Source organism: Heloderma suspectum, chromosome 13 (genome assembly GCF_057233095.1).
Source record: "Heloderma suspectum isolate Gila_16-S chromosome 13, 16-S_ref, whole genome shotgun sequence".
Taxonomy (NCBI): domain Eukaryota; kingdom Metazoa; phylum Chordata; class Lepidosauria; order Squamata; family Helodermatidae; genus Heloderma; species Heloderma suspectum.
The window spans coordinates 20,867,794-20,933,295 of record NC_139470.1 but is presented as its reverse complement, the minus strand read 5'-3'; the positions used below and the strand labels follow the sequence as shown (position 1 = coordinate 20,933,295).

Sequence of the window (65,502 nt, the reverse complement as noted above, 5' to 3'; positions counted from 1 at the left end):
GTTTCATTTCTTCAGGTTTGAGGCAGTACTTCTGGTTTTGCTGGGAGGAGGGTATAAAAGCAGAGAGATGGAAAGCCCAGGGCAGCAGAGCAACAGCAACAGTAATAGCAGAGTCGAGGAGAGCCTGAAGAGAGAGCAGGAAGAAGCAGCCTGTTGTTGTTGTTCAGTCGTTAAGTCGTGTCCGACTCTTCGTGACCCCATGGACCATAGCATGCCAGGCCTTCCTATCCTCCATTCTCTCCCGGAGCATGCTCAAGTTCATATTCATTGCATCAGTGATGCTATCTAGCCATCTCATCCTCTGCTGTCCCCTTCTCCTTTTGCCTTCAGTCTTTCCCAGCATCAGGGTCTTTTCTAGTGAGTTTTCCCTTCGCATTAGGTGGCCAAAATATTTCAGCTTCAGCTTCAGGATCTGTCCTTCCAATGAACACTCAGGGTTGATTTCCTTTAGGATGGACTGATTTGACCTCCTTGCAGTCCAGGGGACTCGTAAGTGTCTTCTCCAGCACCACAGTTCGAAAGCATCAATTCTTCGGCACTCAGCCTTCCTTATAGTCCAGCTCTCACAGCCATACGTTACTACTGGGAAAACCATAGATTTGATTATACGAACCTTTGTTGGCAAGATGATGTCTCTGCTTCTGACTATGCTGTCTAGGTGTGCCATAGCTTTCCTCCCAAGGAGCAAGCATCTTTTAATTTCATGGCTACAGTCACCATCTGCGGTGATCTTGGAGCCCAAGAAAGTAAAACCTGTCACTGCTTCCATTTCTTCCCCTTCTATATGCCAGGAAGTGATGGGGCCAGATGCCATGATCTTAGTTTTTTTAATGTTGAGTTTCAAACCAGCTTTTGCACTCTCCACTTTCACTCCCAACAAGAGGCTCTTTAGATCCTCTTCGCTTTCTGCCATTAGGGTGGTATCGTCTGCGTATCTGAGGTTGTTGATAATTCTCCCGGCAATCTTAATTCCGACCTATGATTCATCCAACCCGGCATTTCTCATGATGTACTCTGCATATAAATTAAATAAGCAGGGCAACAAATACCTTTAGTTGTGATTTGCTTGTTTTAGTTTACCAGTAAACTGTTGTGGTTAAACCCTGTGTCTAGAGTGTCAGTCACCCCACATCTACTGCCTAAACCCCACATTACTGGAAAGGGGAAGGTAAAAGAAGGAAGGTGGGACTCTTAAGGAGGCAAGAAATCCTTAAGAGGTTGTTCAGGGAGTCCACGTCATAAGGGGAATTTTGACAGTTTCATTTCAAGGTGTTCCTTCAAAAACCCCATCTGGAAAGAAACGCTTCGCATTGCCTGCCTTACTTGGAGGATTGTACAAGCGTGCTGCTGCCCCTTGCAAAGGACTAGTGCAGCAAAACTGCCTTATTGGAGGGGTGGACATCTTAATGGTCCTCCAGACGCTATTGGACTGCAACTCCCATCATCCATCACCACTGGCTAGGGTGAATGGCAGTCCAGCGACACCTGGAAACCCACCCCAAAGTAGTAGGTAGATCAGTTTAATTATAATGTTTATAAAAGCGTCACTCACTTCACTGTAATTTTATTTTTATTTTTAAAGGAGCACTGACAATGGATATGCTCCCAAAGATTCTCAGTGGATTTTCTATGTCAATATTCTCTAGAGATTGTCTGAACATGCACATGGTTGCAGAGCTATCATCATATACCTCTGAATACATTAATATTAATGAATGCACCAAATATACGGATATCCAATTAACAAAAAAAACCCTTTTGGTTTAACATGTTGTTTTAACGGCTTTCCATGCTCACAAAAGCTCCAAAATACCAGGAAATTACAGCTGTTAAGGGCCGCACCCTTAACAGACATGTTATTTAGGCATCATGGACATGGTATCCTACGCTGTGGATAATTCCTGCTTCATCACTACTTTGGAGGTGGATGATTGTCAGTGGCAGGGCTGGCCCTACTATTAGCCAGAGTGAAGCCGTCACCTCAGGCGGTAGATGCTGGGAGGCAGTAGCACAGTGTTGGAGAAGAGACCCATGCACCATGCGGCCTGCTTTGTGTCCCCTAAGTTAGCTTGCGGACTTCAGGGGCAGTGGAGGATACTATCCTGTTATCAGTGTTGAAGACAGATCCATCTGCTAGTCCAGTTGGTTTTTGTACATGGAATGTGAGGGGGCACCATCTTGTCCTTTGCCTCAGGCAGCAAACGGCCTTGGGCCACCATTGGTCAGTGGCAAAGTGGCAGATGCAAGTCCCAGATTTCTCTGTTTGCAAGAATAGATACATGGAGCTGGTCGACACATAACACTAATCCATGGTTTATTTAACTCATGGGCTGTTGCATTTCAGGTTGTGATATACTAACAGAGCCACACTTACAAACCATGGTTCGTTAACCACAAACAACCCAGAAAGAAAACCCATGGTTTGTGGCTGGGTTGTGAACTCTGGGTTGTTAAATCATGGGATATCGTTATGTGCGAACCCAGAACTGTGGGTTGTTCAGGAGTACTTTTGCCAGGCTACAGAGGTGGTGGGAAAGAGTGGTGCATGGCAGTACTACAGCACCGCAAAGGCATTTGGGATGCAGGGAGGGAGCAGGCGAAGGAGGAGGGAAACAAACAACCCAGGTTTGAGAAAACCAACAGTGGTTTGTTCGATCGTCTGCCAGACAAACCCTGGCCAGGGCTACAAACCATGGTTAAATAAACCATGGGTTAACATTATGTGCAAACCAGTCATGGAGTCTATACAACTGAAACTACCGTTAGCTCTGCAATCATGAGCTTTATTCGCTCATTATTAGCTCTATCAGATCAGTGAGCTGCATCCTTAATATCCCTCCAAGCAGCTACACTTTTCCTGATTCAAGCTGTTTTGAAAGCCACATAATGGTGTTACAAAACCAATCTGCCAAGTCATGCATAACGTGCTCTTACCTAGATACTAACAACTACACAAAACTATTATTTTATGAGCAAATGGAGCCAGACACCAGATGATTAACACGCTACCAATATCCTACTGTCCACATGAGAGAGATGATCCTGCTTATGTCCCTTCAAAAATGCTACCAACGGAAATAGGAAAAGGCTCACAAACACCCATTTACACCAAGGGTCCCGACACTCCTCCTCCTCCACTATTGCACATTAACGCTGAAGGCTCTACTCTACCAGGGCTGTCTCCAAATGACAATGACCACATCAAAACAGGTTATTTTGATTAGATTTTTTTTTTTAGCAAAACAAGTAAGAATGTCTTGCAAAATCCCAAAAATGCTTTATTTGCCAGCAGCCCCAAAGGTTTGAGAAGTGCCCCATACTACATGATGGCTTTGGGGGTGGGGCGGGGGTTGGCAGTGTACAATCCTATACATGTCAATCAGAAGTAAGCCTCATTCAGTTCAACAGGAATTATTCCCAAATAAATGGGGTTGTGCACCACTTCGGCCCGAGCCCTGAAGCCCGAGTCGAAGCGGGCTGCTTCGGCCCCTTTGGGCCCCTTCCGAGGTGAAGCAGAGGGGGCACGAAGCGACTCAGAGAGGGTCGGGGCTCTCCGAAGTGCTTCAGTGCGCTCCGGAGCTTCGGCACCCCCAGCCCAGCTGTGCCAGCGCCTCCAGGTCCTTCCCTGAGCTGACCATCACCGCCGCCGTCATCGCCGCTGCTGCTATCACCACTGCCAGCTCCTGACCCCTGGACGCACGCCAGGTCTTATTGCAGGGAGTCTCCATTTTTAAAATGGCGGCAACGGAGGCAGCAATGGAGGGGGTGGTGATGGAGGCGACGGTGACGGCGGAAGAGGCAGCAGCTCAGGTAAGGAGTTGGGGGTTTGTGAGGGGGTGTCGGGGCCATCCGAATCCTGCTTCGGGTTCAGGGCCGAGTCGGGTTGGGGGCCACCCGAATCAGCCTGAGCTGAAGCAGGCCCGCCTGGGAAGCCATGAAGTGGCTTCTGGGCTGGATCAGGGGGGTACCTGCACAGCCCTACAAATAAACACACTGACGAATTAGCAAAAGGAATCAGTGAAACGAACGGGAGTGATGGTGGTGGTGGGACATTTCACAAAGCCATTTCTCCTCGAACTGATGAGCCAGTTTCACAAATCGTTTCTCACCAGCTCAGCTCTAACCCACCTGTTGCAAGTGCTGAACTGAAAGGGTTCAAACAAAAGGGTTTAAAAGAAGGAAAGGGTAAAAAAAAAAAAAAACACCAAACACCTGTGCGCTGCGCCCCTGCTCCCCCTTTCCCTGCTATTTACATTTTAAAGATGTGCATATTAATTTCTTTCCTGCAATTAATGTCCCAGCTAGCTTGGCCCTTAGCAAGCCAACCATCACTTTCAGTAAAAACCCCAACCAACCCTCAATGAAGTTGAATAAAAGAATACTTTTGCAGCCTAAACGAATGCATAGTTTTGCAGGAAGAAGCCCCAAGAAGAGTGAAGCCTTTGGCAAAAGACGTGCCATTTCACCTCTTTCATCTCAGGGCAAGCAATCAAGGCTGCAGTCTTGCGCTCTTACTTTAGAGCAAGGGCGGGGAACGTCGGGCCTGGGGTCCCAATCTGGCCTTGCAGGGATCACAGCAGTCCTACTCCTTTTCCCTGGCCCCCCTTTCTTTCCCCTATTTGGGGTTTTTTGGCTTTTGTGCAGTCCCCCTCCCCATTCTAAATGGTTGAAGTACCTCTCTTAAAGCTTAGTTACTGGCAGTAAAAGCTTGAAGCTAAAATATGCTGATATTTTCTTGTCTCACCTCTTTGGCCCTTGGTGAACATAAGAACAGCCCTGCTGTCTCAGACCAGGGCTCCATTCAGTCCAGCATTCTGTTCACACAGTGGCAAACCAGCTGTTGACCAGGAACCCACAAGCAGGGCATGAGCGCAACTGCACCCTCCCACCCATGTTCCCCAGCAACTGGTGTACATAGGCTCACTCCTCAGGTACTGGAGGTAGCACATAGCCATCAAAACTAGTAGCCATTGATAGCCTTTTCCTCCAGGAATTTGTCCAATCCCCTTTTAAAGCCATCCAAATGGGTGCCCCCCTTGCCACCCCCCCCCCACAACTGAAATACTGTCCCCAAGAGCTCATCCAGTCTGAGGGCCAAATTCAGTTTTGGAGGCTCCCCCCCTTTCCGGGCCAAATTCAAGGTGTTGGTTTTGACCTTTAAAACCCTATATAGTTCCGGCCCAGCCTATCTTGAGGAGCGCCTCCAGCAACACCAGACAGGCCGCTTAACAAGATCAGCCTTGGATGGCCTTCTCTCTGTCCCATCAGCCAGGACAGCTAGACTGGTGAGAACGAGGGAGAGGGCCTTCTTTGTGGTGGCCCCCACTCTGCAGAACGCCCTCCCTAGAGAACTCTGCCATGCCCCCTCTTTAATGAGCTTCCACCATGCATTAAAAACATGGTTGTTCAGGCAGGCATTTGGGGTGGGTTAAGGTATTTTTAGAAATATGTTTTTATTGTAGAATTTTATTGTTTTAAACTGTTTCTATTATTGTACATTGCCGAGAGTGGCTGGGTGACCAGCCAGATGGGCAATAAATAAATTTAATAAATAAACAAGCAAGCAAACAAACAAACAAACAAACAGATTTACTTCTCCTCCAAATGCAAATTGGGACAGTTTTACCAGGAATAGGTACCAGAAAATGAGGGATTGCCCCTTGCAAAGGGAAAATAGGAAGCTGCCTTATACAGACTCAGGCCACCGGTCCACCCACCCTGCTTAGCAGCAGCTCTCCAGGATTTCAGAAACAGGAGTATTTCCCAGCCCTACCTGGAGATGCCAGGAATTGACCCCGGGTCCTTTTGCATGCAAAGCAGGTGACCAAGCCACAGCCATTCCCTGTAGTTGCAGTGTGTGCATTCTTTCTTTGGAAATAAAATTGTACCAGCGGTTGAATGGCTACCAAAGACAGCACGCGCAGCCGCCATTGAGAAAAGGTTGCATGTACAAATAATCCGCAAAGCTTGTACGTACAAATGATGCATCTTACAAAGAACCGAGGGATTGGTTAGGATTATTGCAGGCTGCAGCGATGGCCAAGGCGACTTTTCCCCAACACGATGTTAGGAAAAGATGCGGGGGGGGGGGGAGTTTGGATCATGCAAACAGCGTGGGGAGGCAATGGGTTAAACCCACCGTCCCAGTCAAACTCACAGCCACCCCCCTCATGTCTTTTAATTTTTTGCCCAAATGCTGTATCTGTTTTGCCACCAAGTCAGCAATGTTGCAGGCATGCTCACCAACTCATACTGTTAGCTGTGCTTAGCTGTTAAGAATGTGGAGTAAACTATTCCCTCTCTTTTGAATGTTCAGGCCTGAGTGCCAATTCTTATCTAGTCAAAATGGCACCACCCATACACAAAAGAGAGATAGCAGGAGATATCAGGAGGGAGATGCGAGGGGAAGTGGAGCCATTCCACCAGCCCTGTTGAAACCCCATAAAAGATCCTCCTTCCTCAATTGTCACACCAGCAGGCATTCCAGCAGGCTGTACAGAGGGACATGAGAGGGGAAGCAGGGCCATTTCACAAGCCTTGCTTAAAGCTTTTTTTCCACCCCCCTTCCCTTCCCATCCCCCTTTCCTTGTGTGTCATGTATTTTTAGATTGTATGCCTGTGGGCAAGCACTGGCTTGTTTTACTGATTGGATGTAAGTCATTCCAGGATCCTGTTTGGCTGAGGAGCGGGATAAAAACTATCTATCTATCTATCTATCTATCTATCTATCTATCTATCTATCTATCTATCTATCTGGCTGGTGAAGGCCAGAGGATTGCAGAAGTAAACACACAAACTTAAAAAAAAAAAACCTCTAAGGGAGCAACCCTATGACCCCTAGAGAGCGTCGTGGGTGGGTGGGGGGGACTATAGGATGCTTTGGATTCCTGGATCCAAGGTCGGAGACAGAGCAAAAAGGACTGTGCCAGCTACCTCTCCGAGGTCAGGAACTCAATCTCAGAGAGCGGGTAAAGGGGGCATTCCAGTGGGCGGGAAGGGGAGGAGACTGGAAAGGCTGGGATATAAACTATCCCGAGGCCTCTCCAACCTCCTCCCCTGCCCCCTCCAGAACGCCCTAGCTAGACAGGCGAAAAAGCTAGATAGGCAAAAAAAGCCTGTCTAACGAAAATGCAGTGCGGGAGGAGCGGCAAAGGCGAAGATCACATCTGCCGCTTCTCCCACTCTGCACTGGATGCTTGTAAGCCTCCAGGTTCAGAGGCTTATGAGCATTGAGAGTGCATGTTATAGGACTGCACCCTAGAGGGGGAAACCCCTGCCCATAACAGCCCAACGAAAGCTGAGTTGGGCAAACCTCCCCACCACCTCCCAAAAACCAGGTAGGAGGTGAAATGGAGTGAGAGTATTCTGGAAGACGGCACAGCTGGCTGGCACAGTGAATATTCCACACTGCAACATTCTATTGCAGGTCTCACTTGCCTGAAGAAATACTTACGAGATCAGAGACAGCAATGCAAACGATATGCGAAAGCCTAGCATTTCTGGGTCATGCTGCAGTATGATTAAGAGTTACAGTGTTGTAAGGCAAAGCAGTGGGTCAGAGCAAGCCTGGTTTTCCAGGCTACCTAGCTCTCAAATTTTGCTGCCAGAATTACAGATCAGAGAGTGGCGCATAGCGCAATTGTTGCCTGCTCCAACAGAGCCTCCACCATGGAATCTTTCCCCACACATAATTGCATCAATTTAATGGATGAAGGAGTTTAAATTTCCCTGTGGTTTAGACACACCCTGTCTAGCCCATCGCACCAGGGCTAAGGATCCCTAATGCAGGAAGGCAATATCTAGATAGCAGCTCAACCAAGGATTGTTGATTTCACATGTGTGGGGGGAAAAATGCAGACTAGGGCTGTGAGCCCTAGGTGGGTTAACCAGTAGATGTATCAACCACAGCTTGTGTTGATTAATTAATGAGGACATTTAAAAAACAAACTGGTGGGGCTGGTAGTTAAGGATATACAGTTGTTGTTTTTAAAGAAATGTTTCTATTGGTAACTAACAGACAAAAGAAGATATCAAAAATGCTCTGACCTTCTAATCACAAGTAATAGCGTCAGGGTGCATGCCTATGCATGTTTTAAAAAGTCTGGCTTGAGGATGCTGGGAGTCATAGAATTTTTTTCTGTCTAAACATGCATAGGATTGAACTCGTTTTCTATGATGGTGGCAGAGTCAGGATTGCAAGGACTGAATGCAGCTTAGCCTGGTAGGGGACATATAGCCCTCCCCCACACACTGGGGGGTGGGGGGCTGCAATCCAGATGTCTTTCCCATCTGCCGTGAAAGGCATTTTGCTAGTATCTAGTATGCACAAAGCTGGAGAACAAGCTGGACATCTTCAGAACTGAATTGAAAGATCTGCTGAGCAATTTGTAGGCTGGACAAGTAAATCAGTATTCATTGGAATGCAGGAAGTTTCAATAAAGGGCACAAATCTCTAAAACAGGAGTGAACTTTATTGGGATTCTCCCCAACTGTATAGCCTGGGGAAAAAAAGTGTCTCCAGTCCCTACTCTCTCCCTTCCCCCAGCTCCAAAACCTCCGAAGTATAATCATGAGAAATAAGAGTCAGGAAACCCACAGCACTCAGAAACCACAGCACTCAAAAGACCACATTGCTAGTTCATCACAGTATTCCTATAATTTACAAGTTGGCTGAAAAAGAGGGCACTGCCCCAATCCTGTGTTCCTCCGTGAAAACAAGCTTTGCATTTGTTGACCAGAAGACCACTCATGCATAAAAAGCAGGACATTTCACTGCTCTGTTAAAATGAGCATTTCTGTCAAGGCAGCAGACCTTAAGACTTTGTTACAAGGCTCAGCCATGCCAGGCCCATCATCCTGAGTAGTGGTGTTCACAAAACAGTGTCCTATCCCACACACTGTGCTCTAAAAGCAAAGATCCACCCATTTCGACCATCAGGGAAGGTTTTCCACTACAAACGTGTTGGCTGTGTAAGCTCAGAGCTTTGAAAAGGATTCTGGGACATGTTCTTTGGTCACATACTCAGAGCTGGTGCCAGGCTTGTGGGGGCCCTAGGCAAAGTGACTTCTGGGGGGGGGGCAGCTTGGGCTTACCTGGGAGTGGTAGGTGACAGTGCTCTGAGCAATGGAATGAGCAGCCCTGGGGTGGGTGGGGGCTGAGTCTACCTGCTATTTTAACATCCCACAGTGCCCCTGAGTGATACTAAGTCAGGGGCATTGTGGGAACTTAATATGGCAGTTAAACCTGGCTGCTCAGAACTCCAGCCTGGATTTTTTTTTTTTTTAAATAGGACTTCAGGACAGGCATTGGCAGCAGGGCCTCCAAAGCGGAATATGCCATCCCAAGGATTTGAGAGAGATAATTGAAAAAACAAAAGTATCAGCTGGGATCAAATTAAAATGAGAAAAAGTGGAATTAGTACCATGCACCCAGAAGAGCTTTGGATGTGTGTTTCTCAAACCACAGCTCTTGCAAGGAACATCACAGGAACAGTGTGGTGTGATGCGACACAGGCGTCTTCTGGGGTTTATGGTTCAAAGTGCATCTGTGTGTGGCGGGAAGGGGAGTCAACAATTCCCACTGGGTGTGCCCAAGCGAACGTTTGGATCATAACCCAATAAAAATACTCAGCATTTATATAGGGTAGTGGGTGCAGAACCTCAGCTCTGTGGGCTAAATCCTGAGCTCCTGGGGGCAAAATCCTGCCCTCCTAGGGTTCCTCAGATGACCATGCCTCCTTTCCCAGGTTTCACCCACTTTCCCCCGATGACCGATGGTGGGTTGGTTTCCCTGCTCTAAAAGCTTGAAATGCCTCTCCTAAGGCTTCATTACTGGCGACAAGGGCTTTAAGCTAAAATATGGTGAAAATTTTAGTCCTGCTCCCCTTGCCTTTGGCCTCACCCACCACTGGAATGCTGTGAAGAGCTTTTCAGAAACGAAATCTGGCCCATGGGCTGAAAGGGGTTCAACACCGTTGATATAGACCTTTACAGTGTTCAGAACACTCAGTACGCTTTACAACACTGCAAGATAGGTCAGCGTTATCATCCTCATATTGAAGCTTTTGTGTGTGTGTGTGCGTGCGTGCGCATGTATACACCCCCCCCACACGTTTGAAGGCTGAGGATGAGAGAAAAGGGCTTGTCTTAAGGCCACCTTGGAAAAGTCATGACATAGACAAGGTTCAAACTGTGGGCTTCTTTTATGGCTTGGCCTCCCAGCCACCATGAGACATCAGCCCAATGTTTCTAGCTAAATGACATGCAACACTGCCAGATCTGACTCAGCCGGCATCATCCAGCATATACCAATTAGTGCTGCGCTGAAAATTTCTCCCACATTATTTTCGACCATTCTTATTCAATTGGATAGAAAAGAAATTGCTTTTGAAAAGAAATTGCAGAGAAATTTTTGGGAACTTCTCATGGGTTGGGTTCAGGGTTCTTGTGCTTACCTTGCATATGAGGAAGGCGGCCAAGAGATGCATGTCAGTGTCCTGCTTTTCATTGTACCATCATCGCTCCACACCTTAGAGACAAGATGTATCCGGAATTTGTCCTCAGAAATTTCACATTTGGAAGATCCTGGGGGAGGCGCTGAACCCTAAAGAATGTCAACTAGAGCTCAGCCAAAATTTATCAGAAGACATCTTTCTCAGAAAAGCCCTGAGATTTTTCTTTTCTTACCATTTTCTTAATTGTTGCTGTATTTTAAATCTCTGTATTGCATTGTACTTTTACACTATGTAGTTTTAATGCTTTTATATTGTTTTTATGCTGTACTTGTGGTTTTAATTTGTGTGAACCACCCAGAGAGCTTCAGCTATTGGGCGGTATAGAAATGTAATTAATGAATAAAATAACCAAAATGGCACCATTGTGCCAAAGCAGGGCAAGAAGCAGGTATTGGCAGGCTTGGCGGAAACGCAGAGTTTGAGGAAGTACAAAAAATCTTTAGGAAAAAAACCCTAAGGGAGCATTTCTCTCCCCCCCCCCACCCCTTTGAAACATCAACAAGAAACACACAGCCAGATGAAGACTAAGCATCTGTAGTTGCCATGGAACGCTATGTGTCTGTTTTGGGGATGGGAGGGAGAAATATGATGGAGTATCTTGAAAGAAGGCATGGCTGGCTGGAACAAGAACAGGAGCCCTTGGAACGACGCTATTTTATCGCAGGTGCAATCTGTAACTTCTAAAGCAGTGTGTGTGTGATTTAAAGCTCCAAAGGGGCAGGTTGGGTTTCTGGGACCCACTCTATCCCTGGACAATTTTCTCCCAAGCAAGCTCACTTCTAGTGTCTGAGCTTGAATGCAGGAAAAAAGGGACCATGGAAGATGGGCTGCAGGGAGTCAGATTGGCAGAGGGAGGGAGAATTCAACACACACACCCCACCCCATGTGGTTGCAACCCTTACCCACCATTTTAGATGAGAGCGGGGCAGATTCAGGTTTAAACATTGGCTCCCATCATGTCTAGCTTGGGTCAGTGTGTAGAGTAACCAACCAAAGCTATGGTTGATTAAATAGCAAGGACCAATTTCTACTGGCAAGGCTGAAAATGAAGGGCACATGATATTTTGAGGCTATGTTCCTCCTGGCATGAAGTGGAGCAGGGAATGACAAAGAAAACATTTCAGATGACCGCTCCTTCTAGCAACGACTGGTACATTTTGCTTATTTAACTGTAAGTTGTCATATATCTGCCTTGGGATCTTGTCATTCAAGATCCCAAGGCAGCAGGTATATACTGATTCCTGCATTGAGCAGGGGGTTGGACTCGATGGCCTTGTAGGCCCCTTCCAACCCTACTATTCTATGATTCTATATCGAGGTTTTACTATTGTGCAGATTTGCCTAAATTAAATAGATCCATTTGGTTTGTTCCAGTGAGGCAATCCTTAAGAAGAATTAAGACGTATTTATGGTGGACAAATCTACCTGTAGCTATTAGCCATGATAATTAAGACAGTGTTTAGAGGCAGTCTCTCTGGGAACAAACGAGAGCTCATGATCTTTAAGACCTTCTTGTGGACTTCATGGAGGAATCTAGCTGGACAGTGTTGGAAAAGACCTTTGATGTTCTCCAGCAGGCCTGCTCCGAAGTGCTTTAAGCTGCAATTCTATATAGACATACCTGGGAGCAAGTCCCATTGAACTCAATGAGACCTGCTTCTGAGTGAACATGCTTAAGATCAGGCTGCATGCCAATTAACAGAACTACTTTTAAATCTTTTCATCACTCCTAAGTTTAAAAACACACACATGTCCAACAAAATGGGAACCTTGAAGCAGGTCACCAAAAAGCAATTGGGCAGAGAGTGCATTATTACTATTATTATTCCAAAGAGGTTTACTGTTCCAATGCATTTCAGACCTCCGACAGGTTCTTTTTCAGAACAAAACAGAACATAAACCATGGTTTATGGATTTAAAAATACTCATGTATTCTTTAATTAAATTCTTTAATTCTCCAACATCCCTAGAAACAATACTATATTTACAAACAAAACTCCAGAAATAATTTTACACTGTACAAAACAGGAACATGTATTTCATAACAGCATTCCCCAGAAATGAACAAACTTACTCTGTACAGCCTAATTTGACAGTGCTTTCTCTTCATTCTCTATGATGAATCAAGGAGAAGTCAAACTCATGTGAGTTCTAGTCCTGATTGGAAACAGCTGTATTTCAAAGTAGTGTTGCAAGATGGAGAGACTCATTAAGTCCAGAGGGAGTCATCACATTTAACCTTACAATCCACCTGGCTTCTTTCTCCAAAAGAACCTTATCTGTTTATAACTTTCCTCTATAGCCCAGAAAGAAATTATCTCTTACTCTATGGGATTTATCTTTCCATTGTTGTATCAATGGTGCTTCCACGTTTCAGTGTTTGATGTTCTCCTCTATGAGGTCTGAAACATGTTGGAACAGTAAACTTCTTTGGAATTAAATATTTTTTTTGTCTACCCCATTGCTTTGTGGTGACCTCCCCCCCCCCCCACTGTATGAAAAAAATATCAATTTGGAAACAACATCGTAAGATTCAGGGCTTGATTTGCTTTTGGTCTCAGCCCTATAACCTGTTTTCTATGCCATGGCACAGTCCTGGAATATACAGCAGTAATAATGAAGAAAACTCCTCTGGGAATGCAGAAAGTACATTTCATTTTCAACAGAACCAACTACAAGCAATTCCCAAACAGCTGGGATTAGGTAGGGAGGCTTTAAGTAAGAGGGCTGCATTCCAAGCAGGCTTGAAGGCAGTAACTTACAAAAACAAAATAAACGTAACTATTGTGCATAAATTCAAGAACTATTGTATGACAGCCAGCAATACTGCAATCACTTTTAATGCTCATAATTCACTATTACTCTGCAATTGTTCCAATTCTATAGACTGGTAAATTACAGCCACAAAGGGACTTCCACATGACTTTGAAAAAAATAAGTTCCAATAACATGTTCCACAGTCCCAAAATTCATTCTATTTAAAATATATATAAAATGCCTAAGATGCACATTTATGTTAAGTTGTAGGAACCCCCTTTGTAGCCCTGTCAGACTAGCTGAATAAATAGCATACAGTTCCAAACAGTCTAGAAGATCCATATATACAGTCTGTAAACTGATGAGGTTAAGATTTTATTCCAGAGATATCATTGTGCCAAGGGGGGGAACCCCACACTTGAAACTCTCCTAAAAATAGCTCACTTTGTGATCAAAACTGCATACTGCATATTAGCTGTACAAATTCTATTGTTCTTTTTAAATATCATAATATTACGTGAATATTTATATATATTTTATATAGCACCTTTGATATGAAGAACAAGTTCTAAGTGCTTTACATACATACATACATACTACTGAGGACACCCTGGGAGGTAACACAGGCAAGCACCAGACTACCAATAGCACAGCTTTGGATCAAGGCCACACAACTAGTGTTAACTCAGGACTAAGACCCAACAGCAGGAGTCCTACTATGCTCAAGGAACTGGCAGCAGGCTAAAAGCAAACATTTGAGGCAGATGCATTATTCCCTTAATAAGCCTGTGGCAGTTCCCTTCACCCCAACAGGAGAGAAAGCTCAGGCTATATACTGCTAAAGTTCTGATCCCTCCAAGATAGGTTTAGGCTCATGGTGCACAAGCTGCATAGGATATGAGATCTCTGATCCAGGAGGCCTTTCCCATTCAGAATAAGTTTACTGCACATGCTTTCAGTGTTTCTTCCCCCTCCGCCCCCGCTTTTGTTGTAATTTGCATCATCAGCTTTCCTCGGCTCGCTTTCCCAGGGTGATTCAGACATTTACACTTCTTGCTTGACCATGCGAGGCTTCTCCCAGCACACCAGGGATGGGGAACCTCAGGGCCACAGGTCAAAGCTGCCTCTCCTGGGAGCTAGATCTGGCCCTCGGTTGTTCCCCAGATGGCCCTGGTTCCACCCTCTGGCCCCATCCGCTAACCCCCCCCCCACTGTTTGGTGATTTCTCAGCTTTTGCAGCGCCCCCCCCCCCGCTAAAAGGTTGAGGGAGCCTCTACTAAGGCGTAGTTACTAGGGCCCCTTCCCCTTTTCCCTTTGGCCCCACCCACCCAGAAATGAGGCCTCCAAGAGCGTCTCAGAAATCGAATTTGGCCCTTGGGCTGAAAGAGATCCCACACTCCTGTAGCACACGCTCAAATGTCGACGTGAATGCGGGCAATCATGGTTATTGGCTGCAAGCGCACGGGCACTTTTTTCATTTGATGTGACTATGAGCGGTTTCAGGTCAACAGCCATGATCGGCCACATCTAACTGTGACGTATGCATGTGAAAACCCGCACACACACAAACTCATGGAAAAATGACCTGCAGAAACAATGTATTTGATACCTTAACCAACCCCTCCAAGCTGTTTCAAGTCACCCCAGCAGATATGTAGAATTTCATAAGGAAATGTGCTTGCTAAAATTTAGGAAAACACAGCATGTGGTTATCCCGGAAAGAATGATTTCATAGCTACTAACAACGACATTCAAAACTAAGATCATAAAAGCGTATCATTGTATCCTTCGCCACATAATTACAACTTACTTATAGCGCCACTAAGGAGGTAATCCGGTAAGTATCAACTGCACTCTGCTTAGAGACGCCAGTTTAAAAATTACACGTTCCATCTTTGCAATATATGATTACAACATCTAATGAAATGTAGAAGGGCATGATCAGCCATTTAGCCCTGTGTGCCTACCTGCCACTCTGGTACTTGGACTGCAAATCAACTAACCCATGAACACTCCCTGATAACAAGGAACTTCAGTTGTTACACTTCCTAGTTTTTTCTCCAACAGGAATCCTGCTGGAACTAGAGAAAACACAGGATTTGTGTTTTAAGAAATACGCTACTGAACGCCATAGCACAGGTGGACACAGCAACAGGGTAATTGTACACCTACCTGAGCAGCCTCTTTGAGGAGGACATAAGTGGTGTGGAATAAAAGGAGAAGGATGCACACATCCAACCTGATCACACCAAATGTGGCATCCCCAGGAAGCCACCCTTGCTGCTGGCTGTCTGTGTGTGTGCGTGTATGTGCGTGCATGAGTGTGGTGGAATGGGATCTAAGAAGCCTCTGGAAAACAGAAGACTGATACAACCTTCCTATTTCATGTGACAATTAAGCTGTTTGTTAGAAAAAATGGGAAGAGATCATCTCAGCACATCCTCAAGATCTCTGGGCAAGGAATTTCTGTATCATTCCCAAGATTTTAGCACTGAACTGCTGGCTATAGGAAAGAGCATGAAAGAGGGGGGGAAATCAAACTGGGAAGAAGATAATGTTGTGTTATATTCAGGGGGATCTTAAATTACTATGTACAAAATGCAGACCTTTAAAATATTGCAAACATGACAAACTCTATCCACAAAATGTCGACGTTTTCCATCTCCAGGCCATCAAAAACATCCCCGAGTCAAGAAAAAGAGTTTTTAAAGTCCAGGAGTGGTAAAAAGGACTAGGTACTTCATACAATGAGGTCATTTCAGACAAGTAAGGTTTTGCCTCGACAATTTGTGTGTCCCACATTATTTCACTAGTGTTGGCACAGCATATCTGGGTGGTTACATAACACAAAAGCTTCACCACTAGTTATCAAGCAAAATGCGGTTCTAGGCAGGCCAAAGAACACTGGCTTCCTCACGATGCAATTCTCACAGCTGCTGTGTGAAGTTGTCTTTTACCCTCATAAAGAGATTTAAAAAGCTCATTCTTTGTTTTCGTATGTCTTTTGGACGGTCATGCGTGTAAGCGCCAGATCCTCAGGGTATCGGATCTCTAACTCTGCGTTTGCTACGTAGTGGGTACCAGCATACTCGGTAAAGTAGCGGCCAATGTCCGGGTGAGAGATTTCATGAGGCTCCATGTTATGTGCCAGGTTCTCTGCGAGAAGAAGAAAGAGCAAGTTACTATAGCCGTGAAATGCTGGGAAGGGATGGCTCATGTCTGTTGCTATTTGGGGACTTTGCTGTCATTTAGTTTGGCACCAGCTCCGGTGATACGCCCCTCTTTGTAACTTGGCTTTGTGAGTTCACTAATTACTAATAAACAAACCAGGGTAATAAAACCCTGACTGCTGCCTCTTCTAGGGAAAGGGAGCTTCAGGAGATCAGTTTTCTCAGCAGAGACATGGCAGACGGTGTGGGGGTGCTGATGTACACACAGGAACTGGAAGAACACACTACTACAGAGCTTGATCTGTGAAAGACGGTGGCCAAAATATGGTGTGTTTCCACAGTAAGCTCACTGCCAAAATCACATATGCCTGCATGCACCTTTACATTGTTACTGCATCTGAGATGATCAGCTGAGCAGGATCCAAAGTATGATGCAGAGTTGTGTCCCTTGCCAGTGGTTGATATGTCTGGGGAGTTTGAATAAGTATTCCAGAGAGGGAGGCTTCACATATTTAGCTGCCCTTGGCAGCCGGTCAAAGTTTGCCCTGGCCATAACTGTCCTCCGCCCCTGACAGGGCTCGGTTTTCAGGGAAAAGGCTGTGGCTCAGTGGCAGGGCACATGCTTTGCATGCAGAAGCACCAAAGCTCTATCCCCAGCATCAGCAGGGAGTGCTGGAAAAACCCCTACCTGGAACCCTGGACAGCTGCTGCCAGTCACTGTCGACGGTACTGGGTAGATGGACCCAGGGTCTGACTCAGTGTAAGGCAGCTTCCTATATCCTTCTAATGTCCAACCAGCATGACTATGGGGTGTGGTGTGGGGGGAAAAGAGCCCCCCAACTCCCCACAGCTCTCAGCTGGGGAGAGGGATGTGAGCTCATGCCTGCTGTGCTGAGCCTCCAACATGTTCAGAAAGCAGCAAGAAACTCCGCTGCTTCCAAAGCGTCCATCTCCAATGCTCAGCGCGGAACTGGGAGACCATTTCAGCTCTCTCCACTCGTTCAAGGATTCTGCCTCGAGATCCTCAAAGAGCAGGGGGATAGCCAAAGCTAGTGACACATGAGGGAAGAGTCCCCACCCTTATATAGGCTCGGTAAGGCTGGGAACAAGTCTGGATGCTCTGTTCTTCGCCCGAACAAAAGTGGCAAAGCAGCAAGCACATCTGTCTCTGGACCCTTGCACAAGACCCTCCGTTTTGGATTCAGACTGCTGGCTAGGTGCCCCTGCCAAAGGAGGGGAGATGGGTGTCTACAAGAGGTAGGGCCTTTTCAGTGGTGGCCCTCCATTTGGGGAATGCCCTCCCCAGAGAGGCTCGCCTGGCGCCTATGCTGTGGTCTTTTCGGCACCTTTCTATTTCCCCAGACTTTTTAGGGACATGTTTTTAGCACCTCTTTACATCTTTGGCACCAATTATTCTCCTCAAGCTAGCTTTCGACATGCTGACTTTGTACCGATTTTACGTCAGCTTGGATGCTTATAGGTTAGTTGCAGTGATACTGTTTTACTATGTACGTTCATGTTATTTTGATTATATGTTGCATTTTACTGTTTCGCAACGTTTGTAAACTGCCCAAAGGATGTTGTTGATGGGTGGCGTAAACATATTGTAAATGAAGATTGCTGAATCAATATGGAAATGCTCACTGTACCCTCCAAATAAGTAGCAGGGGCCTTGACCCTATCATATTTGATGCCATAGTTCCACCAAGCAGACCCATAGTCTCAAGGAGCTCCATGAACCAGCAGTTACCAGCTTCAAACTGCATAATGCTCAAGTCCTTCACCAGCTTCCCCTTTTTATGATTCCTCTTTCATGAGCTCAGCCTGCTTCCTTAGCTAAGGAGGGCTTCCTGACGCAAAGTCGGAGGGACCTGTGTAATATACACTGTATTGTGTGCCTCTGAGGTTATGGTTTTAGACTATGTGAGTCAGAACAAAAACTGCGGGGAGCGCGGGGGGGGGGGGATATACATTCAGTAATGATTTGCATTGTGGTTCAGAGCACCCTCTAGTGTAAGAAAGCAATACGATTTCTTCTAAGCATCTAAGGTGTAAATCAACCTTCCCCAACCTGGTGCCCTCCAGATGTTTAGGACTACATTTCCCAGCATTACTGACCACCGGCCATGTTGGGTAGGGCTGACGGAAGTTGAAGTCCAAAACATATGGAAAGCACCAGGTTGGGGAAGGGTGGTGCGAAGGCAGGCCTTTGAGGATTATCTTGTGCCTAACGTTTCTAATGTGAAAGAAAGCCATAGGCTACAGATTCTGTTGGTTTAACAGCCATCTCACTGCCCAGTGACAATTTGGCTGAACTTGTGGAGCTCATCTAGGGACTGGTGCTGAAATCTCTCTCTATGGGCTGCCCGACAATGGATCCGAGAGACTGATTTTCAAAACCCTGCTTAGTGTCTCTGTCACTGTTTTCCACTTCACTGACATAGCGGATGGTTCCATGCCAGCCATGCAGGTCCTTAAATATTTCAGCAAGCGCTGACCACACCTTTTCAAGTCTACATTGGCCATCAGAAGTACTAAGAACCAGGAACTTCTCAAACTGAACACCGACTTTGGCATGTAATACCATATTCTGCAGCTTTCTGTGCTTCCAGGCACATTTCTGGATGCTTGTTCCTTCAGCAGTGACTCCAGTGTATTCCCCAGCTCCAACTTCATAGAATCGTAGGGCTGGAAGGGGCCAACAAGACCATTGAGTCCAACCCCCTGCTCAGTGCAGGAAGCCTGATTCCCAGGCAGTCTCCCATCTAAGTACTAACCACGGCTGACCCTGCTTAGCTTCCGAGATCAGATGAGACTGGGCGCATCCAGCCCTTTGCTCGACTTCATAGAATCGTAGGGTTGGAAGGGGCCTACAAGACCATCGAGTCCAACCCCCTGCTCAGTGTGGGAAGCCTGATTCCCAGGAACATCTGGCTTGCTTCTTGGCTCTGACTCCTTTGTTCCACAGCTCTGACTCCCTGGCTTGCTCCTTAATTCCAATTCTCTGGCTTCCGGTTCTTGACTCCTGGCTCCTCAGACAGCTGCCTACAGCTTGGATATGACAGCTGTTACAGGGTTTGAGCTTCGTATGTGGAGAAACCTCTCTTCACTCTTAAGCAGGGGTGTAAAACCTGCATCCCCCAAGCTGTCTAGCAGCCCCCAGCCTCTGCTGTCGCCAAAGGAAGCGGGGACAGGCTCTATGGTTCCTGCCCATTTCTACCTCTTTTTTTGGCAATCGGGTTGGAGTGGCTGGGGAAGGGCGGGCGTTAAAGACCTTGATGCTGTGACATGGAACAGATACTGTTGCCATAAAACCAAGATCTGTTGCTGCTGGGGTGTGTGGGAAGGTGTGCGTGCACGCACACATGTGTACAGCCCCTGCCACCCCAGCAGACATCCAAAGCGGCCTTCGGGGCCAAAAAGGTTGTGCATCCCTGCTCTTAAGGGTGAGCCAGCGCTGTGGAACAAAGCCAGAGTCAGAGCCAAGAAGTAAGATAGAGGTTGGAGCTGAGGAATAAACTGGAGTCAGAATGGAAGGAACATGCACGCAGAAGCACATCAGAGCCAGGAAGATGTTACTGCTCAGGTGTGATCCCAGGCCCAGCAGGGAGTCCCTTACAGCCGTTTTTCTGTCCAGGAGGGCAGGATCAGTCCAGAGCCTGGGAATACTTCCTTGCTCAGGCAAAAGCTGCGACTTGCAGCTCCATGACTCACCATGTGAGGCAGCTGCACACAGATCCAAAGGCTCTCGGTGCTGGCCTCTGCTTCTCCCGACCATAGGTTTGTCAAGGGCAAATATTTACACAGCTGAAGTAGCATGCATTGCCAATCTGGGTTGAACACATTTCCACAAATGAGCAAGCTCAACGCTCTGCCTGCCTACCTTGGGCAGCGTACCGGCACGACCCGTCTTCCACCAAGACGTTGTAGAAGGGCTGGTGGGGACCATGCGGCAAGCTATGGACATTCATGTTGCGGATCCACTCATGCCCCATCATGCATGCTGGGTCCCAGCCATAGATCACACAGTTATAGCCGTATCTACATGAAAAACAGAGGAAGAGGGCACACAGCTCGATCGACGAGTGAACTTGAGGCAATCTGGCAGGTACACATGCTGGGGCGATCGAGAAGTGAGAAAACCGATGGCAGAAATAAATGGAAATGACAGGAAGGCAATATGACAGTTGAGACTGGTACCTCATGGCATGAAGGTGCACTTTCTCTCTCTCTCTGTCTTTTTCTTCAATGAAGCTCTGTACATGCATTGCAACTCGGAGCATGACGGGAGAAAAATGAGGAAGCCGCCAAATGCATTGAGCACCTGTTTAAAGCATTTTTACCCCAGTCTTCAGCCAAAGAGGCTCCCAAGAACAGCTTCCATAGGAATTGGGCAATTAAGAATTAATAGCTTCACAAAAGGCCTGCTCTTGATGGAGATGGAAATGGCTAGAAGTGGTCTGTTGATATGGATCAACACAATTGCCTGAACTTTGGAACTCTTCTTGGGGATGTGGCCTGCGCTTCAAAATTTACCACTACGCTAGTGTGCTTGTATTTTTTTTATTTTTTTTTTAACTCACAGGGAGGTTTTTTCTTTTGTTTAAATCTAGAGGAGCATCCTCAAGCACCAGCAGGCCAGTGTGGACTGTACCACACTGTCCCCTCATCCTTCTGCATGGGCAGACTACGCCACAGGCCAGAACTTTGCGTCATGTCCAAACCAAGTAAGAATAATCTTGTCAACACAGAAATGGAATGGTGTCCTGGAAGAGCTAATTTTAACCCTGTCCTTATGGTGAACAGATGGATAAAACACTTTTTTTCAGTTCGCTACGTGTGCAATATTTCCTTCACAATAAAGGATGCTCATCTATTTGGAGACGAGTTATGCTTGCTACATCCAAATCAGAGAGTTTTGGGTGTTTTTAGGCCGTAGCAAACTTTTGTGCATTTGACCTGGATTTTTGGGGGTGGGGACATCTGGGGGCAAAAAAGCCTTCCTTCTTTCATTTTTTGGGGACTCACTGGAACTCCCTTACACAGTGCTGGGTCCAGACGTTTGAGGGCCCTTGGGCAAGGCACCCCCACTGGGCCCCATCTCTGTGCGAGCCCACTTTCTTACCACAGTTGTCACCCGCTGTTCTTGCTCCTCTGCCTCTTTCTCATCATTGCCACCACTTGCTTGCTTGACAGACAGAGAGCCAATGGGCAAGTAGGCCGTGGCATCTCCTGCCCCTCTTTCTCACCACTACGACTGTTCTTTGGGCCAGAGCAAGGGGCAGGTGAACAGGCAGGTTGCAAGGGTGCAGAGAAGAGCAACCCCAGGGGGCTCTTGCCAGTGGGCTCCTCCTGGGCAAGGGCCCTCAGCATGCCTTTGATGCCTGCCCTGCCCTTGCAGATCTAATGGGCAGGCAGCCATCCTATTTTTTCTTCCCAAATGCTCCGTTCCAAGGGGCCCTGTGTGAAAAAAAATGGGAATCCCTCTAAATGGCTGAAACTGGGATTGGGGGTGGATGGGGGGGACTTTTGGCCTAGTCCTAACCCCCCCCCCCAGTCTTTTGATATGACTTAGAATCTACAGGAAACAAGCTTCCAATACAATAAAAAGATAGCTGTAATTAAACGTAATATTTAACGGCACGCTTGGGCAAATGCTGTTGCACCAGCAACGTTCACCACCGCTATTGCCTCTGGCCCCTCATGGGGAGGGGGGAATGGCCTGGTGGTGATGCTGAGGGGAGCTCTGGGACTGCACGACCAGCACTAGATTAATTCTGCTGGCCCCAAACCCAACATATGCATGTATAATTACGGTAGTAGTGCCGCTGAGTACAGGTGTGACACGTTGGCCCGGGGTTCTAGTTAATAAAGATGCATGGGCGGGTCAGCAGGCTGCCCACCAGCTAATCAGTTGCAGGGAGGGACATGGGCTGTGTGTGTCTGTACGCGCATGTGTGTGTTTTCCACTGAGGGCAGCTTGTCCATAGTCCCCAATACCTATAAAGCCTACAAAGCTCGGGACCACAGTACCTGACAGAACGCCTCTCCCAGAATGAACCGACTACTACGCTACGCTCTGCATCTAAGGCCCTCCTCCAAGGGAGGCTTGGAGGGCTGCAACAAGGGACAGGGCCTTTTCGGTGGTGGCTCCCCATTTGTGGAATAATCTCCCTGATGAGGCCCACCTGGCGCCAACATTGTCATCTTTTCGGTTCCAGGTTAAAACTGCCCTCTTCTCTCAGGCATTTGGCAGCATATAAGGAGTCTCTTGATTGTCTCCGGCTGATTGTTTTAAAGTGTTTTAGATATATGATGTTGTTGTGTGTGGTATTTGTTTTATGTCATTATGTGAATGGTTTTTATATTTTATATAATGTATTTTAATGGTTTTTAATTTTTGTGAACCATCCAGAGAGCTTCGGCTATTAGAAATATAATAAATGAAATGAATGACATGAAGCTGGCCTCGAATCTTACAGAAGGATTGCTGAACAGCAGAAGTCTCCGACTTGCCCTATTACTTGATTACTAAACACTGGAATGGACAAACTGACCCCACATAAAACCACTGTGTTTTGAGCTGACACCAAGGGATACAAACGCTGTATCTCTGGGGTTTGGATCTGTAAGAGTCCATTTTGGTCAGGGGTGCCGAATCTCTTCCAGCCCGTGGGGCGAATTCCATTTCGAAATAGCTCTTGGTGGCTGTGTTCCACTGGTGGGAGTGGCCAAACACAAAAGGGGTAGAGTCAAAATACCAAAACTACGAGCATATTTTAGCTTACGCTCTTGTTGCCCAGTAACTAGGCAGTGAGCCTGTGTACACCGGTTGTGGGGGAACATGGGTGGGAGGGTGCAGTTGTGCTCATACCCTGCTTGTGGGCTCCTGGTTGACAGCAGGTTGGCCACTGTGTGAACAGAATGCTGGACTAGATGGACCTTCGGTCTGATCCAGCAGGGCTCTTCTTATGTTCTTAACTAAGCCATAGCAGAGGCATTTCAGTCTTTCAGAATGGGGGAAAAACGGCACAAGATCTGGGAAACCCCCGAATGATTGGTAGTTGGGAGAAAGGCGGTGAGGCCAGGGGAAGGGGGCATGGCTTTCTGGGGAACCCTGGAGGGCTGGATCAGGACCCCAGTCGGGCTGAATTTGGCCCCCCGGCCTGAGATTCTGCACCGGATTTAGACATTCAAGGAACTACCTAACGCTGCAGTCACCTAGTGCATCCTGGAGAAGGAGTAGAAAAAGATGGGACAACTCACCTCTTATGTTCCATAATCAGGCCGACGGAATAGCAGACCTCTTTATGTTTCTCCTCGGAGTGGAGCTTCATGTCGGGCCCCGCTTCCTCTTTCCGACGCTCAATGTGTTCTAGCGTGTGCTGAACTAAATAGCCCACTGCACCATGCTGGGAGGGGTCCAGTGCTTGAATGTGCTGCAAGATGTCCAGAACCTTTGAACAAGAAGAAAAATAACGGACGCTTACAATTACGGCGATTTTGACTCGGTCAAGGCCTTTGACCTGACATCATAGACAACCATACTTATTAAAAAGGGGAGTTGTGGAACTGTGAATTTGCACTGAGTTCTCTTTTTAATATTTAATTTGTACTCACCCCGAAGACTAATTGGGCCTCTAAGGATGAATGCTTAAGATCATTTTAAGTAACTAACCTGCCTTACCTATAATATGGGTGGTTAAAGACGGACTTCTATCATCACTGCATTGATTGTAAACCATGCCAAGGGCATTTGCCAGTTGGGCGGTATATAAATCTAATCTAATCTAATCTAATCTAATCTAATCAACTAATACAAGTAATAATAGCAGCAGCAATGGAGAAAAAAGAAAATGATGCAACAACAACAAAAAAAGGAATATTTCAAGCTAATATAAGGTTGTCAGCAGGAAATACTTGGTTGAAAAGAAAGGCCTGTCCCAAAACATGGTCGCACAGCTCCCTCAAATGGTTATCTGGGACGTCGCTTCACAAAGAGTTCATTCTGACTGGGAACATGTAGGTTTTCCTGAACAATCCCATTTTTAAAATATAAGAATTTATTATACTATTTTCTACTCGTGCTTCTTGAAGCCTAGTGGTCTCCCATGCAGAGTGCTGACCAGGTCATGCTTAGCTTCAGCAACTCTGCAGCATTGGGTGCTTCTAGCCCAGAGGTGGGGGTCATGTGGTTCTCCAGATGTTGGTGGACTGCAACTCCCATCGGCCCTAGCCAGCATAGCCAGTGGTATAGGATGCTGGGAACTGCAGTCCAGTAACGTCCGGTATAGAAATATAACGAATAAATGAATGGAGGGCTACAAATTTCACATCCCTATTCTAGCCCATTCACGGAGCCCTGTGCAGCCCCATTTTCACACTCATTTGCTTTGGGTTATCATTTGATTGGGTCCTACTACCATCTTCCTGTGCCCCATCATTTCAGTGCAAACTATGAGCAAAGAGAAAGGATAAATCTATCACCCATTCACTGTTGATGACCTCTACACTCATGTGGGTGGGATTACAGGATGGGGCAACTATCCACATCTTCCCTTGTCCATTGATGCATATTGCAGAAGACTATGTTTCTGTGGTGCAGTTCATCAGTGGAGGGAGTGTGCTAAGAAGCTCCAAGCCCTTTCTTTCTTTTTTAAAAAATAATAATTACAAGTACCAACATACAATATATCTATATTTCTACCACCAAACAGTTCCAGAAAAAAGAAGAAGTGCCACAGGTGTTCGTAAGACATAAAACAGTGGGGGAAATATCCAAGCTTACATGGTTTATTATTCTAATCCACAAATTAAATTGTCTAACATTAAATTAGAACAGTGTCACAAACTTGGAAATAGATAATTCCAAGTACAGCACAGTTTAGATATTTCCATTTGTTCATAAACAAATCTAATTTCTGATATCCATCTCTGGTTCTTATATAAATCTGTAAATTTCATCTTTACTGCATGGTCCCACATTTTATAATCCACTCATCTAACTTTTGTATTTTTGCCTGTTTCCAATATTTGTCAAAGAACAGCTGAGCACCTGTTATCATATAGCTTGTCAGTTCTGCATTTTCTCTTATCACATCCTTTCTATGTGTTAACAAAAATAAAAGTGGGTCCCTGTAATGGCCCCAGGAGTGTAACCAAGTCACCTGTAGTTTTAGAGGGGCCTAGAGATCCATAATGCTTGGCTTAGGTTAATTATAAGTGCAATTTCCTTGCTAGTGGGCCGCTGAGCATGTGAGATGAGTCAAAGGTCAATAGCGTGGCCTCAGCACATTCCATGCTAACGAAGGCTAGTCTCTTATCAGGGCCTAGGATGTGCCTGAGAAGTGAGGCTATGTTTATGCTGAGTTACAGGTGGCTGTGCTGGGAAAGCTCTGATTGTTTTCCTTCTGAATAAGCACTGTTAGTCCATGCTGGGGATGAACGCTAATTAACGCTTGCTGCTGTCATGCTGCCTCACTGCTAACATACATGGTATAAAACCCATTGTACCCCTTGGTTCTGGGTTCAGAGAAGCTGTCTGATCCAACCACTGGGTATGCCTGTGTGCTGTAAGTACTCAATAAAGGCTCCTTGTAAGCAAACCTGGGTCTGGCCTGGTCTCGGCACCTCCAAACCTTAGCAGCCCATGGCTGGGGCATACAGTCCCAGGATAATTTCTCTAGGTTTCCTTACTTTGTTCCATTAGTTTTTGCAAGAGGGCAGATCCACCACATATGGTAGAAACCATTTGTTTCTTGACTTGCACAGCTTGTAACATCTGAAGACTCCTACCCTACTAAAAAAACCAGAAGATGCAGGCTGAGTTATGGGTGGAAACAGGGCTGCTGCTAACCTTATGTATTTATTTATGGAGGGAGCAATCCTATGGCCGCTAGACAGTGGCTAGACGGCCATAGGATATGCTGTTTTCCGGGAACCAACCTCCCCCCACTTCTGTGCTGTCTCTGAGGCAGCGCAGAACAGCCTCATCCTCCACGCTCGCAAGAGGAGCGCGGAGCGGCTGGAAAGAGGTGTGGCTGGGGGCGTTCTTGGGCCGGGAGGGTGTAGCTGCCTGTACGACACTCCATCCTCCCGTGGCTAGACAGCCACAATCAGCTGTCTAGCTGAAAAAGCAGGGCAGCAGAAGTGCGGAGCAAATGATCCCCTCCGTGCTTCTCCTGCCCTGCTTTGGATAGGCGGTCGCCTCCGAGTTCAGAGGTGGCTGCCTATCCCAATAGGATTGCTCCTTTTGTGGATTTTTAAACCCCCTTTCTGGATAGATTGTCTGCCCAAGTCAGTTTATGACAGCCAGTAAACCAAATAATACAATCATACAAAAAGAGCAACATTAAAATACGAACACACAAGATCACACAGACAAAAACAAATAAGTAAATCAAATAAAAATAACAACAAATAAAGACATTTAAATAATGGCAGCAGATAAAATAATTTAGGGACAGCAGCACAAATCATGCAAAATCCAACAGGAATACAAAGGTCTTTAGAGGCTGCCTAAATATTCAACATATTTCCCTGGGGAGGGTATTCTGGAGATGCAGGACCACCACTGAAAAAGCCCTGTCCCTGGTACTCACCAGCCTAACAGCTGTTGCTGATGGACCAGAGAGCAGGGCCTCAGACACCTATCTTAAGGCTCAGACAGGTACAGATGAGTGCAGGTGGTACTTCCTGATGAAGGAAGTATTACTGATAGCATGGTTGGTAAGGATGTGGAAAGGACAAGTTCAGGATGGCTTCAGCTTCACACAGAAAAGTGAAGGGAGCAGCAGAAGGGGAGACTGCAAGGAACCATCTCACCTGCGTTCATGTAATGCAGTCCCCTCGTAGCCCTTGGTATTAACTCTACATAAAATGAAGACATACAAGCCAAAGTTACCTTCTCTGGCCAGATTCCCAGGTGGAAGTACAGTCTAGCTTGGAGCATTAGATGCTGCACGTTGTCTGGATACATGGCCAGATACAGATCCAAAGAGTCTCTCAGGAGCTGGTAGGACTGATCCGTGCTTTCGCTAGCAAACAGAAACATTCAAGTTAAAGTTATACTTTACATATATGTTTGCTGTCATCATCATCATAAGACTGCTGAGATGCCACCTTGAAGTTCAACATGTGTGATGGACAAGAACTCCATTTTGTTAAGGAGTTACATTTTCTATGAAACTCTCCCTGCTTCTCATTCATAAAAGCAAGGAAATCCCAGTGTTATGTGCAAGTCTGACAGACAGCATCATTTATATTTTGCTCTTGGTTGAAATGCTAATAGCGCAACCACTGTTAACAGTTCATAATATAGATATCGTATGAACAGTCCTATGATGCCGGCATTCCTAGATTCAGAGAATTGGAAGGGACATCTAATCCAATCCTCTGCTCAATGTAGGAGGCAACTGCGGTATCCCTGATAGATGGCTGTCAAGCTGCTACTTAAATACCTCCAGTAAAGGAAAGCCCAACATCTCCCAAGACAGTGTGTTTCACTATCAATTAGCTCTTATCATTAGGACGTTTCTCCTAATGTTCCGCCAAAATTTGCTTCCCTGCCATTCCTACCCATTGGTTCTGGCCCTGCCCTCTGAAGGAACATATAATAACCCTGCTCCATCTTCTACATGACAGTCCTTCAGGTCTTTGAAGACCGCTACCATGTCTCCCCTTAATCTTCTCTTCTCCAGGCTAAACCTACTCAGCTCTTTCAGCCATTCCTCATCAATTTCCAGGCTCCTCACCATTATGGCTGCCCACCTCTGGCCACACTCCAGCTTGTCAATGTCCTCCTTAAAATATGGCACCCAGAACTGGACATAGTACTCCAGATGTGGTCTGACCAGCAGAGAACAGAGTGGAACTATTATTATTATTTATTACATTTATATACTACCCCACAGATGAGGCTCTCTGGGCAGTTCACAACAATAAAAGCCATAAAATACAACATGATGAAACATAAGACTTTTAAAGGTTTATAGGAAAGGAAAGGTTCCTCCTGTGCAAGCACTGAGTCATTGCTGACTCCTAGAGGGACGCCGCTTTCGCTGGCGTTTTCATGGCAGACTGTAGCGGGGTGGTTTGCCATTGCCTTCCCCAGTCATGACTACCTTTCCCCCAGCAAGCTGGGTACTCATTTTACCGACCTCGGAAGGATGGAAGGCTGAGTCGACCTGAGCCGGCTACCTGGGACCCAGCTTCTGCTGGGATCGAACTCAGGTCATGGGGAGAGTTTCAGTTTCAATACTGCCACCTACCACTTTGCGCCACATGAAGCTCTAAAGGTTTAAAAGTAGCATGTAAAACCAAAGTAAAACCCAACAGCAGTTACAACACAGGGAAAGCCTGGGTGAAGAGGTGCGTTTTTAGGAGGCGTTTGAAAGATGCCACATTTTCTGCCCCCCCCCCCCGAACTGCACGGGGGAGGGTTTTCCAGAGGGTGGGTGCTGCTACAGAGAAGGCCCACCTTCGGCGTACTTCATGGCAACATTCTGTTCATTTTGGAATGACCAGCAAGACCTCCTCCTCTGATCTTAGATGCTGCCTGGGTAGATATAAGGGAAGGCAGTCTGCTAGGCATCGTGGTCCCAAGTTGTTTAGTATGATAATATGATAATAACATAACCTTGTACGTGGCTCAGTAGCTAATATTACTTCTCATGATCTTTATACCAGCCTTGCAAATGATACTTAAACCCCACTCACTGCCTTCCTTATGTTCTTTCCAACACACACACACAACACCCCCTGCTCCATGTTTCCCCTAAGCGTGTGTAGTTATTAGTAAATGTGTCTAGTTATAATGCATCTGCTTCTCTCATCTGTTTGACTCATTCCCAGAAATAAAGGTGGGAGTACTGGTGCAGTTGCATTTAGTGATGTTGCCAACATTTACATTCAGCTGACTCAGAGTATGGAGCTGCCCAGCTTACAAGGCTCACATGACATTCGTGGTAAAGCGCATTCCAATTCTCCCCGAAGCCCTTCTTTGGCTTAGAATATAATCAGGACCAGTGTGCCTTCTTCCTTCACCCCTTGAATGCTGTGACAGCCACATCCCAAGGATAGTCTTTAGGATATGAATTGGGCAACAGGGGAACTGTAGGTCCCAGGGCTCCTTGAAGCAAGAGTGCTACTAAGTGCAGCACCTACGTTGCTGCCAAGGCGACAGGAACAAAAGGAACCATCTAAGAGAGGTGAGGTATTTTACAGTGTGGGCGGGTGGGGGGAATAGCGCAGTTTGCAAAGCCCAATCCCAAATCAAGCTAAGAGAAGTTCATCCATCATTAGCTGCCTTCCTTCAGCCTTACAGGCCTGGGAACCAGTGAAGGTGGGAGAAAGTATGGTACGTCTCTGTGCGCCCTCAAATCTTTATATATGTTATAAACTGCAAGACATACACTATGGTGGGACATGGGAGAGGGCTTTCTCTGCTGTGGCATGCCAGTTGTGGAATGCCCTTCCCTTGAAGGCCTGATTGGTGTAGACACTGGTTTCATTTCAGCGCCAAGTTAAAACATGGCTTTTCACCAAAGCCATCCTTCCAGTAGTTAGAAGAGAGATAGAAAGGGAAAGAAAAATACTACAGGTGAATGACTGGCTACAAAGATGGTGCCGACGAGAGAGATTTGGATTCTGGGACCATGGGCTATGCTTCCTGGAAGATGGACTGTTGGCAAGGGATGGGTTGCACCTCACAAAGGCTGGGAATAATGTGTTTGGCCATTATTGTTTGGCCACACAATAATGTGTTTGGCATGAAGAACTTTATCAGGAGGGCTTTAAACTGAATCCTACGGGGAAAGGAGATGTAAAGTTGGGGGTAATAATGGATGAAGGCTCATGCACCGCAACGGAGAGAATACTTCTAACAGCACCCAATAATAGTCTTCAGAAACATGTAGAAAGAAAGCCAGACTATAAAGCACATGGTCTTCAATGTCTATATACTAATGCCCAGAATATGGGAAACAAACAGTACAAATTCTGCAAAACATGGCCCCTCCAAGAAATTCCTGGCTTGTGTTGCAGATAACTTCCTCCTACAGAAAGCAGAAGAAGGAACTAGAGGATCAGCTACCCTTGACTTGATCCTAACCAACAGAGATGACTTAGTGGATAAAGTAGCAGTTATGGGAACTCTGGGGGAAAGTGACCATGTTATACTTGAGTTCTTGCTTCTAAAGGAAGCAAAACCTGAGTGTGGCCAAACGCGTACCCTGGATTTTAGGAAAGCCAATTTTAATAAACTCAGAACAAGGATAAGTAAGGTCCCATGGCGAGTGACCCTAATGAGAAAAGGACTCCAAGATGGGTGGGAGTTTTAAAAAAAGGAAATTCTCAAGGCAGAATTAAAAACAGTTCCAACAAGAAAAAAAGGTGGAAGACAACAGAAGAATCCAATGTGGCTTCACAAAAAGCTTAGGGATGACCTGAAAACAAAAAAGGACACATATAGGAAGTGGAAGGAAGGCCAAGTGACAAAGGAAGAGTACAGGCAGGTAGCAGAGAATTGCAGGGATAGTGTCAGGAAGGCTAAAGCTGAGTACGAGCTGAGGTTAGCGAGGGAGGCTAAAAGCAACAAAAAGGCTTTCTTCAGCTACGTGCATAGTAAAAGACAGAGGAAAGAAATGGTGGTTCAGCTATTAAATAAGGATGGCAAAATGATAACAGATGACAAAGAACAGGCAGAAGTGCTCAATTCCTACTTTGGCTCAGTCTTCTCCCAAAAGAGGGTCTATGAGCCCCCTGCCAAAGGCAAAGTACAGGCTGAAGGGGCAGGATTGCAGCTTGTGACTGATAGGCATATGGTCAAGGAACACCTCATTACTTTGAATGAGTTCAAATCTCCAGGGCCAGATGAACTGCATCCTAGAGTAATAAAAGGACTGGCAGAAGAACTCTCAGAACCACTGTCTATTATCTTTGAGCAATCATGGAGGACGGGTGAACTGCCAGATGACTGGAGGAGGGCGAATGTCCCTATCTTCAAAAAGGGCAAAAAGGAGGAACCTGGGAACTACAAACCAGTCAGTCTGACATCAACCCCTGGGAAAATTCTGGAGCAGATGATAAAGCAATCCATCTGGAAGCACCTTGAAAACAATGCAGTGATGACTCGAAGCCAACATGGATTTGTCAAAAACAAATCCTGCCAGATTAATCTGATCTCATTTTTTGATCAGGTCACCTCCCTTGTGGACTGTGGGAATGCTGTGGACATAATAAACCTCGACTCAGCAAAGCTTTCGACAAAGTGTCCCATGATCTCCTGATGAGCAAACTAGCTCAAAGTGGGCTAGAGGAAACAATGATCAGGTGAATCCACAGTTGGCTACAGGATCGGACTCAAAGAGTGCTTATCAATGGGACCTTCTCAAACTGGGGAGAGGTAACGAGTGGGGTACCGCAGGGCTCAGTCCTGGGCCCAGTGCTCTTCAACATTTTTATTAATGACTTGGAGGAAGAGGTGCAGGGAATGCTGATCAGATTTGCAGATGACACAAAATTGGGCGGGATAGCTAATACCCTGGAAGACAGAAACAAGATTCAAAGTGATCGTGATAGACTGGAGCGCTGGGCAGAGAACAACAGAATGACATTTAATAGGGATAAATGCCAAGTTCTGCACCTAGGAAAAAGAAACCAAATGCACAGTTACAAGATGGGGGATACGTGGCTCTGGCTCAACCACACTACAAGCGAGAAGGATCTTAGAATTGTTGTAGATCACAAGCTGAATATGAGCCAACAGTATGATGTGGCTGCAAAAAAGGCAAATGCTCTTTTGGGCTGCATTAATAGAAGTATAGCTTCCAAATCCCAGGAAGTACTAGTTCCCCTCTACTCAGCACTGGTTAGGCCTCATCTGGAGTACTGTGTCCAGTTCTGGGCACCACACTTTAAGAAGGATGCAGACAAACTGGAGAGGGTTCAGAGGAGGGCAACCAAGATGATCAGGGGACTGGAAACAAAGCCCTATGAAGAAAGATGGAAAGAACTGGACATGTTTAGCCTTGAGAAAAGAAGACTGAGAGGAAATAGGATAGCGCTTTTCAAGGACTTGAAAGGTAGTCACAGAGAGGAAGGCCAGGATCTCTTCTTGATCATCCCAGAATGCAGGACACGGAATCATGGGCTCAAGTGACAGGAAGCCAGATTATGGCTGAACATCAGGAAAAACGTCCTGACTGTTACAGCAATACGACAACGGAACCAATTACCTAGGGAGGTAGTGGGCTCTCCCACACTGGAGGCATTTAAGATGAGGCTGGACAGCCACTTGTCAGGGATGCTTTAACTTGGAGTCCTGTATTGAGCAGGGGGTTGGACTTGATGGTCTTATAGGACCCTTCCAACCCTACTATTCTATGATTCTATAATTGAATTCCCTAAAGTTGCACATTTTTAATTGTTTTAGATTTTCTAACTGGTATTCGTTTAATAGTTTAATATGTTTTTAGCCATTTAAATTATTCTTTTATACTGTTTAAATGGATTGTATCTGTACACTGCCCTGAGATCGTAATGATATAGGGCGGGATACAGATGTTTACAACAACCCTGTAAGGTAGAGCAGTATTATCCCCCCCCCCCCCCCCGGCAGATGAAGGGATAAGGGTAAATGAACAGGGCTTGCCTTAGGCTGCCTAATGGGGTTCATAAAACTGACAAGGTTTGAAACACAACCTTCCCAGTTGGTAGCTCAGTCTGTGGTATACTGGCACCCAAACCTGAGATTTCAGGTCTCCCAGAAGAGAGGTTTTGACACAGTGCCAGACTCTTACCGCTTTCCAATGTTTAACAAGTTGCCCACCATTCGCTGCAAAACTTCCTTTGCCGTCGCCACACCATAGAATTCCTCTGTCACGTGGTGTCCAATCAAGTACTCGCATTCTTTCACCGTGAGCTGCTTTCCCTTCCCAAAAGCGTCGATGTAAACGTAGTCAAAGATGTTTGGGCTTCTGAATAAAATGTCAAGGAAGGAAAAGCTAAGCGCGAGCCTTCTCCTAGAGTAACACGCTTCTCGCTCTAGATAGAACAAGGCGCTCTCTTACATGCAGCGATGGGATTGTAACTCACAGCAGCGGGTGTGCATACCTTGACATGTTACTGACATGCATGGGCATGTATGCCAACGTGGCTAGATAGAGAGGTGGAAGAGAAGGGTTGTTTTTAAGACATCACTCTCGAGGCACAGAGAAAGGGTGCACATTTTATATGATAAGAAAGGAGGAAACTTAGAGCCAAGCTACATATTATGTTAGGATGTGTGCGCTTATGAACATATAAAGCTGCTTTATACAGAGTCGAATACTGGTCCATCTATTTCAGTATACCGCTTAGATCAGCACCATCTAAAACATACTGACTGGCAGCAGCTCTCTAGGCTTTCAGACAAAGGTCTTTCCTAGCCCACCCTGGAGATGCTGTGGATTGAACATGGAATCTTCTGCATGCAAGGCATGTGCTCTACCACCAAGCTATAGTCCCATCTGTTATTTGGCTGCCCCAAAGAGACTGATCTCCCAACATGTTTTTAAAAACCAAAAGCAGCTGGGGGGGGGGAGGGTTACTATTTATTTATTTTAATTTTTTTTAAAAAACATTTATTAATGTTAATCCACGAGAGATCCCAGGGAAGCAAACATAGCACTATAAGAGAGCAAAACTGTGTAACAACAATCAAATGACAAAAATCAAGGCCTTAAAAAACAATTCAGTCGGCAAACGAATCAATTCATTTAAAAAGATCTAAATATTTTAAATGCCTGGGCTAAAAGGAATGTTCTGATTTGGCACTGAAGAGAAAGTGAAGTTGGTGCTAATCACAGTTCCCTTGGGAGGGCATTCCAAAGTTGGGGTGCCACCACAGAGAAGGCCCTCTCTTTTTGAAGGGCATTTCACCCACTGTTGGAGAAGGACCTTCTCTGAAGATCTTAATGCAGGGGTGGGTAACTTGCAGCCCCCCAAATAGTTTGGCCTACAACCATGATCCCTCAGAATTGGCTATGCTGGCTAGAACTGATGGGAGTTGTAGGCCAAAACATCTGGTGGGCCACAAGTTGCCCATCCCTGTCTTAACGCATGGGCAGGATGACACTAATTTGAAAGGGCAAGCTGTGCAGGGGCATTTAACCCCTTTCCTTCCTATCTAAATCATCCCATCTCTCCTCTTGCACAAGCTGCTATTTGCTCCAAGGAATGGGGAGGGAATATAGGCATGTGACAGGTATCTGTATCTTGCCCTCATGGAGCAAATACAGCAAATACTGATGAAACTCCACACCATAAAAACGTAAGAAGATACAAAGGGTCTTGCTGGATCAGACCAAGGGTCCAGCTAATCCAGCATTCTGTTCACACGGTGGCCAACGAGCTGCCCACGGGGAACCCACAAGCAGGACATGAGCACCCTCCCACTCATTTTATTTATTATTTATTTATGTATTAGGTTTATTAGCCACCCATCTGACCGGCTACCCGGCCACTCTAGGCAGCGTACAATACTAATAACAAATTTACATAATCAACTGAACAAAACAACATAACAAAACAACACTGCTCTAAAAAACCCTAACCCACTCCAAACGCCTGCCTGAACAGCCAGGTTTTTAAAGCCTGGCGGAAGCTCATCAAATCATGTTCCTCACCCAAACTTCAGCTTTCCAGCCTTGAAATAACATCACTGAACCCATTCTTTGAGTCCTTCAGGATGTTTGACAACCCCAGGCCCACCCTAATGCTGTCTAGAAGTCTCAAAGGCCAATTCATAGAATGAGGGAGGACTTTGTCTATGAGCATCAGTCTCTAGCAATTATTTTTGTACAAAAGAATGAAATGACACCATTTTAAAAAAAGTCTACAAAATCATGAAGAGTCAAGAGGGGTCTATGAGCAAAGGCTGTTTCACCCTCTGGAAATCTGCTACCACTCATTCCAGACAGCTGTGCTCTCACCGTCTTGCGACACCAGCAGAGCCCTCGGAGAACGAATTTATAACCTTTTGTTCAAGTGCTGGCCAGCTCTTATGGTTAATGAGATCGTCTTGTGATATTATTGATGACCAACTTCGATGTGGCAAGAAGCAGGGTGTTCTAATTGAATGCAACAATTTTTCTTTTGTAGCTGGAATATACACACCTTACCATTACTTCATCGTTTGGCAACTGTTAGCTAGAAAGCGGCAACATGGGATGCTTAAACATCTCGTTGCCTGAGATAGTTACCCCTCTCGCTCTCTTGCCAGCTCAGAAAACAGCTTCCCAGTGAAAGAGCAAGAGCCAAGTGGAATTTAAAAAGCTTACCCTTCTGTCCCTTGGCACCATCTGAGCAGAAAGTGACTGGGAAAGTTGACCGGCTCAAGCTGGACACCCAGCTGCCTGGCAATGGTCAAATAAAGTACTGACAAGCTGATTGGGATTCCTGTTCTGTGGATCAAAACCTGGGGGAATAAATGAGACAAACAATGAGAAGCTTATAAATGGTAGGCCCTTTGATTTGGGATTATATATTTGGTTTTGTTTGTTTGTTTTTAAAGAGGAGGGGGAGATCGGTTTACAGTCTAGCTGTACAAAGGATCGCTCTGTTCTTAAGAAGAGGAATACAAAAGGCCTCAGAAGACTGCCAGCAAACGTGGGGAAAGTTATCATATAACCACGGACAGCAATCTGTCTCTCCAGGTCAGTGGCCCAAACTAGCACACGTTGTGTATTCGTACACAAAACTCAGAAACGAGGTAATGGGTGGCTCACTTCTCCAGTTTGATTAGTGCAGGCGAGGGATGCTTTACCTGGCGGATGTATGAATTCAGAGAATTGTAGTAATCCACCTCGTTGCCTTTGTATTTTAATTGCTCGTAGAGTACATAGTTCAAGGCATCAAGAACCTGCCTCTGCAGATCTACCTGAGAGACGATCAAGGCCTCTCCTGAAACATGACAATAAGAGTTAAATAAGTTGACATAAAAGAGTGCCCATATTAGCACTTTTCAGAGATTATTCTAAATATATGGAGAAAGGAAAGCGGAATCATGCCCTCATTTATCTTACAGCTCTCACTGCCAGTAACGAAGCCTTACGACAGGCATTTCAACCTTTTAGAATGGGAAAAAAAACTGTACAAAAGCTGGGAAACCACCGAACGATTGGTGGTTGGGGGGAAGGGGCTGGGTTCAAGGTTGTGGCCCCCAGGGGAAACCTAGAGGGCTGGATTTGGCCCCCAGGCCTGAGGTTCTTCACCCAAGGGCTAGAAAGACCAACGGTCTGCCTCTTATGTTCCTACTGTCTCTTGTCTGTCCTGAATCGACTACCAATCATTGATCATTGGGTAATTCCAGTGTTATGGGGAGAGGGGAGGAAAAATGCTCTCTTTCTACACTTCTTCCTTCATTCCTTTGGACCACTCGCTCCCCCATGTGTCCTTCCCTTGGCCTGCTCTCTTTCTACACTCCTTCCTTCCTTCCTTCCTTCCTTCCTTCCTTCCTTCCTTCAGACCATTCTCTCCCCCATGCCTCCTTCCCCTGGCCTGCTTCCCTCCCCCCACAGACCATCTCCCCTCTTTTTTCTGGTGCCCTCCTTCTCCTACCTCCTGTTTCCTATGCCTTTCTGCCTGTTCAGCCAATCACTGCCAGAAGCTTCATCACCAGAAATCACAAGAACATTTAGAAGAACTGTGCTGGATCAGACCAAGGGTCCATCTAGTCCAGCATTCTGTTCACACAGTGGCCAACCAGCTGTCGACCAGAAAACCACGAGCAAGACACAAGCGCAACAGCACCCTCCTGCCCATGTTGCCCTGCAACTGGTGTACGTAGGCATACTGCCTCTGATACTGGAGGTAGCACATAGCTATCAGGACTAGTAGCCATTGATAGCCTTCTCTTCCAGGAATTTATCCAAGCCCCTCTTAAAGCCATCCAAATTGGTGGCCATCACTACATCTTGTGGTAAAAAGGTAAAGGTGTCCCCAACCAGTCGTGTCCGACTCTAGGGTGTGGTGCTCATCTCTATTTCTAAGCCGAAGAGCCAGCGCTGTCCGAAGATGCTTCCGTGGTCATGTGGCTGGCATGACCAGCCACATGACCACGGAATTCACATCTTGTGGTAGTGAATTCCATACTTTAACTATGCACCATGGGAAAAAGTCCTTCCTTTTATCTGTCCTGAATCTCCCACCAACCAGCTTTCTAGAATGACCCCGGATTCTAGTATTATGAGAGAGGGAGAACAAAATCTCCCTATCCACGTTCTCCACACTATGCATAATTGTGCAGCGTGGTCACACCATAGATTTGTATAAGAGCAGTATGATATTGGCAGTTTTAGTCTCAATTCCTTTCCTAATTATGCCTAACATGGAGTTTGCCTTTTTTCACAGCAGCTGCACACCAGATTGACATTTTCATCAAGCTGTCCACCACAACCCCCAGATCTCTTTCTTGGTTAGTCACCAATCCCCTTAGCGCTTTACCTATACAGGCTATGGATACAACTATGGAGCCTGTCTCCCAGAGTAGCAGGATCAGCATGGAAAAGGCTGACAAAAAGTAAGTATAATACCTGGTTTTGGGGCCACGCTCGGATGCCTGGAGTTTTTGGATTTTAGGAATTTACGAACTTTGGCAGCAATATCATCAATCTGGGCCTGGACACTCTCTAGGCAGATGTCTGACAATGGGTTACAATACTGGTCAATCAATACAGCTCCTAGAAAAAGCCAGAAGAGACCCAGAACATGGGACTTAAAAAAAAAAATCATAGCCATTAATAGAACTATTACCTTCCCACCAAAGAAATATTTATGTTAACTGATTTTGAGATATGTACATGACATATGGATTCATACTGTACATTTTCCTCTTCCCATCTTCTCCCATTAAAGGACATTCAGTTCTCCCTACTTCTCCTGCTCTTTTTGGTTCTTCTTTCCATTCCAAATTCATAGATTTCCATGGAAGTCTCCCACTTGTTAATACCTCTGCACAGATTTTCTAATTCACTGCTCCCTTGTTTTGTCACCGCTGTTTCTTCAAGACCTCACTCAAACAACTGTCTGACATCATCTCCTCTAACAGCAAACTTGAATGGTTAAGTGCCTAGCAGATCTGAAGCGAAACTGGGCCAACCAAAAATAAGGTAGTGGTTTCTATGTATTTCAGGAGACTCCCTTAGGTACACAAAATATGTAAGTTTGTAAATGAGGAGGAAAATAAAATATAAACACGCACACAGTTCGCCCAAGGAAAAAAGTCCTGAGAAGGACCTGTGAGTTTCCAAGATGTACTGAATGCTGAGATGTCAGATGTGGAGGGGAAAAATGGAGGGGGGAGAAGAAGAGGGAATTAGCTTTTTCAAGGCCCCAACAGCTTAGAACGGGGGCTATGTGTGATGAGGTAAAAAAGCTCTCCTCACTACATTATACAGAGATGTTTCAAGGAGGAAAGAAAGGAAAAACAACACCCTTTTTCCTTTCCTTCTCCCCAGAGTCACTCTCTCTCACACCATGGCAAACCCCACGTAAGATCTCAGAAACAGACCTCTCCCAGCCTTGCAACCCAAGTTCTTCTAAGTGCCAGGGACATCCCAAGAAACTGGCATTTGCAAAGCACATGCTCTAGCACTGAGCTATGAGCCCTCCATTTATGACAAAGGGACTTTGCTTGGGGGGAAAATGTTTTTCCTGCTGTTCATTCCCCACCACCCCGGCAGCCTTTTCTCTCCTCCACTGCAGTCAATGGGAGGGAAATGAAGCAGCTGAGGGCTCCTCTGGAGGGCATGCTGGGTGGAGTTTTGTGGAACTTTGACCCCCCTGACAGGCCCCTTTCTCCCCCCACCTACACCATCAAGACATCTTCCCATGGATGTACTGGAGGGACCTCGCTTTCCACCAGCGGAACGCCCCTTACGCTGCATCCAATGGCCCCTCGGCCAGCTTTTGGCTGGCTTTAAGATCGCATCCTGAACCTGTATTGCATTAGAGAAAATTAAAAGATTTTGATCTATCAAAAGATCTATCTGCAAGGAAAAGCAGATAGATGAGCATGCTTTGCTAAGGCCCTTCACATCCAAATAAAACATGGAATGCATGTATTTCAGAAACAACATTTGAGAAGAGAGAGAACTTTTTTTTTTTTAATGAATGCACACTAGGAGCCAAGTTACTGATTGTTTGTCGAAACGTACTTTGTTCAACCCTTCTATTAATGAAGCTGAGATCCAAATATGAGAATATCTGCAGGGCTCACAGATTCATTTTAGAAACAGATTATTGATTGCTATCGCCCTCAAGCCTCTACCAACCTTCCAAGAAGGACTGTTCCTCGGCTGGGTGTTGAAGGTACGTCTTCAGTTTCTTTAAAATGTTTTGTTGCCGCAGGAAGTAAAGAATTTTCTTTGCATAGTACTTCCACGTCAGGCCTTTCCTGCAGAATGAAGGAAACTATTGCGGTGAACAACCCCTTGGAAGAATCCCGGAAGAATGGAAAGTGGTAGACCATAAACATAACGAGAAAGTCTTGCATTAAGTTTATAAGAGATTATTCACGCATACCCCAGGAGGGGCAATGAGGCACCCAAAGGACAAAGCAGGACCCGATTAAAATAGTTCAGGTATCGCAATTGATTATAAATACAATTTTGTCCCTAAAGCACGGTTTTGTCTATGGGACAGGAAGCTTTCCGAGAACTACAGTGTATTTCAAATGCCCTCATGTTGGTTCACCCCCGCCCCACATTAATAATTTTACTAAACTTTTAGCATATACAAAAACAGCCAGGATATGAAAGAGAGAGATTTATCTCAGCATGCAATAAGGAATAAAGGGTGGACTCCAGCTGCTACTTTGTATAAAGGAACTGCCCACAATAATAAAAAAGAGGAATATTTTTAAACCAGATTGTTGTCTGCGAAACAATTGGAGAACACTGTATTGCCGAAGACAAGAGAAAAATGTCGCAGAGACAGACAAAAGCACAACCCAGACTATACAGACCACAAAGAAGGCAGCAAATGCATTAACAATTTCAGCACTGATGTATTCTTGAAAAAGTCTCTTTAGTCAAGACAAAATGCTTAACAACCTGCCCCCTCCCATTCCAGCCATAATGAGAACCTTAATGCCGCTTCAGAGAATAAAAAAGGCCTTAGACCAGTCACTCTCTCTCTCAGCCTAATCTGCCTCGCGGGGTTGCTGTGAGGATAAAAATGGGGATGGGGAATCAGGGACATCGCTTAGAGATACTTTAAAAAATATGATAAGTGGTATATAAATCTATTAAATAATAAAATAAAATAAATAATACACTGCCTTGAGCTTTTTTGAGAAAAGAAAGGATAAAAGGCCAGTGTGGTGTAGTGGCTAGAGTGTTGGACTGGGAGTCAGGAGATCCAGGTTCTAGTCCCCACTCAGCCATGGAAACTCACTGGGTGACTTTGGGCCAGTCACAGACTCTCAGCCCAGCCTACGTCACAGGAATGTTGTTGAGAGGATAACATGGAAAGGAGGATTATATACGACACTTTGGGTTCCTTTCGGAGGAATAAAGGCAGGATATAAATGTAATAACATAAATAAATAAATGTAATTAAGTTTATAATTTTAAATTAAATTATAAGATGGCATTTGCCATCTGCAGTTTTTATAAATATGTGTTTTAATGCATGTGAGATGGGCATACATACATACACACACTCACTCACTCACTCATGTGACCAATCAGTCAGGGACACCTCTTTAGTCAGTCAAAGTATTTTAATTGGTGAATCAATTAATTGATCAAATGTTACAGCCCTTGTAGAAATGCGATTTGGTTTCGTTATTTGAGAATAGCAAACAAAATCCAGGTGTTTTGCCCACATTGGAAAATCAATGAAATGTACATCCTTCCCCCCTCCTAGCTTTTTAGATTCAGCCTCACCTTCCTTCCATATTAAGGATGGACATCAATTCATCCTCAAAGAACTGGCTTGGACATTCGAGAGTTTCAATATCACTGAAGCCATCACATGGCACCTAGCAAAAGATCATAATATTACCATACTGCTAAGGAGTTTTCCATAATGAACTGGAAAATTTTCAAACACTGTTATGTATTCAGAATAACAAAAGATTCACACATGGAAGAGGAGGGACTACACAGTGCTACGTAGCAAAGCATAATCACTGAGGTCAAATAAAGCCAGTGGAGAGTTTGAAGCATCCCTCCAAATTTGCGGGTGAGGGATACAATCTTTTTTTACCTTGCCGAAACTGTTTGCAAAAGCATCTCTCCTTCTGACGCACACCATGTAATCAAACAGCAACAACAAACGTTCAAAACATGGATATCAAAATTCTTTCAACAGAAAAGTATCAAGCCCCAGTTGGGGTGAGCTTCATCAAGGGAATATCTCTAAGAACAAAAGTTACACTTAGTACCAGCTGTATTATAAACATAGTGGCTTGTATCCCAAGGTGCCTTTGCAAGAGCGAAAAGCATTTCCGCTCACATACGAGGGATATTCTCCAATTACCCCCTCCTGTGGGAGTCCCCCACCTTGCCCCACTTGTTATTCTGCTCAGGAGGGTCCTCAGGAGCAGATTTCCAGAGGGCGCCTGGAAATCACAGAAGGAAGGGAGGAGGCGGGAAAGCCCTGTTCCACGAACAGAACTTAGGATCTCAGCCAGCATGTACACATATTTATATAAAGTCTTTGCAGAATAGTTAAAAGAACAGGAAGTATTTAAAGATACATGCACATAATCAAATTGCCAAATGGACAGTAGTCCGAATTATAGAACAATACATTATTTTTAGTATTATGTTAATTCTCTCTGTGTTCTTAGAGCTATCCCCTGATGGGCAGCACCCCAGCTCAGCAAAGGTCAGGACCTGGGACTACTTGGGCCAGATTCTAATGGAAAGGAACAGAAAGGGATAAGGATCCAAAGGAATAGGCAGAGGCAGGTCAAAGAAGACAGACCTGAAGGCGCGCCTTCTTCCATATGTTCCTGGGGGCCTCCACCCAATGGTGCAGCAGATGGCTACAAGGGAAGGAGCCTTCTCTGCAGTGGCCCCCGGTCTGTGGAATGCCCTTCCCAGGGAGATCTGCCCAGCCTCTTCATTGTATACATTTATACATTGTATACATTTAGATGACCTTTTTCTTCTATCAGGCATTTAATCTTTGGTATGTTGCTCTGATTATTAACTTTACGGCTGTCACTTTAATATTTTTAATGTCTTTAATGTGTTAATATTTTATTATGTCAATATTTTCAATGTTGTATTTATTGTTTTGGTTATTATTTTGTTGTTTTTATGATTGTAAACCACCCCAAGAGCATTTGCCAGTTGGGCGGTATATTAATTTCATAAAATATATGAATTGTGGCACAAGACGACACACAGAGTTACTTTCAAGATAACAAAAAAATCTTACATGCTCCGAAAAAAACCTTTTGGAGAATGATGCTACAATTCTTTGAGCTTCCAGGCCAGCTTTATGCCGTTCCTTGTATTCCTCTAGCCAATTCACGCTATCTGTCTGGCTATAGTATTTCATTAGCGACGGCCACCTACATAACAGACAGACAAATAAAAGCACAATCATTGACATTTCAAGTCTTCATGCAGTAGTTCAAAATAGGAACAAACCACTAACTCCCAGCCTGGCAAAACCTAGTTGCACTCTGCTCGCAACAGCGCCCCCCTCCCCACCCCAAAACTTCATTCGTTTCCCCATCTAATTAGTTTGAGATCTGCTGGGGAGAGGTAACAATAGAAGGGCTAATTTGTAAAGGGGAAAAAGAAAAATAAGACGGGTTTTCAAAGCTGGCTGATGATCGCAAACAAATGACTTTGTAGAGAAGCATTCATCTTCCACTTAGCTCAGCCAAGCTATTATTTTCAGAAATCAAATGAGCAACAGAGCCACCATGCACTTTCAGATTACAGATCTCTTCTAATTAGATAAAACAGCTTGAAAGCAAGACTTTGGTGCAGTCAGGTTTGAGAAAATTCACCCACGGCTTCCTTCTTCTTCTCCTATCCACAGGAAAGGCTATTCATCCAAAATGCAGCAATGCCTTAACCCCCTAAAAAGGATAGGTTAAAAAAAGAAAAGGCTTGCTGTGATCCAGATGCCCACAGGCCAGGAACTTTCAAATTACTTCTACAAGGGAAGAGCCAGGGGATAAATGGGCACATATCCCAAGCGTTCCCATTGTCCTAGAAAAGAAAAAGAAGAAGAAGAAGAAGCTGAATGGCAACTTACTGTCTCTTATTCAAGGGATTCCTTGCAGGCTCCTGAGCTCTGATGGTCAGATCCCCACCTGGGGCAAATACTGGGGGCAATTCTATGTGCATCTCCTCATGGCACAAGCAGAGCTGCCCACAAAACTACACCAAATGGCACAAAACTACAACAAATGGGAAACCGATGCCTACTGTGAGTTCCATCTGAATATTAGCTTCTGCTATTGGGTGGTATAGAAATGAACTAAATAAATGTAATAATAAATATTAGAGCATCCACAGGGCTATTGATTGGTGACCCTGAATAAGGTGACTCTGAATAAGGGGAAAGCAGATTATGGAGGGGAAATGGCTGAAGTATTTTTTAAAGACTAACCGCTCTATCCTATTCATGTTTACTCAGAACCAAGCCTCACAGAGTTCAATGGGATTTACTACCAGGTAAGTGAGTATAGGAACATAGGAAGCTGCCTTATACAGAGTAAGGCCATTGGGCCATCTAGCCCAGTATTGTCAACACTGACTGGGTGTGGCTCTCCAGGGTTTCCGGCAGGAATTTTTCCAGCCCTACCTGGAGGTGCTGGGAATTGAACCTGGGACTTTCTCCTGGAGAAGTCTATCAATGGCTACTAGTCATGATGGCTACGTGCCACCTCAAGTATCAGAGGCAGTATGCCTATGTACAACAGTTGTTGGGGAACATGGATAGTGCTGTTGCACTCATGTCCTGCTTGTGGGTTCCCGGTTGACAGCTGGTTGGCCACTGTGTGAACAGAATGCTGGAACAGATGGACCCGTGGTCTAATCCAGTAGGGCTCTTCTTATGACCTTCTGCATGCAAAGGAGGTGCTCTGCCACCGAGCTATGGCCTCTCCCTCCTCTTTAGGATGAGCCTAACGACCTCATACAAAAGTTATCCTATCAGTACAATGTGGCTTTAAAAACAAGCTACCTGTCGTAAAATTAGTATTTATGAATATGGTTCACGTTTCTATCAGAAGGAACGTCCAACACTTGGGTAGTCACATATGAATGTTAACAGCCCCAGACAAATTTTTGTGAATGTCCAAAAACCCAGTCCAAGGACCAGGAAGTTACTGGGAGCGCGGGGGGGGGGGGGGATTTCCCAATTGTTTACTCTCCCCCCCACTCAGGATTTCTCACAGGATCACAACTTGTTACATTTATTTTCAGAGTAGAATATCTGCATGTAGATATCCCTTGGAACATAGAAATCTGCCTTGCGCCTAGTCAGAACACCAGTACACCAAGCGCAGTATTGCCAGACACTGACTGGCAGTGACTCTCCAGGTTTTCAGGCAAATGTCTTACTCAGGCCTACCTGGAGATGGAACCTGGGATGTTCTACATGAAAAACATGGACGCTATCCATGAGTTATGGCCTCTCCCCTAAAGCAGCCTTGCCCAACCGGGTGCCCTCCAGATGTGTTGGACTACAACTCCTACAATTCCTAGCCAGCATGACTGTACTGTCTGGGATGGATGGGAGTTGCAAACACATCTGGAGGGCACCCGGTTGGGGAAGACCTCCCAAAAGGGTTATATGGGCAGCTGCCTTACATGGAGTAAAATCCGTTGGTCCCTCTAGTCCAGTATTGTCTATGCCAGCCTTCCCCCAATGTGGCACCCTCCAGATCTTATGGACTACAGCTCCCATCAGCCCTAGCCAACCTGGCCCATGGTCAGGGATGATGGGAACTGTAGTCCAAACATCTGAAGGGTTCTGCGTTGGAGAAGGCAGGTCTATGTCGATTGACAGCAGCTCTCCAGGGTTTCAGGCAGAGGTTTTTCCCGGCTGTATCTGGAGATGCTGGGGACTGAACCTGGGACATTCTGCACACACAGCCTGAACTCGATGCCCTGAGGCCTTTGTGGCATATGGTATAGACGCCCTTTTCTACTTTGCAGAATAGTATCACGGGAAGGAATCTTGTTTTTAATATTGTTCTCTTCTTTGAGAAGTCGGTGCTTTGAAAGCAGATTATACAAAAAAGACATCTGCCTCTCCCCCAAACCTAGGGTAGGGGTGTGTGGTTGCAGTGCATACACCCTGTTCTTATGCTGCCAGATAATATCCTTATCTGGCTAGTGCTGAGAGTTGGTAAGATGGAAGAGAGGATGGAGGGAATTGGCCTCGAAGGACATATGCCCTGGGGCTGCCTGCCCCATGGCACCCCTATTCCTGCTACAAGCTTGCGGGGGAGGAGAAAAGGAACAGCTGAGCATCTAGCATTCATTTTTGCCAGGAAATATAGGGGTCTGCTACTTGCTCTCAATTCCCCATGTGTATTGGTCACAGGAGAAATGCACCAGCAGCTGCTCCCTGTGGCACCAAACCCAAGCCTATGTTTGATTTCTGGGGGGAGAAGGGGAGGAGGGAATCCAGATCATCCAAAAGTGGCCTGTAATTCTGGACTGCTACCTGCTGTGTCCCTGGTGCCTTGGAAGCGTTTGTGATACTGTGGATTAACAGGTGCACCTGTATCTATTCAAATGAATGAAGGTTTTCTGGAAATAAATAGCAGCATAATATGGCCGTGAGATGTGCAGTCTATGGGAGGGCATTCTAGCCGACCTGCACACTCTTCCTCCCTTACCAAAAAAATGTAAATAACGGGATTCACCGGAAGATATGGACCTAGTACTCAACTGTCAGCTTTTAAACAACTACCAACTAAATGTATTTTTAGAACATGAAGAAAAAGCAGGTGCTAGGGTAGAAATGATGAGTCAAGAGAGATTTGAAGGTTGCAAAATCCAGGCAGGGGTTAGTACAGGATCAGAGACTATTAATGAAAACAACAGCTGTGGTTTCTGGGTCACTTATGAAGCATTTCACACATTACTCAGTAACACCCCTGAATTTAGGAAGCTACTGTGTGTGTTTGTGTGTGTGAAAGAGAAAAAGAGAGAGAGAGAAGGGGGAAAGTTCTCCCAGGACGATGCCTGCCTACCACAGTTTTTTAAGTTCTTACACTAAAAATAATAAACAATTTAAAAATATCTGCTGCCCAGTGAAGAGGGGGCACTTTTTTGTCAAAGTTTGTTTAAATAACAAATCAATTATACATGACAGCCATACCAACAAGATTTTGCGTGAGAAAACCAGGAGGTGCAGCAGAGGAGATGGAGAAGGGCCTATCATGGGATACAGTGCAGACTGGGGTCCTGCTTGCAAGAATCAGCAGTAAATCGCACAAAAATTGGATGTGGTCTCAAATTGACCCCTGACAATTATGGATCATGCGGATGCAATTTAAGCCTACAGCTTCCAGACATGTGGATACAATGCAGCTCAGGGCTAAGATAAACTGCAGGCTAAACTAGATGTGATGTTATTCACATCTTTAGTCCATGCATGCCTGACACTTTAAAAAAAACCCTCAGGACCAGTATACCTGACTGCCTTCCCCTATATACAACAAATTGACCCTTGAGATCCTCCGAGGAGGCCTTATTGGTTGTCTGATGACTGATGGTGTGTTGTCATGTGACAACACGTAAGCAAGACTTCTTGGTAGTAGCACTCACCCTCTGGAACACTCCCCCACATGTGGTCCAAGGTGGAAACTGTGACAAACTTTAGATGCCTCTTGAAGACACCCATTTACTCAAGCTTTCTCTGATTTATAATCGCACTGCTCTGTTTTACTGTTTTTGTAACTGTTTTAATGTATTTATTGTTTTTACATTGTTTTTTACATTGCATTTTTATGTAAACCTCTTAGAGATCTTATGATGTGAAATAGTATATAAATAGTTTGAATGAATGAATGAATAAATGAATGAATGAAGCTGGGGGGTGCTGTTGTATGGCTGAGTTGAGCTTGGATCATAGCAGGAGCAAAGGCGTAAAGCCCTCACACCACTACCAAAATCTAGCTCAGGCCACCCTGTATCAGCTGTTTATGAAAAAAGGTCAGCCACACACAGGCTAAAAACTTAAATAATGTCATATCTACTTTGGCCCTGTGCCAGGAAAGATGTGCCACAGATGAGGTGCATCACAACACACAACTTCACATCAATGTGAATCACAACGGCACCATGCAACAGTGTTGTGAACAAACACAACGGCATGAGTTCTGGGTGCCCATTTGTAAACATAACTTGGACAAATCTATATGTCACTATCAGAGAGCAAAGCAGAACTTGCAGAGATTCATTCTCACTCACACACATGCAAACACACATGCAGTGACACATGCAGACAAGAGAACTGGACAGATATATGTAAATTTCTGTTCTTGGCCTGGTTTTGAGAATAGGCGAAGTTCATGTGCAGCCTGGCTTGGTCCACGTCTTGGCAAAAGAAGACAAGTTTTATCACTCCTTCTAACTGCCAGCTGGCCTGTAAAACTCAGACTGAACAGTTCAAAGGAAGAGAATATTCTCTCTGCACCTGCGAAAGAGGCTGCTGTACAATAGACGGTTCACCACTTCAGCAAGCTGTAACTCTGGGTTGCTTTCCAGGCTGCGTCTGCAATTCAGAGTTCAGCTTTAGCGTGTTGGCAGCCAAGTTGGATCTTTAAAAGATTCAGATCCAACTGCGAGAGCCACTGCAGGCTGGTGATAATAGAGGCCTGTGTTCCAAAAGCAGCCATTTCTTTGATCACCGGACTTTTTTGGCAGAAGTTGAGATATTGACCCTGTTACTCTGGGCCAGACTCCATCTTGAGTAATTACATCTGAGTGCCTTAAAATCCCCAGTGCAATTTCAGTTGGAGGAGTTATTCTTTACTCACTGCCCTAAAATAAACAGTTGCCGTAATAATGTAACACAGTGCGGCCACGTTCCAATGGAAGGATCGTTTTGGCCAGGTTGGTATTTGCCCTTCTAAATTCATCTACCACGGTAAGGGAACTGCATGAAGCAGTTATGAAAGCAGGCAGGTACTGGATACCAGCATCAGTTTAAGTAAAGTATTAAGTTTAAGTAAAGCACAAAGTATTACTATGAACATTTTTTAAAAAAATCTGCCTTTGTTATCTTCAATTGAGTGAATGGCAGCAAAATGCAAATGAGGTTCAATGTAAGTAAACGTAAAGTGATGCAACAGACCCCCCCCCCCCCAACACACACATAACTTTACAAATAAACTGGTGGGGTCTCAACTGGTGGTCACTAATAAGGAAAGAGATCTTGGGATCATAGTGGATAGTCAGTGATGTGGGCAGAAAATATTCCAAAATGGATTTTTTTCCAGTGCTTTATTTTTCCAGGAATAATTTTCCGTTTCATAAGTTCATTAGTAACAACAGATGGATGCCAAATATAATATTAGGCAAGCTTGGCCGTTTCAAAGCTGCAATTAATGCTTTTCAGGAGATCATCCCTAGCATGTAAGTGAGAGAATACATGTATGTCAATAAAATACATATATGTATCAGTGCAAAATGGAACTAATAAGTAGTAGTAACAGCAAAACTGAAGGTCCCTCAACAACCACAGTGGAAGAAGAGCTGAACTCTCCTGAAACAGAGGAGTGATTGTCAGTATATCACACACAGCTCTTTGGGTTGCTTAAATTAATTAGTGCGGCGTTCCCCAACCTGGTGCCCTCCAGATGTGCTGGACTAGAACTCCCAGCATTCTCAGTCAGCCACAGGGAAGGCTGAATTAGTCCCTCGATACTTTTCAGTACCTTTGTTTCTTTCTTACAGTTCAACAATGCGAGGGAAGCATATGCTATTATCTTTAAATGTTTACAACTATTCCAATAAAAATGTCTACATAACCTAACATTTAAATCACATTAAGCATGCCTTAATTTTTTTCCTCAAACATTTCAGGTCAAATATCTGTGGTGTATTAGAACAAAAAATTAACATGGGGTACTTCTTTGAGTGTTGCTGTTTATTTTACTTGTATTTAGTAAACATGCTAAAATAAATAACTTTCCAGTGGTTTTCCAGTACAAAACTGAAAATGTGATGCAAATTGAAAATGTACTGATGCAAACTGAACATTTTCCAGTGCAAATGACTGTAAGCAAATTAGCCTAACTTGCACTCGAAAATGTTCTGGAAAACCCACATCACCCCGGATAGCTCAATTAGAGAGCAATCCTATGGTCCCTGGGAAAGTGTCCCAGGGATCTCAGGACAGTTTGGATTCCCCCCTCGGAGGTCGAAGACAGCACTCTGATGTCGGAAGGGGGAGTTGGAGATCCGACCCCCCCACCCCCAAGCATGGAGAGAACCACGCCGGCTGGCCTCTCTGAAGTTGGAGACTCGACCTCAGAGAGGGGGAAAAGGGGGCGTTCCAGAGGACAGGGAGGGGAAGGCACCACAGAGGCCGGGATATGCGTAATCCTGACCCTCCTCCAGCCTTCTTCCCTTTCCCTGTGAAGCGCTTTCGCCAGACAAGCTGAAAAGCCCATCTAGCGAAAAACAAAGAACGGAGGGCAAACAATGGAGGGCGGGGAGGCCAAAATAGCTTCTGCCGTCCTCCTGCAGGGCATTGGAATCTCAGAAGCCTCCAAATTTGGCAACAGTGAGGGTGTAGTCAATAGGATTGCACCCTTAAAGTGTCAACCCAGCGTGCAGAAAGTAGGAGAAGGGAGAATGCCGTACAAGGCATTCAGGAGGTTCACTTCAAGAGCACCTGCAGTAGATAGAGCATTTAGTATCGCAGCACCCACCCGCTGGAACACGTTAGCAACTGACCTTAGACAGCCTGCCCCAGGTCTTCTTAAAACTCATCTCTTTCACGCAGGCTTTCCCCCAAGTCTGACCCAGCCAGCTATGGTCCGTAGCGCACAGCCGAGTGTGCAGTTTTATTGCTGATGAATTTCTATTGTGTTGTTCCCATTGTTATATTTATTGTTGTTTTTATGCCATTGTATCATTATATGTTCACTGCTTTGATACCTGTGTGGAAAGCAGTCTACAAATTTGAATGAATAAATAAATAAGGGCTAATTAGAAAAAGGATTGAAAATAAGACAGCCGGTATCGTAATGCCTTCATATAGCTATGGTGGGCACAGCTGTATTTAGAATACCATGGGAAGTTCTGGTAATCCAATCTCTACAAGGATGGTGTAGAGCTGGAAAGGGGCAACCAACGAAGAGGAAAGCCTAAAGCATGTTTATTTATTAATTAAATTTATTAATCGCCCACCTGGCTGGTCACCCAGCCACTCTGCGCGATGTACAACAACAAAACAGTTAAAACAATAAAATTCTACATTAAAAACATTATAAAAAATACCCTAACCCACCCCAAATGCCTGCCTGAACAACCATGTTTTTAATGCGCGGTGGAAGCTCATTAAAGAGGGGGCATGGTGGAGGTCCCCAGGGAGGGAGTTCCACAGAGTGGAAAAGCATGTGGGGTTTTTCCGTTATTTATTTATCACCTGCCAGAAATGACACTCAAGACGGATTAACAATAGTCATGTTCTAATAAAAAGAGAAACATAAAAACAATTAGCAGCACAATTACAACACAACAATAAAAAACAACAGCAGCCAACCGGATTAGAACCCCTTCAACAGCAACCCAGTTTAAATGCCCTGCCTGAATAGGAACATCTTTACCTTCTGGTGTAAAAGCAAGAGGGAACCAGCCTAGCCTCACTTCCAGATATTGCTACTATTAGTGCTGCACGCGCTCTTGGACCTGAAAAGTTTGGGAGATAGAGGCCTGAGGCTGCTCCCCCGCCCCACTGCATATCGCTGTTGCTACTTCAGCTGTTCTGAGCCTGAGACTGCAGCCCCTCCATGACTGAGCATGACTCTTGTCATGCTCAGAGGCACTATCTTCCTGACATTACAACTGCTGCTGCTTCATATGTTACAGGGCCTGAAAATCTTAGCGGTGAAGACTCCTTTTATGGCCTAGAGTCTTGGGCCTGGAAAGAGCCTTTACTGCTATAGTTTGTGCCCTCCTCCTCTCCCCCTGCACTCTGACCTTCCCAGCATTGCTACTGCCGTTCCATCATGTGCTCTAGGACATGAAAACCTGAGCGCTGACTGAAAATTCCCTCTGGGCCCCCGATTCCAGCTCCTCCCCCTCTTCTCCTTGCACCTCACCCATGCACAGAGGCACTACTTTCCTGGCACTGCTTACTGCTGCTTCATGTGCTTTAGGACCTGAAAACCTTAGCAGTGAAGACTCCTTCTGGGTCCAAGACTCCACACACTTCTCCTCTACCTCCCACACTCTGCATGCTCAGAAGCACTCTCTCCCTAACATCACTGCTCCTGCTGCATGTGCTCCAAGGTCTGAAAACCTTAGCAATGACTGAAAACATTGTTTCTTCCTCTTATTTCACCCTCTCCACTCCACCCATGCTCAGAGGTATTATTTCTGCAACATCACTCCTGCTGCATATACTCCAGGGCCTGAAAACCTCAGCAGTTACCAAAAATGCTGCCTCTTCTTCCTTCCTGTTCCTTCCTGCATTCTACCCATGCTCAGAGGCACTAGCTTCCAAACATCACAACTGCTGCATGACCTGGAAACCACAGTAATGACTAAACACTCTTTCTTTTCCTCCCCGGCACTCAGCCTGAGCTCAGAGGCACTACCTCTATAACATCACCACTGCTGCATGCGCTCCAGGACTTTAAAGTGCCATCTCTTCCTCTTATGCCTGCCCTGCACTTGGCCCATTCTCAGAGGCATATCTCCCTATCCTCACCACTGCTGCTGTGCTCCAGGCCCTGAAAATCTTAACTATGACCACCGCTTCTTCCTCCTCTCTCCCTTGCACAACTCTGCCCATGCTCAGAGGCACTATCTCCCTATCATCACGATGGCTGCTGCGCTCCAGGCCCTGAAAACCTTAACCATGACCACGATTGCTGCTTCTTCCTCCTCTCCCCCCTGCGCATACTCTGCCCATGCTCAGAGGCACTATCTCCCTATCATCACGATGGCTTCTGCACTCCAGGCCCTGAAAACCTTAACCATGACCATGAAGGCTGCCTCTTATCATAGAACAGTAGGGTTGGAAGGGGCCTGTGAGACCATGGAGTCCAACCCCTTCCTCCTCTCCCCCTCGCACACACTCCGCCCATGCTCAGAGGCACTATCTCCCTGTCCTCACCACTGCGCCTGCTCTCCAGGCCCTGAAAACCTTAACCATGGCCACGAAGCCCGCCTCTTAACATAGAACAGTAGGGTTAGAAGGGGCCTGTAAGACCATCGAGTCCAACCCCTTCCTCCTCTCCCCCTCGCACACACTCCGCCCATGCTCAGAGGCACTGTCTCCCCGTCATCACCACCACGGCTGCTCTCTGGGCCCTGAAAACCTTAACCATGAATGACGTTCCTTCCTCCTCTCGCCCTTGCGCACAATCTGCCTATGCTGAGAAGCACTGTCATCACCACTGACAGTGCCCTGTCATCACCACTGCTGCTGCGCTCCAGGCCCTGAAAACCTTAACCATGGCCACGAAGGCCGCCTCCGATCGTAGAACAGCTGGGTTGGAGGGGGCCTGTGAGACCATCGAGTCCAACCCCTTCCTCCTCTCCCCCTCGCACACACTCCGTCCATGCTCAGAGCCACTATCTCCCTGTCCTCACCACTGCAGCTGCTCTCCGGGACCTGAAAACCTTAACCATGAACGCCGTTCCTTCCTCCTCTCCTCCTCGCGCACACTCTGCCCATGCTCAGAAGCACTGTCATCACCACTGACAGTGCCCTGTCATCACCACTGCTGCTGCGCTCCAGGCCCAGAAAACCTTAACCATGGCCACGAAGGCCGCCTCCGATCGTAGAACAGCTGGGTTGGAGGGGGCCTGTGAGACCATCGAGTCCAACCCCTTCCTCCTCTCCCCCTCGCACATTCTCCGCCCATACTCAGAGGCACTATCTCCCTGTCCTCATCACTGCGGCTGCTCTCCAGGCCCTGAAAACCTTAACCATGGCCACGAAGGCCGCCTCCGATCGTAGAACAGCTGGGTTGGAGGGGGCCTGTGAGACCATCGAGTCCAACCCCTTCCTCCTCTCCCCCTCGCACATTCTCCGCCCATACTCAGAGGCACTATCTCCCTGTCCTCATCACTGCGGCTGCTCTCCAGGCCCTGAAAACCTTAACCATGGCCACGAAGGCCGCCACTTATCATAGAACAGTAGGGTTGGAAGGGGCCTGTAAGACCATCGAGTCAAACCCCTTCCTCCTCTCCCCCTTGCACATACTCCGCCCATGCTCAGAGGCACTATCTCCCCGTCATCACCACCGCCGCTGCTCTCCGGGCCCTGAAAACCTTAACCATGGCCACGAAGCCCACCTCTTATCGTAGAACAGCCGGATTGGAGGGGGCCTCTGATACCACCGAGTCCAACCCCTTCCTCCTCTCCCCCTCGCACATACTCCGCCCATGCTCAGAGGCACTATCTCCCCGTCATCACCACCACGGCTGCTCTCCGGGCCCTGAAAACCTTAACCATGAACGCCGTTCCTTCCTCCTCTCCCCCTCGCGCACACTCTGCCCATGCTCAGAAGCACTGTCATCACCACTGACAGTGCCCTGTCATCACCACTGCTGCTGCGCCCCAGGCCCTGAAAACCTTAACCATGGCCACGAAGGCCGCCTCTTATCGTAGAACAGCCGGGTTGGAGGGGGCCTGTGAGACCATCGAGTCCAACCCCTTCCTCCTCTCCCCCTCGCACACACTCCGCCCATGCTCAGAGGCACCATCTCCCTGTCCTCACCACTGCAGCTGCTCTCCGGGACCTGAAAACCTTAACCATGAACGCCGTTCCTTCCTCCTCTCCCCCTCGCGCACACTCTGCCCATGCTCAGAAGCACTGTCCTCACCACTGACAGTGCCCTGTCCTCATCACTGCTGCTGCGCTCCAGGCCCTGAAAACCTTAACCATGGCCACGAAGGCAGCCTCTTATCGTAGAACAGCCGGGTTGGAGGGGGCCTGTGAGACCATCGAGTCCAACCCCTTCCTCCTCTCCCCCTTGCACATACTCCGCCCATGCTCAGAGGCACTATCTCCCCGTCATCACCACCGCGGCTGCTCTCCAGGCCCTGAAAACCTTAACCATAGCCACGAAGGCCGCCTCTTATCGTAGAACAGCCGGATTGGAGGGGGCCTCTGAGACCACCGAGTCCAACCCCTTCCTCCCCTCCCCCTCGCTCACACTCCGCCCATGCTCAGAGGCACTATCTCCCTGTCCTCACCACTGCGCCTGCTCTCCGGGCCCTGAAAACCTTAACCATGGCCACGAAGGCCGCCTCTTAAGATAGAACAGTAGGGTTGGAAGGGGCCTGTAAGACCATCGAGTCCAACCCCTTCCTCCTCTCCCCCTTGGGCACACTCCGCCTATGCTCAGAGGCACTATCTCCCTGTCCACACCACTGCGGCTGCTCTCAGGGCCCCGAAAACCTTAACCATGGCCACGAAGGCCGCCTCTTATCGTAGAACAGCCGGGTTGGAGGGGGCCTGTGAGACCATCGAGTCCAACCCCTTCCTCCTCTCCCCCTCGCACACACTCCGCCCATGCTCAGAGGCACTATCTCCCTGTCCTCACCACTGCGGCTGCTCTCCGGGACCTGAAAACCTTAACCATGAACGCCGTTCCTTCCTCCTCTCCCCCTCGCGCACACTCTGCCCATGCTCAGAAGCACTATCATCACCACTGCTGCTGCGCTCCAGGCCCTGAAAACCTTAACCATGGCCACAAAGGCCGCCTCTTATCGTAGAACAGCCGGGTTGGAGGGGGCCTGTGAGACCATCGAGTCCAACCCCTTCCTCCTCTCCCCCTCGCACACACTCCGCCCATGCTCAGAGGCACTATCTCCCTGTCCTCACCACTGCGCCTGCTCTCCGGGCCCTGAAAACCTTAACCATGAACGCCGTTCCTTCCTCCTCTCCCCCTCGCGCACACTCTGCTCATGCTCAGAAGCACTCTCATCACCACTGACAGTGCCCTGTCCTCACCACTGCTGCTGCGCTCCAGGCCCTGAAAACCTTAACCATGGCCACGAAGGCCGCCTCCGATCGTAGAACAGCCGGGTTGGAGGGGGCCTGTGAGACCATCGAGTCCAACCCCTTCCTCCTCTCCCCCTTGGGCACACTCCGCCCATGCTCAGAGGCACTATCTCCCTGTCCTCACCACTGCGCCTGCTCTCCGGGCCCTGAAAACCTTAACCATGGCCACGAAGGCCGCCTCTGGTCGCAGAACAGCCGGCTTGGAGGGGGCCTGTGAGACCACCGATCCAACCCCGTCCTCCTCTCCCCTCGCGCACACTCCGCCCATGCTCAGGGGCACCGCCTCCCCGCACAGCACGCCGCTCCCCCCCGGCCCCGCCAGGCCCGCCGAGCGCCCACCTGCGTCGGAGCTGCTCCCGCCAGACCGTCCCGCGGGGCTGACAGGCCTCCCTCAGGCGGCGGCAGGTGCGGGCGAGGCGGCCCACGTCGGCGGCGCTCAGCGAGCCGCAGCACAGGATGAGCTCCAGCAGCTCGCCGGGCAGCTCCGTCAGGCCGAGAGGGGCCGGGGCCGGGGCCGCCCGCTCGGCGCCCCGGCCGGCCTCGGGCTCCGGCGGCGGCGACTCCCGCTCGCCCTTCTCCGGCGCCGCCATCTTGCCCGCTCAGCCGAGCGACCTCCGGGGAAGCGGCGGCCCCGCGCGTCAGGCGGAGGCGGAGGGAAAGGCGACGCCGGCGGGGAGCCTCCGCCGCAGGCCTGCCTCGCCCAGAGGCGCCGCGCCCTGGCTTTGGCTGTTGCCACCGCCCGGCTTGTTTTCCTCTTGCGCGGAGGCCACGGCGGCTTACAGAGCCCTCCTCCTCCCCGTTTCATCCTCACAACAACCCTGTGAGGTAGGTTCGGCCGAGAGTGGGAAGGGACATCAGAAGAGCCCTGCTGGATCAGACCGGGGGTCCGCCCAGTCCGGAGTTCTGTTCGCACTGTGGCCGACCAGCTGTCGACCGGGAGCCCACAAGCAGGGCATGAGCGCAACGGCACCCCCCCGCCCATCTTCCCCGGCGACTGGTGTGCACAGGCTCGCCGCCTCTGGTACTGGAGGGAGCAAATAGCCATCAGGACTAGTAGCCATTGATGGCCTTCTCCTCCAGGTCCCAGCCTGGCCAGCGCTTGTGCCTTTAGTGACGGGTCCTTGAGGACAAGCAGCCCACAGGTGAACATCAGAAGAGCCCTGCTGGATCAGACCGAGGGCCCATCCAGTCCAGAGTTCTATTCACGCTGTGGCCGACCAGCTGTCAACCAGGAACCCACAAGCAGGGCATGTGTGCCACAGCGACTGGCCCAAAGTCACCCACAGAGTGGGGAGCAGAACCCGGATTTCCCGAGTCCCCGTACAACACTCTAACCACTACCCCACACTGGTCTTGGGATGGTGCTGTTAGGGCTGGACCTTGAGGCCAAATCCAGGGCTGCACAGCTGGGGAGCAAAGGACACCCAGAGAGTGGCAGGTGATGAGGGCATCAGAAGCAAACTGCATTTTTATTCCTGTAGTCATGACGGTGGGAGTTTAAATGAGTTTAGAATGTGAAACTGCGCATGTTCAGAGTTATCTATCCATCGATCGATCGATCGATCGATCTATCTATCAGAGAGCTTCGGCTATTGGGCGGTATAGAAATAAATAAATAAATAAATATATCTGCAGCTGTACATCTGGGTTGGCAAACAGTTTTGTTGTAATATATTAGCGATGTAGAAGCAGTTGTAAAGCATGGAATGGTGGTTGGAGGGGGAAAATGTTAGTGGTGCGCTTTACAAGTGGAGTACAACATGCGGCCATCTAATGGAGGTCTCCATGCTGGCTGGGGAATGCTGGGAGTTGTAGGACTTTTTTCTGTCTAAACCTGCATAGGATTGCATCCTTAATGTCCAGGGTCTAAAATGACCTAGCTGTGCCACTGACCACTTGGCTTTTCATTAGTGGCCTCTCCCCCTAGGGTGGCTGCTTATGAATTGCCAACCCCAAAGGAAATATATTACCCCCAAAAAGAGAGGACCAAAAAGGGCAGCGATTTCCATAAAATGTGCACATGCTAATTTATGTGGATAGATGCATATTTAGAAATGATTCCTATCATTTAAATAGAAATGCAGGACCTATCACCATAGTGTGGTAAACTTTGATCAGGTGACCTCTGTGCCTACCTTTTCAGTCTGCTGTTCAGGTTCTAACGGTGGAAGGACAACAATTCTTACGGTTCTTAAACAGGGATCACATAGTACAGCCCTTCAAATAGAGGGCGGTTCTCTTTAAAAGAGGTCAGATAGTCACACTGTGGTGGGTAGGGAGAAGAAACCAATCAGGGATGAGTCCCTCGTGATGCAGGACCCCTAACCCACAAATTAATGGAGGACAAGGTTATCAATGGCTACCATTCCTGATGGTTACATGCTACCTTCAGCATCAGAAGCAGTATACCTGTGCACACGAGTTGCTGGGGAACATGACCAGGAAGGTGCATTTATGAACATGTCCTTCTTGTGAGTTTCCCATTGGGGCAGCGGGATGGCCACTATGTGAACAGAATGCTGGACTAGATGGACCCTTGGTCTGATCTAGCATGGCTCTTCTTATATTCTTAAATATGTATTTATTTACAAACTTTATATACTTGCCTTATCACAAAAAAACTCTCAGGGTGGCTAGCCACTTAAAATACAAATGTGTGTGTGTGTATTTCTCTCTCTCTCTCAGGCTTTGGACTATAAATCCTAGCATCTCCCAGAGAGCCTGGCTGGCTGTTACTTCAACCTGACATGCTTAAATCTTGGCCTAGGGTTCAAAATTTAAATAAATAAATGGCGGACAGCGTGTTTGTTCCTTCATTATAACATTTGAACCAAGGAGTGGGGTGGAGGCACTTCCCATATGAATTTGAATGAGTCTCCTCTTTAATGTCATCAGTACAGTTTAGGTCAGGACTATCCTGAAAGAAGTGGTTTGTGGCGCATTCAGACTGGAGAGAAACAACGCTGTTTTACTGTGCAGTTCAAAGGGGCCTGTGGTCCCTCTGAAATGACTGAATGAGCATCCATGCACTGCAGTTTCGGCTATCAGCCTTCCCCAACTTGGTGTCCTCCAGGTGGACTACAACTCCCATCATCCTCACTGAGTAAGTCTGCAGCCAGAGGGAGCTTTGCCGAGAGCACCCTTCAAACCTGGGGCTGTCTTTGATCTTGCTTCTTCTTAGCAGCCAACAGGCACAAGTCAGGGAGCCCACAGGACTGGCATGATCAGGTACCTGTTAATGCCCATTTATTTATTTATTTATTTATTTATTTATTTATTTATTAATTACATTTCCAACTGCCCAATAGCTGAAGCTCTCTGGGGACCGCAGAGAAAGGGACCCAATGATGAGAACTCACTGTGCTCTTTCACTGTTACTGCCTGTTTGCTCACCCATCTCCAGGGACGTCAGAGAAATCTTCAACGGATTCAAATGAGTTCGGATTTCCATGAATCCAACCTGAGGATTCCACAGTGGACTGGGTTTTCCCAAGTCATGCGCATTCTGTGGACTGGTTTTTCCACTTTTTTGGGGTGGGGGGGATTTGTACTAATTCACATTAGCGCTAATTTAACTTTGCAGATAAAATTGATCAGATTAGGTGTGTTACTCTGCACGCTGTGGATACAGTTAGTGAGCAAGAGGCGGCCTGTGGCAAACCGGTTTTGTGGGATCGGTTCCAGCTTCTTCCTCCTGATGAAGTGGACAAGGTGCTTTCATCTGTAAGGCCGACCACCTGCTTACTTGATCCTTGCCCATCTTGGCTCATTATGAGCTGCAGAGAGAGACTGGGTGAGGGGATCAAGGCGGTGGTGAACGCCTCCCTTGAGGAGGGAGTGATGCCATCAGCCCTCAAGGAGGCAGTGATAAGACCGCTCTTAAAGAAGCCCTCCTTGGATCCCCAAGTTCTGAACAACTTTCGCCCAGTCTCAAATCTGCCATTTTTGGGCAAGGTGATTGAGCGGGTGGTGGCGGTGCAGTTGAAGGCACACTTGGAAGAAACTGATTATCTAGACCCATTTCAGTCGGGCTTCAGGCCTGGGCATGGGACAGAAACGGCCTTGGTCGCCTTGGTGGATGATATGAGGAGGGCTCTGGATAGGGGTGAATGCTCCTTTCTTGTTCTCCTCGACCTCTCAGCGGCTTTTGATACCGTTGACCACGGTATCCTCCTGGACCGCCTGGAGGGGTTGGGCATTGGAGACACTGTATTGCGGTGGTTCCGGTCCTTCCTCTCTGGCAAGTACCAGAGGGTAGCACTGGGAGAGGAGGTTTCGGACCTGTGGCCACTTACTTGTGGGGTGCCACAGGGTTCCATCCTCTCCCCGATGCTATTTAACATCTATGTGAAGCCGCTGGGGGCTATCATCAGGAGGTTTGGGGTGCAGTGTCATCAATATGCGGATGACACGCAGCTCTACCTCTCATTCAAATCTTCACCAAGGTTGGCCGTAGAATCCCTGTCCAAATGTCTGGAGACGGTGAGTGGCTGGATGGGGAGGAATAAGTTGAAGCTGAACCCTGACCAGACCGAGGTACTTTTGGTGGGAGACAAGAGGAGGCTGGGGGATGTTGACCTGGTGTTGAATGGGGTACGGCTACCCTTGAAAGACCAGGTCCGCAGCCTGGGGGTCATTTTGGACTCCCAGCTGTCCATGGAGGCTCAGGTGTCAGCTGTGAGCCGGACAGCGCTGTATCAACTCCATCTGATACGGCGGCTGCACCCCTTCCTTCCCGACCATCTGCTCCCATCGGTAGTACATGCCCTGGTCTCCTCTCGTTTAGACTACTGTAATGCGCTCTACGTGGGGTTACCCTTGAAGACGGTTCGGAAGCTGCAGCTGGTACAGAATGCGGCGGCTCGCCTGATTAAAGGCAGCCGCCGGCGAGATCACATCACTCCAGTGCTGAAGGAGTTGCACTGGTTACCAGTTGTTTTCCGGGCCAAATTCAAGGTGTTGGTTTTGACCTTTAAAACCCTATATGGTTCCGGCCCAGCCTATCTTAAGGAGCGCCTCCAGCAACACCAGACAGGCCGCTTAACAAGATCAGCCTCGGATGGCCTTCTGTCTGTCCCATCAGCCAGGACAGCTAGACTGGTGGGGACGAGGGAGAGGGCCTTTTCTGTGGTGGCCCCCACTTTGTGGAACTCCCTCCCTAGGGAACTCCGTCATGCCCCCTCTTTAATGAGCTTCCGTCGTACATTAAAAACGTGGTTGTTCAGGCAGGCATTTGGGGTGGGTTAGGGTATTTAAAAAAAAAAATTATGGTAGAATTTTATTGTTTTAAATTGTTTTATGGTATGTTGCACATCGCCCAGAGTGGCTGGGTGACCAGCCAGATGGGCGATTAATAAATTTAATAATAAATAATAATAAATAATTCTCATTATCCAATGCACATTTGCGCAAGTACGAATTAGCGCTAATGCGAATTGGTTGCAGTGGAATTAAATTCTGGTAAAAACGAATCCGATTCCGCCAATGAGCGGACGAGGGAATGAAAGATGCTTGACAGTCTGCGAAACACAGATGGAACGGCTTTAACAAAATCCATACATTGCTAACCACCTCTAGCCAAGAGTGGATGAACAAATGAGTGGCAAGAACAGCAAGGATTGGGAGCAGTAGATGTTCCTGCTTTATGCTCACTGGTTTTATCCCGGGCAAGCAAGCAGCTAGCAGCAAAGGCAGTGAGGATGAGAAGTTGCCTTAGAAAAGATTGTCCTTTTCTACACCCATTCCAGCTCTGAGACAGTGACCTGAAATAAACACAGTATTCTAAGTGTGGTCAAGCAGTAGATTTAGCCAGTATGATATGCACAGTTTTATTTGTGATCCCTTTCCTAACAATCCCTAGCATGGAATTCGCCTTTTACACAGCAGCTGCACACTGGGTCGACGCTTTCACCGAGCTATCCAGCACGACCCCAGGATCCCCTTCCTGTTCAGTCATTGTCAGCTCAGACCCCATAAACATATATGTGAAGTTAGGATACATTCCTGGCTCTGCATGCTGATGTCCCCATCAGTGTGACCTGAAACCCATTCTTCTGGTGAGTGGTCCATCTTTATGGACCAGTTTAATGTACCAGTGTTTAATGTACCAGTTGTACAGTAATGCATTTAAACTAGGGATGCAGAACCTTAGTCCGGAGGGCCAAATCTGGCCTGCCTGAAAGACCAATCCAGTCCTCCAGGGTTCTTCAGACGGCCACACCCACTTCCCCTGGCCCTATCTTTTTCTCCAACCACCGATTGCTTGGCGGTTTTGTGGCTTTTCTGAAGTCTTTTCCCCATTCTAAAAGGTTGAAATGCCTCTCATAAGGCTGCTGGTAGTAAGAGCTTTAAGCTAAATTATGTTTGTGTCTGGAATGAATCTGAGTGCCTGGAGATATCTGGCAGCTCGGATTCAGAATCAGAATGGGAACAGCAAGAACAGAGGGAGGCACTTTCCCTAGTGAGCCCAGATATGGCAAGACTTTTTCCCAAGACCTTGACACACAGATGCCCCAGCCTGAATGGCTCCCCCATTTCTCCCCCATGAGAACCCCATTTTTGGAGGAGGAGGAGGAGGGCAAGGGGCATGACTTGAGGGACACTAGGGTCCGTTGCAGAGTGGGGCAGGGCTCAGACAATCTGCCAGATTGGCCACTCGTGGAAGCCAACATAGGAGGGAGCCACCCTAAGGGAGGGGCATCCCTGCAAAGCTAGTCTGGCCATGAAGTTCATGGCCAGACTGCTGGCAAATTCTCTAACTTCCACTTTGTATCCTCTGTTGATATTCGTAGATGTGTGGATTAGCTGGTTCTATGCTGTCTAAGAGTTTCCTAGAATCTGCATTTGTAAAGAAGGTAGCCGTTGTCTAATAAAGGAGTGTTGGCCTGAAGCTTTGTTTCCTGGAGTATGTTGATTGTGAAGGGAGAGGATGAAGGAACGTGACAGTTTGTATTTTTGGCTCCACCTATTCTGTCTTTGGCCCTGCCCACCACTGGAATGTGGCCCCGAAGAGCTTCTTCAAAGTGGAATTTGGCCCTCGGGCTGAAAGAGGTTCAACACCCCTGATTTAAACAATCAAAGAGCTTCTGATTTTGATTTTTAAACCTAAACCTAGGAAGCTACCCTATATGGAGCTGGGCCATTGGTCTGTCAAAGGACAGTAGTGTCTACACCAGGGGTCTCCAAGGTCTCCACCATGGCACCTCTGGGGACCTCCAAGGGTGCCCACAATGCTCTCCACTTCATGCCCTATTTAAAAAAAAAAACGCTTTGGAAATGATAGGGCGGCCATCTTTCTTTCCCTTTCGCCACCTTTAGCTCACTGTTTCTCCCCCGATAGCCTCTAGCCTTGCTCTTTCACTATCCCTTTGCCTTGCTGTTTCCCCCTCCTTCCCAGCCTCTAGCTTTATTTCTCTCCCTCTCTCTTTGCTGTTTCTCCAATTCCCAGGCTTGCTCTTTCTCTCCCCTCTACCCCTTTGCCTTGTTATTTCTTCCTCCCTCCCAGTCTCTGGCCTCACTATTTCTCTCACCCAACACACCTCTTTAGCTCATTTTTGACTAGCCAGGCCCCCATGGGAGCCATTTTGTGGCGGTGCCCACAGCAGTTTCTCGAATTCCAAAATGTGGCCATGGGTCCAACAAGGTTGGGGATGCCTGCTATTCACTGCCTGGCAGTGGCTCTCTGGTGTTTCAAGCAGGAATCTTACCCAGTCCTACCAAGAGATACTGGGGGCTGAACCTCCCAAAAGATGCTGGGGTTTTCAGCATGCAAGGTGTGTTCTCTGTCTTTGAGCTACAGCCACTCCACCACATTTCTTTTTAAGCTAAAAAAAACTCCTCTGGGGGGGAGAGAGGGTGCTTCATGGGATCCCAACCAATCACAGCTTCTGCACAACTCCTTCCACTTGAAACTGGCAGAGCTTGTCCCCACCCTGAACTTCATTCTTACACATTTATGTGCTTGACAACAATGGCATTGAAGACTTTTTCTTTCTGCCAAACTTAAAACATCCTGCCATGGAGATGCATTTTTAAATGGCGCAGTTGTTTTATGCCCCTCCCTTGCTGATGTTTGAATGACTGAATTGGTGCATTGCATTTGTTTGTTTGAAATCTTTTTTATTTCAAAATTAAGTGTTGTGTTTTTAATCTGGGACTTTGAGCCTTTCTGCACGAGGCATTTATTATTATTATTATTCTAACAAGGGAAGTCTGGTATTTTTGTGAATGGGACATAAAACCCTTGTGCATTTGGGCAATTCTGCTATACCACAGTGCCACCTAGTGGTTGTGTAATGGAACACATAGAAAGGCAGAGAACCCCTCACCCCCACCCCGAAAAAAAGCACGTGTAAAGGAGCCAATGTTAATTCCACAAAGAATCCAGAAGCAGAAGCCTCAGTAAAGTGGCTGGTTAAGCCTTAGTTCGAAAAGCCCTGTAAAGTGTATAATTGGGTTGTGATATATTTTGTCTGTCCTAATAAGCCTTGTATATTATTGTGAAGTTCATTCAATTTCTGCTCAGCAGTTGACTTTTACCTGCAGCTTTTGCTGTGTATTTTAACCTATGTTTTATAAATCATTTTATAGTTATAGGACTGATATTTGTGTATAAAATTTGCAGTTCTTTCCTGATCTTTTTTTCTATTCTGTATAATAACAGTAACACTTATCCCAATGCAGACAGACAAGGCAGAAGAAAGCAATGGATTCAATTCACTTTTTTAATTGATTGCAATGGGAACAGGCATAAGTATTTTTTATTCCATAAAATCAGAAGATCCGAACTATACAGAAAGGAGGTGCATGCTTTAGAATAGTGTGGATACCTCGCAAACAAGAGCAGGACTCAGTCCATGAGAGGAGGTGCGCTGAGCATGTCGTACAAATGGTGGAGCCTTGGCACCTTTGAGAGCTCGTAGGTCAAGGAACATAAAATGTTTCTGACTGCTTAAAGCACTGATATGATCAAATACAACCCCACCCTCCCTCCCTCCCTCCCACTCTCAAAAGAAACATACATTTGTGCAGTCTTTTTAGACATTACAAAACAAATCGCACTGCCCATCCACACCAGGAAATGCAATGGTGATTTGTCCATCCGTTTTTGATTTATGGCAGCGACTGAAATAAATCAATACAAAGAAGGCACAGTGACACAAGGGGGCTGAGCCAAAGTGGGGTGGGGGAGTAAGGCTAGGAAAATGGTCTCATTAAAAGGGAAGAACCCACAGGCTATCAGATGCTTGGGAGACCTCTGGACATTCAAAGTGGCACTCACCCACGTGAAGCCATTGCCTTACACAGGCAAAAACATTTACATACATATTCAATCCACAACACTGTCAGAGCACTTTGATTTAAGCTGATCTGCTGAAGCTAATGGGAGGGAGTAGAGGTGAGTTTGCACAACAAATGTACCTGGTTTTCTTTATCTAAGAACTTGGATTATGGTGCAGATTTCTCCGTAATTATGCACCCTCGCTGTGCTGCAACTGGTGGATGGTTTATTACACGCACTGCATTGTAATACTTGTTTTCCACCACTAGATGTTGCTGGAGCGCTCTTTGCACAGCTAAGTAGCACCACAGCAGCACCTAGTGACGAGACATAAGCATTATCTCATAGAACAAAGATGCCCCTTGAACACAGCTGGTCTTTCATTCATTTTCTGCAGTAGGGAGAGGGCAACTACTGCTATGAGAAGAGACTGCACTTTCTTTTATACAAACAAAGCAAGCATTGGGGGGAAACCACAGCACAAGAGGACTTTCACTGGCCTGAAGTGTGGTTGATCATTTTTTTAAGGGGGGAAATGCAAGAGGTACAATT

The 65,502-nt window shown here is 46.8% G+C and overlaps 1 protein-coding gene across 2 annotated transcripts; it reads right to left on the bottom strand.

The window, feature by feature from the left end:
* Window positions 1-12,423: 12,423 nt before the first annotated feature.
* Window positions 12,424-56,581, bottom strand: FBXO21 (F-box protein 21). Of its 2 annotated transcripts, XM_084820388.1 has the most exons (12): window positions 56,010-56,581; window positions 42,875-43,010; window positions 41,371-41,465; window positions 39,754-39,875; window positions 38,014-38,160; window positions 36,246-36,382; window positions 35,761-35,897; window positions 33,241-33,417; window positions 27,345-27,477; window positions 23,708-23,898; window positions 20,325-20,482; window positions 12,424-16,427 (listed from the first exon to the last, which is right to left on the bottom strand). In XM_084820388.1, exons 1-12 carry the CDS (start codon window positions 56,258-56,260, stop codon window positions 16,252-16,254), a joined length of 1,860 nt encoding a protein of 619 aa, XP_084676514.1. In that variant the 5' UTR covers window positions 56,261-56,581; the 3' UTR covers window positions 12,424-16,251. The 2 variants fall into 2 exon arrangements, with proteins under 2 accessions (XP_084676514.1, XP_084676515.1); XM_084820389.1 differs by lacking the exon at window positions 33,241-33,417 and having other exon boundaries at window positions 12,453-16,427; window positions 56,010-56,327.
* Window positions 56,582-65,502: the final 8,921 nt, after the last annotated feature.

Coding starts and splice junctions, on each gene's coding strand:
- FBXO21 (XM_084820388.1), bottom strand. CDS start 56,260: ATGGCGGCGCCGGAGAAGGGCGAGCGGGAGTCGCCGCCGCCGGAGCCC. Junction 39,876..41,370: donor ATCCTTAATATGGAAGGAAG/GTGAGGCTGAAT, acceptor TTCATTCTGCAG/GAAAGGCCTGACGTGGAAGT. Junction 36,383..38,013: donor GAGCGTGGCCCCAAAACCAG/GTATTATACTTA, acceptor GTCATGTTTCAG/GAGAGGCCTTGATCGTCTCT.